Raw genomic sequence first — 71,217 nt, 5'->3', positions numbered from 1 at the left:
TAAAAATACTTCATTACTGTACTCAAGTAGATTTTTCTGATATTTTTACTTTACTACTTATTTTTATGGCGACTTTTTACTTCTACTCCTTACATTTTTACACAAATATCTGTACTTTCTACTCCTTACATTTTAAAAAATTGGCTCGTTACTTTAGTTTTGAATCATTTCAATGGAGTTACCGTTATTATTTTTCACGTCACTGTGAAAACGGAGCCGTTTTCCCCCTCTGTTCCCAAAGTGTAGCCGCTGTCTATCACGCACAGCGTCACATCCTTAACTACATTTCCCAGCATGCACCACAAACCGGCCATCATGGCGGCGGCAGTTCCAAACAATTCACCAGGTAATTTACACTAGTTCCGAAATTACAACGTCACCTTTCATTCAACACTTTACTTACTCACCAGCGTAGCAAACTCTGAAGGTACCCACTGCGACAGTTTTAATATACATTCCGTAGTCGGTAATAAAACTTCCCAGTCAAATTACACATTCTCTTCCCTTAGTCCGTCAGCATACTGGTCCGTGTGGAAACACGTACCGCATCGGAGCCAGTCTCTTATCCATTGTCCCAGGGCATTGAAAAAGACTATTAGGGGGCAGGGGTGTTAAGTGGGATTTCAATGAATGTAATAATTGTTTGCATGGTAATAAGTAGGTGAAATGGTAATGTTAGCATGGTTAAATTATTTCATTAATATGTATGTTTTTGTATGAATGATGCTATTGTCTGTATTTATTTTTCTACAATGTTTTTTTTTTTAATTAACTTTATTTAAACAAGGTGGGTAGAAACAAGTTAGGCAATAAGAACATTAGAATTCTAATTCTATAGAAGGCATAGTAGAGGCAGATTTCAGAATGAAAATACAAAGTAACTTTGATGAGGAAAATAAAAAATGCGTGAGTAATGCTAATAATACAATAAAATAACATAAAGACAAGGGGATTCATATGTTAGGATTAATGTACATCAGTGGGCAGTTCCATTAGTATTTCAGTCAGGTATTTGTAAGATTCGATACATTCAAGAGATGTCAAATATAAATTAAATTCAGATAAAAAATACTAAAGATAGGGGAGGATCTCAAGACTCTGTTTATGAATAAAGAATTTTGCTAAACAAAAAATTGGGTTACAACAGAGTTCTATTGTTTTGTCTTTCAATAGTATTCCAAAAACTACCATATCTCTAGAAATAGAATTAGGGAGTGCAATTTTTGATTTGATCCATCTTTCTAAACAATTCCAAAATGTTTTAGTCTGACTGCATTCATAGAAGAAATGGTCTATAGTTTCTACATCACTTTCACAGAATGAGCATTTATTGTCATCAATATTAAAACGGATTCTTAGTAGTTCTTTTGATGGGTAGATGGCAGTTTCTTTAGCTTTTGGTTGTATAGGAAGTTTAAAAAAAAAGGTCTTGGTATTTCAATTTTTGTTCAAATTTGCAAAGAATGTTATTTTTATTTATTTTCCCAGGGAACAAAGTTTCATTTAGATAGTTTCTAATTGTGTGGTTATTGAATTTTTGATCAGTGATTGATATTCCATTAATAGATAAATCGGGTAGTTTGGGGGTAATTGGATGATATATTATTATATTTTGAATCTGATTAATAAATTGTTCTGGCAAGGCGTTAAGTTATCTTGTAAATTCATCTTTTGGAGGAAGGAACTGATATTTTGTACAGAATTGTTCGTAATTTAATATGTAACCATTAGTGTCCATTAAGTGTATAATAGACCAAATATTCTTCTCCATCCAATCTTTGAGGAATAATGACTTATTGCGATATAGAATAAATCTATTATTCAATATGATAGAGGAGTGTGGCGAGTAGTTATGAACATATATCATTTTCCATTTTTTCTACAATGTTAACTGTGCTTTATTGGGGATTTCCCTTCCTGTTTAGTTGGGCTGTCCCAATTGGCTGATTATTGGTGGGTCTATTTAAGGGGCACACTCCCAATGGCTTAGGGGTCTGCTTGGAGAGACTGGTTGGAGAAACTGCTCTTCAAGGTCTGCTTAGAGAGACTATATTTAAAGTCAGCTTGCTGTGAGGCTGTCAGTGTTTTGTATTGCCTGCAATGGCCGGTTTTGTTTTCTTTATTTGAAAGTATTTTGTTTTTTTTTGTCTTCACCGTTGCACCAGTAAACCGCTACACGCTTTTGAACTGGAATTTTGTTGTCCGCTGGTTCTTACCACCTTTTTGCAAGTCATCTGCTTACTCCTCCTCTGACGTGAGACGGGAGCTGGTGAGCCGTTTTCTCACAAATGCCAAATTCAGTCTAATTGGATGGGAATCTACGTTGCATTTGACGCACCACTACAAGATGAATCGACAGATTCGGCGGTATTCATTCGCTGCAAATCATTGCAGCTTGGTGGCGGTGGCGTTAGCATAGTAGTATGGACGACGAGATGATTGAAAATGAACACAACGGAGATCTAGTCCTATTGGCAGACATCCATTTAAAATGTAGGCAACGGCATGAAAAAAGTGGTTTCTACTTTTACTTTTATACTTTAAGTAAATTTACAAGCCTGTACTTTGTTACTTTTACTTGAGTAAAGAAGTTTAATCAGTACTTCCACTTTTACCAGAGTATTTTTTAACACAAGTATCTGTACTTTTACTCAAGTACGGAAAGTGAGTACTTTTGCCATCTCTGCTGATCTAATTGTAAAATATTTTCTTGAAGTGTTTGTATTAGACGATTAGCCCATTGAATGATTTGGTTAATGTTTAATATATTAAAAAAAAAACAGTCTTATCTTATTTTAGGTGTATAATATCCAATTATCATATTTTAAATGCAAAAATACTAATTCCATTGGCAGATCATCATTTTACCTGCTCAGATTAAGGACAAATGCACCTATTTGATTGGTTTAAGAACTGTCTTTTTTTTTAAGACTAGCCTTAGGTTTTCCTGAGCTGTCTTTTTAGTTTTGCTGCTATGAGCTTATGCTGTTGGAGGGCACAGAGGCCCTTTTTTCTCACTCTGCTACTTTAACCTACCACTCTCCATTTAGGCATTATTTGCCATGATTGCTGATTATATCCTTTATTTTTTCATTTATTTTATCCTGCTTACCTGTTTTCTGGTACAGATTGTAATATAGATTATAAATGAGGGAAAACATGCACTTTTTGTTACACGTAAGGTATTTTTGTACCATGTTTTTTTGTGTTTTCTGTGGCAGCTCGGCCTTTTTAAATCCTCAGTCCATAGAGGCTGAAAGCTACTTACCCTGGGCTTGGCTCTGGTAAAAGTTTATTTCTGTTAATGAGTCTTATTTTCCACTGTCACCATAAGTATTCTCATTAAGAGTGATTGCTGCAAAGTTGATGGCTGGATACAATCAATCTTCCACAGGTGCCACATGTTGGCTCAGGCAGAGGGTTTGCTGCAAGGTCAGTGATTCAACGTATTCAGGTGGATTTCCAAGGTTAGAAAACTTTTTTTGATTAATACAAATTAACTTAACCTGACCATATAGTTTTACAATAAACCTTTGAGCCTTTTTTTGTTTGTTTTCTCAGATATTTGTTATTAACTGGTACTTTCTAAATAAATTCCATTAAAAGGAAGGACATTTCTAAAAAATAGTGTAACACTTCTTCTAGGACTCTAGGATTCTTGTTTACACCCGTTTCATTGTTTTTCATGCCGTTCTGAGCAGCTCTCTCAGCAGCAAACCCCCACATTCCAGAAGAAGTCGCAGACTCAACAAGCATGAAATTCATTTCTCACATGGCCGCATCTGTGCCTCCTAATCATAACCTGGACTGACAATTCAATCCCATACTCCATCGCCTGCTTCCTTCTCCCCACTCACCCCATGTTTCCTGGACAACCTCCTCACCTCCCGCTGCCTCCTTTACTCTTCCCAATTACGACCCAGCCGCCCTGACCCACCTACTCATTAGGCCTTATAAGAAAAAGGAAAAACAGAAAAAACTACAAATTAATTAGAAATGTCAACTGTAATTACAGTAATGGCCATAAGGGAGTCAGTGACCCGGTTCCTCCCTGCAAGTCAAACCAGCACACATCCAGAGAGCACACCCCTGCGCGACAAAGACCACATTGGGGTGAAGTTTGGGTGCCGGATGTGGTGTCAAGGTCAGCCTTAACTCCCTGACTAATGGCTGGTCAGAGCGGGTAATTAGGCCGAGAGGCGGAACTGGCGAGTCCGCCTGGATTCCCTAGAGAGACACGTTTGCTAGGCAGAACCAATTTATCATTTGTGTGCCTCGACATATCCAAAACTGATAAATGTGTGAGGCCAGGTAAATGGGTGGATTAGAGCAGAGCCTAATTAAAGCAGTTCTGCTGTTGCCAGGGGCGTTGCTAGGCACAAAGCTTTACTGGGGCACTGGCCCCCTAGTGCATATGCCCCTCCTTCTATACATAAATACAGACAAGCACACTGCCCCACCCTGATACATTCCTACCAAAATTACCAGTTGAGATATTAATGAGTATAAGAGCATATTTGTTTTAGCAAACATGAACATTTTCAACATTGCAGCTATAAAAAATAAGACATCAACAACTTTGACAAATAAAAAGTTTCCTTATACACATTCTGAAGTAATCATTAATTCCTAGGTTACAGAGTTTTAGTTCGGGGGAAATTTTAACTCATCCTGAGCTAAGTTTTCCTTTTATTTTTTGAGCATTAAAGTGTACCTCCTATTTATGATTTTTGCAAAGTGGTCAATCACTTGTGACTCAGCTTAGAAAGTTCTTCCTTTTCAACTGATAAAATAGCAAGATGATGGAGCCTGTCTTGTCCCATTGTGCACCTCAGCCAAGTGTGGATCCTTCTCAACACACTGAATGACCTTTCACAACTCCAGCTGTAGACTGGGATTGTGAGGGAGATCTGGATGGCCTGCGTTAGTGTGGGGAACATGGTGTTATCAAGCAAGTTCAAAACACACTGCATATCCTTGATAACAAGGCTTTCTTTATCAACCAGGAAAAGCTTTCAAACCATTTTGAATTCAATGAACGTTTTTTTACTCCAAATTTGTCCTGGGGATGGTGGGACAACTTCACTTGTTTAGGACCATCATGCTTTCCCCCTAAGTCACTAATGTCCCCTTCTTGTTTGTGGAAGCTGGTTGTTGCTCCCTCATCACCTTCATGGTCCTGTCTCTCCTGTCCTTCACCTTTCTCTTGCCTGTCAGTCTCGCCTCCTCCTCCCTTTCCTACTCCAGCACCTTCATTCTCATTCTCTACAGCAAACATTAAAAAAACGTAAATTTATAATTATGTAAATATCTATCATATTGCTTATAACGTCCCTAATGTAACTGCTTAGCTTAAATGACTAATTCATTACGGGACCTTACCTCCCTCTCTCTCATCTTGTTTTACTGCTTCCCTGTCTCTGCTTCGTGTGAGGAATTTCCTGATATCCATCTACAAACCAATGCAGTAATTTTCAGTTAGTAGCCTATAAATCATGTGGTTTCACTGGGAAAATAATCAAATTGACAGGTAAGAAACGTTACTAGAACTAAAAATGCGTCGTAGCCGCACAGTGTCCCATCCAACTCAGCTGAGAGCAGCGTGTTAATTTACCTGCAGTTCATGCAGTGACATGCGCTGACGTGGGGGCGCTAATACATCCTCAATTTGGAGTTACCAACACACTTGCTGCGCATTTGAGTAGAAATATACGTCTCCTTCCGTTGGAATTATCTAAATTGATGCATTAAAAAAATGTAATACTGTTGCAAATATTCATGAGATTTATACTGGGGCACAGCTCATTTATACTGGGGCACGTGCCCCAGTAAATGGGGTCTGGCGACGCCGATGGCTGTTGCATTGCCAGGAATATATATACAGAGCTGCAGCTTATTTCTACCTAATCCTTGATCCCTTGACTCGCATGCGAGGGAGGCGGAGGAATGGTTGGAGGTCAGAGTAAGCCACTCAATGAGAGCTTGCAGCCAACCTTAAAAAATCCTCAGCTTGATGTTAAACATATTTATAGGTATACAAATAATGACTGAAAGTCAGTTAAGCCAACCTGGGAAAGTGTTACCTGGATAACACCTATATAAATAACAAAAAAAAAACATTACAATACAGATTGTTACTCAAATAACAGTTGCTTATTACTTCCTAATCCCAGTTAAAACACTTAGAAATGGTTTATTTTGCATATTTCATTATTTTCTTCAAATTAGCTTAAAATTCTGAACTCAACTTAACTGAAGCTGGCTTCTACCCAGCACCAACATGTTAAAGAAAAACCTTACAGCAGGGTAGCAAAAGGCATGACTTAGGGCCTTTACGCACCTCTTGTTAGTTTACTTTTGTCATAATCAGCTGACGACCTCAGTAAAGCTCCAGGCAATCCAAAAACTGTAACTTCAAACCGTGAAAAAAACAGGCAGTCAGATTATCGGTTTAATATGTCCGGAGCAGGACAGCCAAATGTGAATACAGGAAGCAGATGTTGCTTTCTGTGCTGGGAGAAATCACTGAGGATTTAATTAAGTCTTTAGTGTGTTTCTAGGTACTGTTTTGTCTTAGATTATCTCTGAAATGCACCGAAGGTTTTTAAGGACATCTTGAAACTTGTAAAGGACCTTAGGCTATGCAAAAAAAATATCCCACAATTCGCTAACTAAACCCAAGCCAGTAAATTCATTTGAATCATCCTTGAAAATCTTTTCAAAGTTCAATTTCAATCTCAAGAGGATATTTAAAAAGAAATAAAGGCGCTAACACTTTTCTATTCAAAGGTCTTGACCAAAGAGCTTTACACTATTCACCCATTCACACACAAACTCACACACTGATGGTGGCAAACTACATTGTAGCCACAGCTGCCCTGGGGCTCACTGACAGAGGCAAGGCTGCCATACAATGGTGCCACCTGGCCTTCTGACCACTGTCAGTAAGCAATATACAACGACACTGAAAGCTGTAGTTGGGGCTTGAAACAACAACCCTCCTGTTGCAGGGCAAACTCCTTCAACAAGAAGCATAAGTTTTTGAAAAGCCAAATTTCTGATGTATTTTTAATCTATAAAAATACTAAAAAGGCGGCTATAAAGAGCTAAAGTAGTTTTATTAATAGCAAACTGCACCCTGAAATGAACCGGAAACACGGCTTAAAAAGCGCCCTTGCACAGTGCTAATAAAGCACTCCTTTTTTTTCATTCTGGCTAAACCTGAGCATGATTGCATCGGGGCTCTCTCAGATTTGTGATGATGAAGCGTTGTAAGTCAAAAGCTGGTGTCCAGAACTGTACAACACACGTCTTTACCAGGACTGATCAAAGGAGGAGTCTGCTGGTGTGAGTCTTTGTGTGTTGAGAGCGTGTTGTGTCAGTGCAGGCCACAGCCAGGGTGCTCCGGCAGCTCTGGCAGCTCTTGCTCCTTGGATTAATGCCGATTGTTTGGGAATGACTCGGAGCTCCGGACCACACAGGAAGAAGGAGGGGGGGTACGCCGACCTGCACTGGACTAAAAAAGAGTCTTTAGAGAGTTTTTAGCAAGAAGCTTCCCTCTACATCAACTATTTCCTTTAGTTCTCCATCTTTGTGCACCAACCACATAAACTCCCTCTCTTTGTGTACATCTCCCAGCCTTTTGATTCATATTTTCTTTCACAATTTCAAATCAGCTTTACTCAAGCTCTTTATTTCATGGAGTCAGCATTAAACTGTACTTCCTAAAACACAGCAACGTGGAAAATCTGTGTATTATGTTTGAGTGTTTTGTATCTGTGCATGTTTTGTGGGAGGTCTGCTGCACAGTGAGGGAGACACTGAGGGAGGGATATGAGGAGGACAACAATTCATCAAAAAAGATGTTGGTTTTAATTAGTCGAGTCTTGCTAAAAGCATTGCTGTTTTTTGATTAGACTCATAAGAGGCAGGCAATTTTTTTACTATGATGTCCTAAAGGAAGCTCTGTAAACACAAATAGACATCCAGCATCTATCGGCTGAGTCAGTAGGAAAATCTTTCCCATCGACATGCGAAGGAGGATGTTGACAGAAAGCCGTCAGCCTGTAGGGGCAAAAAAGGCCTTAAAACTTATAAATGCGTTTATACACACATTTTGTGTAACAACCTGGTTGAAAACTGAGAATTTTGCCCAGAAGGCTTGGTGTTGATTTCATGAAATATAAGCTTGTGTGGGTGGAAGTGACAGGTGTTTAAACTCCTCCGTAATCTGATTAGGACTCAGCCTTTCAAAATAAAGCAATCAAAGGACATCTTTAGTGATTTATGAAATATTATTATCTTGGAATATATCTTTATTTATGTGTCATTAATGTTATCTGGTACTACCTGGCCTTCTATAGATTCTCTAAGCTTAATTTCCAGTTTTAGTTTTGTAAATTCCATGCAGGGGAACAGCCTCATGTTTCAATGACATCCCTAAGACACATTAAACAGCTTCATGTGCAGAGATCGCCATTTTTTGAATGTTAGCAAATGCAATTTTCTATATCCCAACTGGTGGCTTTGTCTGCATGATGAAAGTGAAAGTGAATATGATGAAAGACTTCATCACTAAAAGGATCTTGATCATAAGCTTTTTTTGTCTTTGTCAGAATGATACCAAGCTGGAGTATATAGTCCCATTTGCAGCGTCGGACCTTGAAGGGAAGTCAACTAAATATAGATGGAGGTGTTGTCAGTTATTTTGGAGACACATAGGTGTATTTTTGTGTGTTTTATTTGTCCAGATCAGAGGAGACTTATGGTTTGACCCGGGATACATAAAACGTAGGATGAATTCTCATGGAGCGTGGGAGTCAGAGGCTGACAGCCACAAGTTTCATTGTTGAAGCGAGGTGCCAACTTCTTACTCTTGACCCACAGGAGAAGATCGTTGGTGGAGAGCCAACCCTTTTGTCCCGCTATGTAGTTAGGAGCAGCAATAGGTGAATATAAGCATTTTTGGATTTCATCTCCAGCATAGTGGCTCATTTGGCTTTTCTCTAGATCAGGCATCCCCAAACTCGGTCCTCAAGGCCCCCTGTCCTGCAGGTTTTAGAGGTTTCTCTGCTTCAGCACAGCTGGTTATAATGATTGCTGTAGACCAAAAGCCTGTTAATCAGCTTTCAATTAAAATCAGCTGTGCTGGAGCAAGGAAACCTCTAAAACCTGCAGGACAGGGGGCCTTGAGGACTGAGTTTGGGAATGCCTGCTCTAGATCCATTGGCATCTCTAAATAGCAGTGTGTGCAGAAAGCACATTCGCCTCTCTTTCTTGAATTGCGCACACAGGTGGCTGGAATCCATAAACAACATAGAAAGGAGAGAGACCAGTAGTGCTAGATTAAAGAGAGTTAAAGGCATGTTCCATCCATGGTAAATTGTGCAACCACTTAGCTGAATCAGAGTCATACAGGATACATAACCTGGTCTCAACCTCTCAGTTTGCTCTCTCTGTCTATCCATCAGTTTGGGGATGGAAACCAGATGAGATGCTGAGGGTAACTCCCAGAACGGTGCAGAACTCCTTCCAGAACTGGGAAACATGGCCTTAGAAAATGCCATTGGGATCCATGCACGTTAAGAAGTTTCTTGAGAGGAAAAACATGCAGAATCTTTGAGAACCTGTCAAGGATCATGAGTATGACTGCATAACCACTGGAAGCAGGCAAACCTGCAATGAAGGCCTTAGCCAGGTAAAACCAATGACGCAACGGGACAAGGTCGCAACAGTGCCAATAGTGGTACACAACCAGGGTGCACCACAAGAAATATCTTGGCCACTTCCAAGCAATGCCTCCATTCTTACAAAGGGAGCTTGGCTGGCAAAACTTCTTGATCCCCCCCTTTTAGAGTTAAATTCAGCAAAGGACAAGGTTCCAAAAAAGAAGTCTCTGGGTACAGTCAGGAAACCAACAGAGGCAGATAGCCGGTTTGAAACCTGGGGACAAGACAAGGCTAAGAGGTCTAGGATCTGTATGGATGTCCATGAAGACAGGAGTGAAACCTATCGGGGGGGAGTTGTGGCCTAGTGTTTAGGGCATTGTGCTTTGATTCCAGAGGTTCTGAGTTCAAGCCCCACTTCCAAAGTCTGCCACTCTGGGTCCCTGAGCAAAAATTCTTAACCCCACACTGCTCCCAGGGCGTCGCACAATGGCAGCCCAGCCAAGAAAAGAAAAAAAGGATCCATGGGGCAAGCGAGAAGCATAAACCATTGCACAGAAACTGGGTCCGAACCGTGGAGGCAGATACAGGAATAAATACTCATTTTTTATTATAACATTGTCTTGTTAAATAATACCAATTAATTTAGTAGTGCCACTACCGAAAATGGACTCTCCACAGAATTTTTGTTGGGTTTTTTTTAACCTAAATGTTTTTCTATGGTGGAAACTGACTCATTTAAATATATTCGATTATATTACATCATGTCACAAGCCACTGAATGTAAGCTTGGGTTTGGATTTTAGTTAGATGACACTGAAACACTCCCTCTCTACAAGACTTAGAAGAAGAAATGGATTCATTTGGCTTCAAAAACCACAAGAAGAACTCAGTCAGCAACTGTTTTCAGCGCCCAGTTTTCCTCTGTTGCTGTTGGGAATTTCATGAACTAACAACAGCCTCCAGTTTTCTTTTTCCCTTACTGTGTCAGACTTTCATCCATCTCCCCTCCTCCTCTTCAGATGACTACTCCCCCTGCTCCACTCCTTGTACACTACATCCAACACGCCACCCCAAAGCCTGCCTCTCTCCACTGCAGATGCCAAGAATAAGACAGGCTGATGTGGGGGCCCCGTGAGGGAGGCCCTAGCACTGGTGAAATAGTGGTTCTCCAGCCTGAGCACACTCACTCTGCTGAGTTCAGCCACTTGGCTCTGTTTATTTAATATTCAGTCAGCTGTGGGGAGTGGGGTTAGCCACAGCTTATAAAACTCAGTCAGCATGACCAAGATATAACCCCCATCCCCCCTCATTCTTCTGAAACCACACGTGCAAACGCTTACACAGAATACATACATTTACATGCACAGACACAACTTTGTAAAGCACTTTCTCCTATATCCTACAAAGCAGAAATTAGACACAACCGGAAAAATATTGAGGGGAATTTATCGATATGTTCCTGTTTGCTGGAGCTAACAGCTTCTATTTATTTAAAGAGCCGGTTGAAACAAAGTGAGATTTATTTTAAGGAAGATTTCACTGAAGAATAATTTCAGCTTTGAGGCTTGGAGATGGACAATTTTAAACTGATTGTTCAAGTATTGTTTAATTTAAATGGGGTTTTTTTTCTTTGTCTTGCTATGTTTCACTTGAATGCAAAAGTCCAACGTTCCCATTTATGTTTGCTGTTTGTCTCGCATTGAATCAGACATGTAAGTTATTTCTTAAACATTGACAGCATTTGCGGAAAAAAACAGGAAGTGACCATTTTTTGGTATGAGGCCCCAAAGTTAGCAAACTACAGGCTCATTGATTTTCAATCCTTATTAGGAACCTATTTGTTTAATACAGATTATTAAAAAATAAACTGATAGTGAATCATCATGCTTCATTTATCATTAACATTACTTCCCCAAAGCATTTCATATTCTGTCTGCTTTTATAACTATACATGTGCTCTTTGTCAGTATCAGTTAAATATATTAAATATATTATGTTTCATAAATAATGTGTGTATGTGGGTGTGTTCCTACAGCAATTTATTCACTACCAGGGGTAGAAAGCTGGGCTTAAGTCTGTTGGTGCAAGCTGGCTTGTTTTTCTTTTTTCTCCCTGATTATCAAAGGGGAACTCAGGAAAGTAATAAGCTTAACGCTTTGTCTGGTATTAGGATGACTGAAACAAAGCACGAAACAGGAGAGACGTGGGCACCAATGCAACTTTTAAAAGCTCATCAAGTTGGCAAATACACTTCTTTTCACAACCAAGGTGGAGGAATCCTAATAATTCTCAAAGCAGCTAATACTCATCCCCCACCCTGCTGTGAAAAGAATCCACACATGCTTCATCTACAGCCTGACTGGGAGGCTCCATGGCAACTCCCAGGGTCAGGGGTCGCAGAAAAAGGTTGCTTTTATCTGCTAATGAGGTCGATACCTGTGGCTCCATGTCTTTCCACCTCTTTTTCTCTGTATCTCCCCTTGTGTAGTCAAACACAGAAGGAGGTAGGGCTGGCTATGAATGCCTGCCAAGTGACACCAATGCCATTTTCACTCATCTTCGCTGTGGGCTGCGCTCTTTGACGCCAGGATGGGGCGCTGAGCGGGTGGGATGGCTTGTATTGGGTAATGACCTGTAGGGAGGATAACAAACGGCTCCAAAATTGTTGTCTCACGGTCTGGCTCCTCATTGTGTCATAAATGTTCACATGCAAAGTGACAGTCAGCCCACAATCCCATTGATTGGTGACTCCTTCATCTTTAGAGTTTGATTGATTGCTCTTGCACCAACACGGTTTACGTAGTGCAGTAGTCCTGTAAAAGTGGCCTGTGATTGATGTTATGTTACTCTGGTTCTTCAACGCAAATCTGCGGAGCTGAAAAAATGGTGTCTGAACAGTCAAACAATCTATCCCAGTAATATTCATCACTTCTCCATCGCCAAATCATCTGTTTTATAGACTTCTCGGACAAATGAGTGCTAAATGACATCTGGGCCTTTCCATTGGTTAAGGTTTTAATTTAACTGCAAAGCATGCACCTCATTGGCACATTTGGCCCTTCAAAGAGCCAGATCGGCATTTTCTCCTGCCCTCGTCCCGTTCATTCACGCACGCCTCCTGTCATGTTCGTAGGACTGAGAAAAGAGTCCATTAACTCTGATTTAGTGGCAGTGTCATGCAGTCGCCTTTGTGAGAAGGTGACATCCACTGAATGGGAATCAGAACTTTCTCCCCCTCCTCCTTCATCTATGCCTCTCTTGGTTCCACATCCAGGGTGTAAGGAAGAGTTGGTGTGTCTCTGTTGAGAGTGTGAGGGGTGTCGAAGGGTAGAGATGCGGATTGAGTAGGTTTTGCTGCCACATGTCTTTGAGTGGCGGACTCTTTGTGACTGAGCCAGCCTGTTTGTTTAGCCTTTCCTCACGGAGCCACCTCACACATCGCTGCTTCTCCCTGGAAGAGATGAGCAATGACAGGAAGCCAAAAAAAAATAGTAAGGAGAATTCACTGTGCAACATCTTGGAGACGATGCATTAAAGCAACTTTGATTTTATGGTTGTAAAGGAGTTCAAATAAATCATGGATCAAAACAACCCTTGAAAAGAAGACAACAAACATCATACCCAAGGACAAAGGTTATGATTGGGAACACTAAAGCAAAACGCTGTTTTTTTTGTTTGTTTGTTTTTTGAAGTACCATATTTAACTAATGTATGAAAATCACAATTTCTAAACATGCCACAAATTAAATATTAAAACACACTGGCAGACGAAGAAGATCGTCAGCAGAAGACCAGACAGGGTGCCACTAAGATAGGAACCACAATTTTGGGACTGACTACAATCTGTACAAGATACTCAAGTTTAGGAAATAGCAGATCAGAGAAATATTACCTGATGTGATGGCTCTGAATTTTATGTACGGCAGCGAAGAATTAAAGTGGCACATGATATCTGCAGGCATTTGTTGAATGGATATATCTTTAATGAAAAGGAGAGACATAGGGAACACAAAGGGACCTAGGAGAACAACACAATGTAAACAGAAGACTTGACACTAAAAATACTGTACTGAGAGAAAGGGAACTCGATAAAACAGAGTTAGTATGCTGGTTAAGACTTTCAGTCATACAGGTCATAGTCATTCCAAAAAAATAAAAAAACGACCCACTGGACTTTTTTTTTCCAAGTTTGAAGACATCCAGGAAGATTTTTCAATAAAAAATGTCAGAAATAGTGTTAAGTTCAAGGTTTATAGTGTCGACCAAAGCAAAGCCTTGTTTTGGCTTAGAAACAGCCTGTAATACACAAAACCTGTCTATGTCTCTGAAAGGGGGGTCGTTAAAGAGAATTGTTGGCCTGGCTGAAGAGGTGAGGTCCTCTGATCCCCAGTAATGGGGTGGGGGTAGCGATGATAGTGGGAAGGAATCAACTCAATCGCTGAATTGTAGGTTTTTGAAAGCTGAAATCTGAGTCCACCCCCTCTGTTTAAGGTTGGTTTTTCTTTTTAAACATAGATGGCTTCCTTCACACCTCTCTCAAACCACCTATCCTCTCTGTCCAAAATGTGAACATTCTGGTCTGCAAAAGAATGTCCTTTGTCCATAAGGTGTAGATGTACCGCAGAGCCTTGTCCCACGGAGGTCGCTCTTCCGTGTTGGGCCATGCGTCTGTGGAGAGGTTGTTTGGTTTCTCCAATATAAAGATCAGAGCATTCCTCACTGCTCTGAACTGCATACATCACTCTGCTCATATTTGGTCTGGGTTTTTTTCTTTAGGATGATCTAGTCTCTGTTTAAGGGTTGTGTACTGGGATTTTGTGTTTGGAGAAAATCCTTTTGAGTTTTTTCCAGCAACATACATGTATGGGATGGTGAAGTTTTTGGATGTAATCTTCTCTCTGTTTGTTCTGCTGCATGTCTTTTTGATTTCCTTGCTGATTTGACAAATGCAAATTTTGGGTATCCACAGGTTTCTTTGTGCTTCCCTTCTGTTTTAGTAGGGACATGCTCTGCTGTTGTAAGGTTCTGATGACTGACAGTTTGTGTTCCAGTGGGTGGTGGGAGGGTACAGAGTTAGGTTTGATTAACATGACAACAAAACATGTGTGAATCATGGCAGCCACATTCAGATAGTTGGGTCAGAATTTGAGATGAAGATTAGTTCCCAATTCTAGGTTCATAGTTCCTAACCAGCAAAGGGTGGCTTGTTCTCTATGTTGGTGGGGTTTCTGCCTCCAGACAAGTTATGGGGGTGAAGGGAGAATAGAGCCAGGAATTGACAGACAGATCAGAGCAACAGACACTGTAAAACAGACGCTGTGCAGGTCCATTTTGGTGAAGTGAAAGTTGTTCCGAAAGGTGAAGCCCTTGATGTATTGGTCCATGCATGTACTCTCATTTACTGTCAGGAGATTTGGTTCATGATAAAAAGAACAAGACACTGGAAACAATTACCATGAGCTTCTTCCCCATCAATAAGCCTTAACGCGGACGAGACCTTGGCCATCCAGTTGGAGCTTGGAGTAGAGCTGCTGCTCCTTCACATCGAAAGGAGCCAGCCAAGGTGGCTCTGCCATCAGTTTTTCATTGTCACCTTGATGGAAGGGGTTCCAGGTACCTGTCTTCCGAAGAAGGCTCAGGGTTCAACCCAAGACCTGCAGGAGAGTTTTTGGCTAATCTTTGATTGCTTCCCCCTACGGAACTGGAGATGTTTGAGAAAAAGAAGACTGCGCGTCTCTGCTGAGACCAAGTGAGCTTTGTTTGAATAATCAATCTATGTCTGCATCTCTTTATAACTCAATGCAACTATTTTACCACACATAAGTGTTCTTTAAAATTACAGTAAGTTTAGTTTACTCCGGGTATTTACAAACCAAACCTAACACAGCACAACCAAAATTAACACAGCACCATGTGGAGGCATAGATGTTTAACCGAGACATTTGCATGGTGCTATAATCTGTGGAAAACATCTGACACTTGGTCTATATATGGCCTACTGTATGTCAAACTGAATCAAGGCAGTTCTGATGGAAAGATGGTACAACCCAGTAAAAAAATTTTTTACCTGATATACAATGACGGTATTTTAAACATTGACCTCGTATTGTTGTGATTGATGCAGAATCTTATGTCTGCAAAAGAAGCATTAAAGTCATAGGGAAACAACTGTTCATACCGCTGCGTTTCCGAATTCTCCCAAGTGGTGCCCGACTTTACATGATTGAATAAAGTGAATGTGATTTGTCGATTATCAACGGGGCGGGATTGTTGTGGCGGAAGGTTCGCAAGAAAATTTGCTTGTGGCCGTTTTGTCGGAAGCATCTGGCTAATCAGTTAGCAACTTAGTGCTAGTAGGTTCCCAATGGGAAATTATATTGGGACCAAGTAGCACTTAGCAAATTCACTGTCAAAGAACGCTATGCAGCGGAGACATGCAAGAGGACAATTTTGTGTCGGAGGTCATGGATGAGTCTCCTTCGTCATAAATTTTTCATTTAGAGGAGGAAAGGGGGACCAAGTTGTTGTGGAAGAGGATGCCAGGGCGGCAGAAGCTTGGTTTGGTGTAGAAGGCTTACAGCCGTACATGATTGAGCCCTTGCCTCGAAACGGTGCCAGTTCTTTTAGCTGTTGCTAGCCTGTTGAAGACACAGACATCCATCCCCGTGAACACCGGGACGCAACTCAATGGTAAAGTAAATTATTCTTATTTCAACCGTTGCATATATTAGCTGCGACGTATGAATCACAATGCTATGACTGAAAAAATTAGATTGACAGATGACCGTTGATATATGATTGGCTGAATTTAGGTGTACAAGCTGACATATAACTAACTGGCCTAATTACGTAACTAAGATAACGTAAGAAAAACGCATATTTTAAAACAGGATTTTTTTTAAATATACATTTTCTAACTTTTGGGACAATATTGTCTGATAAAGAGTACATTTATACACATGTTTAAGCCAGAATGATTTGACGTTTAAATATGACTTCCCTATGACTTTAAGTTTTATACTCAGGGACATTAAACTAACTCAAAATAACACAAAATTAGGTATACTTGATCAAATATAACTTAGACAACACTTCTTAAAAAAAAAAATAGAACTGTAAATCTGTAATGGGAAAAAAAATGTTTTTAATGGGGTTTTTTGGAGTATTCTATTAGTGTCATATTACATTACTATGATATTTCATAGTTGAATTTAGTACTGCGGTGTCCCTCTGACAACACAGGCATTCAGCACTGTCCCAGTAATAAACTCAGCTTTATAAGAATACCATTTATCACATGCCTTTTAAGTCTTTTGCACTTCCTTGGTGGGTTTACCATTTCAGCAGCAGATTTTCTCACAAGGTCATGCCTAAAAATATTCCTATTAAGGAACTGACTCAAGATTTGTTCTGCATTTTAGCCAAAAATTTATTGAGCGACCGAGAGCAGGAAAAGAAAAGTTTAAAGCTTCTATCATTTGCAGATGCCTCGGAGCACATATCCAAAAAGAAAAAAAAATATTTCTTATGGAGGTATACTGAGAAATCAAACTGACTGTTCGTTTGGCTGCACATATAAAAGACAAATGAGAGATAAAAGGCAGGTGATGTAATGCACACTAAGGGTTTAACAGCATTATTCCAAGAAATGCAAAGGCAGAAAGATTTATTAAGCAATACATAATGCTGCAGACAGCTGCATCTGGCTTTTTTTCTGAAGGTTGGTTTGATATTAATGTGAATGATAACTCACAAGTATGACCAAAATATAATCAATTATTAAGGATCTTTGATCCAGATATATTAGAAGAATTAAAGGTGATTCACACATTCGAGAGCTGGCATTAGTAACCTTATAAAGTCCATCCTTGAAGCTCTTCAGGCAGCTGTGGGGGACTCGGGGCTGTTTTGCACCTCAAAGGAAAGCCCCATCTATGTGATGGAAAAACAGGAGGGCAGCGAGGTCAGGCTTGATTATTCTTCCCTGCTTTCTGGGAAAACAAAATAAGAAAATATTTACACAAACAGGAAGCTTAGCATTTCCTAATGATTGGACACTTGTTGAGCATGGCGCTCGCGCCCTCCCACTGGACTAATTGCGCCATCACCCAACCCCTTCCCCAGAACGCGTTCATGCACACCGTTTTCACGCCCATGCACACACATGCACAGACTGTCTGGGATGATATTTATGTCGGGGTAGAGATCTTGCATTAGGAAGATTTTAAGAGGAGTTAAGCCTTCTTTGACATTAAAGTCTGGATGGTGAAACGTTTCAAGCCAAACTAAAAGCCCATTAACGTTGTTGAGTTCAGGCTCCCCTCCGGCCACGTTAGATCAACCGTAATAAGTTGCAAGTTTATGGACCTTTTGCTCTCCAAATGTCTACCATGTTGCTAATTGCGTACATCTGTGGCTAGTGTTTTGATGTTTTGTCTCAGTGTGCAGCTGTCCGTTCCAACAGCCTCCGGTTAAAGGTGGCATGGCTCTCCGTTCTCTCTGTCCGGCCCTTTAATAGCAACCATGCATGTGCTTTGTGATCACTGCCGCAGCCTTTTGCTCTTTGTACAGAGCTTCCAGTCTGACCTGCAGTGAAGCAAAACTATCACTTCTAGATTAAGTAAAGTATGCATAAGGCTCTATACGACGCTTCCATCTAACAAATAAAATTACACATACACCAACCATGATAAATGTTTACAGATAAAAAAAAGAGCATATTGTATGTGGAAATGTTTTGCTATTTTATCTTCATTCAACTGAATAAAAATATTTTACAAATTTCAAATTTTCCTTGCCAAAAATACCCCAGTTATATTTTTGTAAATATCATTAAAAGTTTACCTTTCTTAGTTTTCATACTGATGAAAACAATTATTACCTGTAGATACTCTTATTTTTGGATTTTCTCTCTTATTTTCGCTCCAATTTTATAGGCCTCTCTAGTGCCCCCTGGAGTCCCCCGAGGGGGCTGCAGCCTTTACTCTGAAAAATACCTGTGCAGATATAGCAAAAAAGAAAATTTTAATCTAGAATCTTTTTAACTTTCATTACAGCAAAGTGACTCATCAAGGATGTATGGTCAAATATTAAAAATAGGATTCTTTTTTATTATTTAGCAAATGCATCTGAACTGAAAAGTATATTTTTTTAAGTCTATAAACTCATCAACAGTCAGTTTTAGGTTTACAGTTAAAAGGAATAAAGGTTGGGACATATGCTTTGGTAAATAAATTGGAATTATCTTCTGTCAAATTAAAAAACTGCAAAGTCAGTGTTTTGTGCATGTAACTTCTCAATAAAAGTTTAGACATTATAATAAAATCAGTAACTAGTGCCGGCCAGTCTTACTGCCAGGGGCGTTGCTAGGCACAAAGCTTTACTGGGGCACTGGCCCCCTAGTGCATATGCCCCTCCTTCTATACATAAATACAGACAAGCACACTGCCCCACCCTGATACATTCCTACCAAAATTACCAGTTGAGATATTAATGAGTATAAGAGCATATTTGTTTTAGCAAACATGAACATTTTCAACATTGCAGCTATAAAAAATAAGACATCAACAACTTTGACAAATAAAAAGTTTCCTTATACACATTCTGAAGTAATCATTAATTCCTAGGTTTCAGAGTTTTAGTTCGGGGAAATTTGAGCTCATCCTGAGCTAAGTTTTCCTTTTATTTTTTGAGCATTAAAGTGTACCTCCTATTTATGATTTTTGCAAAGTGGTCAATCACTTGTGACTCAGCTTAGAAAGTTCTTCCTTTTCAACTGATAAAATAGCAAGATGATGGAGCCTGTCTTGTCCCATTGTGCACCTCAGCCAAGTGTGGATCCTTCTCAACACACTGAATGACCTTTCACAACTACAGCTGTAGACTGGGATTGTGAGGGAGATCTGGATGACCTGCGTTAGTGTGGGGAACATGGTGTTATCAAGCAAGTTCAAAACACACTGCATATCCTTGATAACAAGGCTTTCTTTATCAACCAGGAAAAGCTTTCAAACCATTTTGAATTCAATGAACGTTTTTTTACTCCAAATTTGTCCTGGGGATGGTGGGACAACTTCACTTGTTTAGGACCATCATGCTTTCCCCCTAAGTCACTAATGTCCCCTTCTTGTTTGTGGAAGCTGGTTGTTGCTCCCTCATCACCTTCATGGTCCTGTCTCTCCTGTCCTTCACCTTTCTCTTGCCTGTCAGTCTCGCCTCCTCCTCCCTTTCCTACTCCAGCACCTGCATTCTCATTCGCTACAGCAAACATTAAAAAAACGTAAATTTATAATTATGTAAATATCTATCATATTGCTTATAACGTCCCTAATGTAACTGCTTAGCTTAAATGACTAATTCATTACGGGACCTTACCTCCCTCTCTCTCATCTTGTTTTACTGCTTCCCTGTCTCTGCTTCGTGTGAGGAATTTCCTGATATCCATCTACAAACCAATGCAGTAATTTTCAGTTAGTAGCCTATAAATCATGTGGTTTCACTGGGAAAATAATCAAATTGACAGGTAAGAAACGTTACTAGAACTAAAAATGCGTCGTAGCCGCACAGTGTCCCATCCAACTCAGCTGAGAGCAGCGTGTTAATTTACCTGCAGTTCATGCAGTGACATGCGCTGACGTGGGGGCGCTAATACATCCTCAATTTGGAGTTACCAACACACTTGCTGCGCATTTGAGTAGAAATATACGTCTCCTTCCGTTGGAATTATCTAAATTGATGCATTAAAAAAATGTAATACTGTTGCAAATATTCATGAGATTTATACTGGGGCACAGCTCATTTATACTGGGGCACATGCCCCAGTAAATGGGGTCTGGCGACGCCGATGCTTACTGCTACTCTTCATCTGCTCTCCTGCACCCGGACCAAAGATATAACCAAAAGGTTTGTCTGTCTGGGAAGAAAAAAAGTAGAAATGTGAGGTTAATTTAGACATAATTACTAAAATAATTTCAAAAAAGTCTAGTCACTTTTTTAAAACCAAATTTTTCATCCATATTGAATAAATTCTCTCTAAACTCAATGTGTAGTCATCTTAAAATTTTGGTATTCGAAAGAATATTGTACAAAATAAGTAAAAAGAAACAAAACTTCTTCAAAATAATCAATTAAGGCCTAAAATACGTTATTTGAAATACAAAGTTTTTTAAACAAATACCTACAGAAAGTAAGGTATAGATGCTCAAGCTTCTAGCTCCTGTTCCTTCGCTTTTAAGATATTCGATAATCATTGTGTTTTTAATCTGAAGCTTTAGTAACTACCAGTGGATTTTCAAGCATTAAGGAAATCTTCTAAGCAGTTTAACTGTATACTTTTAATGAAGTCAGTGTTAAGGTATTGAGTGTGTTTATATCAGGCAGTGTTTGCATACTGCAGTGGTTTCCTCACAGTGTCATCAGAGGAGGGATCAGCTCAAATCTGTGCTACGTGTAGCCACAGTGAAACCTGATCTTGAGTAATTGTCGGAATAAGTCAAAGGATTGACCTCTGCCACGAACCATATTTTCTCAAACAACACACACTTGAGCTGGCTTTGAAACAGCCTCTTCTGCAGGACCAGGGCAGCGAGGAAACTAGTTATCAGTGTTTTAGTGTAGCTAAACAAAGCCCGTGTTAATTTCATTTGCACACTCTGACAATAAGCAGAAAGCTGATGCTGGTTTCTGCTCCCCTGGGCCCCAGCCCCCTACTGGCCAAGACATCAAACTGCAGCAAGAGGAAGCATTGGTTGCTTTGGACAGAGCTTGTTTTGTAGTGAAATGCTGCTTTTTCTAATAATGAATTATTGAATTAAAATAACACAAATTACACCACAGTTTCTATAAAAAGTTTCCTCAAATGATTGACATATGTCTTTTTTTTTATTGTTATTCAACCAAAGGCAACACATTCTTTTTTTTCAGTGCGAATCCTTGAATATTCAGATCACAGATCTTTTTTTTGTTATGGCCTTCCCCATCTCCCTGATTCTCTCTGCTCAGTTTGAGAGAATCGGACAGATGCAGGATCTGGCAGATGGTGGCCAAGTCCACGGTCAAATGACATCTGTGGCATGTGTACTGTACAGAGTCCGCACAACTGTTGCCTAACGGCTGTCATTAATTACCACACGCCAATTACAGCTCTTTTATACCCAGGCCTGAAAAGGAATCTGCTGGCGAAAACTATGTCCGCTTGTAGGCCTAAGATGTGGTAGCGGCTGCAGGGGTAATTGAATATGGATCAAAGGCATTCATGCTTTTCGTAAAGGTCTAGAGGGCTGCTCAGTTTTTACTAATAACAGAAATGCTTCCGGCGCTGACCTTCACTGTCCCCCTTTGCGCTTTTTTTTTTCTCCCTCCACCTTAGCCACAGACTTCAAACACCCATTTCAAAAAAATTAATCTGGCTGCTTCAGGTACTTAGTCTGACACGGACAAAGAAGCACAAAAGGAATAGGAAACATTTAAGCTGAGAAAAACAAACTTCATCACATAACAAGGTAACTATGGCTGCATCAAAAGCTTACAACAGAAAATGCTTGCATGATAAAAGCTCCAATACCAGACTTTGTCATAATTTTTTTTATCTAATGGGTTCTTCTAGTTGTTTGTTGTGAAATAGAAGAGATTGCAGGTTTTTGATAAGTCCTTATCTGATTTTACAATGGAAACAATTTGGATGTGCAGCACAAAAAGAGCTTTAAATCAAGAGTTTGGACGGCCACTGTCTAACAGATTTCAGGTGCATCTATGCTCCAAAGCATCTATATTTTATGGCGATATAACCCCTTAAACACACATTTTTTTACAGGATTCTGCTAATGAACCAGTTTTTTGAAAATTGTTTAGAAACACATAACATGCTGAGTACTGACAATTAAGGCCCCTGCCTTGGATTATCCATCACTACTGTTATATTTTTCTTTCCAGGAGCCCAACCTTTATCTAAACACTGGACACCTATGTAAATAATTTTAAAGCTATTTTAAGTTAATGTTCATCCCCCAAAAATATGCCAAAAATGTGACGTGTTTAGCTCATGTGTCCTTTTCAGATTTACCCCAAAACAAAAAATTTTTAAAGTCTTTATGTGGTCATTTCTTCATCTGTTAGTTTTTAGCTTCATTCACATGTTGCTCAGACAAAAGGTGACGTCATCTTGTCACAAACTGTGGCTTAAATTGTTTTTTTGAGCAGAACTTCTCCAGGATCTTTAAAAAGATTCCTTTCTTTAGAAATTTTTCGCCCCGGTCCTCCGACCCTCAGCAGGACCGCATCAGAGGTTCTGTTAAGTCTGAGGAAAGTCAAAGGAGTTGCTTTGTTAAACTGGTCCCCACTCCTGTAGTTTGGAGAGGGTTTTCATGACCCAGAAAATTTAGAAATCAAGTTTTGCTGCTTATTAATATGAAACAAGTTGGAGAAAAAAATTACACCTGGTTTATAGTTAAACAATGTAAAAGTTTTTATGTTTAATTCATTCTGCTTGGTTTATTATCAATTATTCCCAGGGTTCCCTAAAGGTCATTTAAAGCAGCGTGTTTGGAGATTTGTGGTGTTTTCTCTTTCAGTTTCATTCAAGTCCTTGGCTGAAAAATTGAGGAAATGAACAGATGGAGGAAAGGATGACAGGCAGGTTGGAGAAACATTATTTTCTGGGGATAAAAAGCATCTAAAAGTTATGACTAAAAAATCACAAAGAACCTAAAATATTATCTTACCTCTGATTTTGTGCTTTGTGCTTTGCATTCAGCTAATGGTCCAGCTAATCATTCATTGGCCACCCCTAACAGGTAATTTTAGTCAGCATGTGTATGTAATTCACCACCTCTGGAACAAGTAGTTCTATCAAAACCAGAAGGGAGCAGCAGTGATATCATTGTGAGGAGATTTCGACTTTGACAAAAAAAAAAAAAAAAACAGCAAAACATAATACACATCAATAATCTAAAAATAAAGAGGACTGATTCAGAATTCTTGCTATTTTACGGATTCGCTTTTTGATTTTATAGGAAAAAAGTCTGCAGTCATCTAGGAATCTTCTATGTAGTTAAAGATAATGTCATGATCTTGGATGACTGGATTAAATATTCATTCTATTCACCTCTCTAACTCTGCCCGGTTTAAATCACTGCTCATCTGATCCTCCTCCTCCTGCCTCTATTTACGGTGCATCCAGTTAACAGTGCCAGATTATTTTTGTTCTCTCTAGCCAGTGGAGAGAGGGTTTTAGCGAACCTGAGTGTTTCTAATTACCTCATCCTGACCTGTTCTGCCTCTCAACCACTGAGCCTGCCTCTTCCCATCTGAACAGTTTGCTTGAACTGTCTTCAGACTCCTGCTTATTCTGCATTCTCCGAGGCTGCAGCGTCTGGGACACTCATGGCGGCGCCCGCATCATCTTGTTAGCAGCAACCCGGCTGGATCCTACCTCGTTCTCAGGACACGGCCTAAACTGTTAAACCCGAGTTTCCTGCGGTAGACGCTCTAGCCGCTGCTACTCCGATCATCCGTTGTTTTAATAAACACTTTTGAATTATCCCAATGTCTGGCTTAACTCAAATATTGGGTCCTCTGTTCTGAGTCATGACAGATAAATAACAACTCAACCCATGTCATGTGTGATATATCATGTAGAGCCATAAGTTAATTTAAACACCATCAATGTATAAATACGTACATATATTTATTGGCAAGAGCCTTATGAAAATCTGACCTGTCTTCAGTGATTTGTTTGTATATTTTTAAAATGTTGTGTCAGCTGCTCAGTGACACAGTGGGTAGCACTGCTGCCTTGCATAAAGGATGCTGCCTTGCATGCGTGGGTTCTCTCTGGGTACTCCCGCTTTCTCCCACAGTCCAAAAACATGACTGTTAGATTAAATGGCTTCTTTAAATTCTCATTAGGTGTGTGTGAATGGTTGTTTGTCTCTGTGTTGCCCTGCGATGGGACTGGCGACCTGTCTAGGGTGTAACCCGCTTCTCGCCCATTGACTGCTGGAGATAGGCCCCATCACACCTCGTGATCTCGCTTGGGATAAGCATGACAGAAAGTTTTTAAAAAATGGATGGATGGAGATGTTGTGTCGTTCATTTTCCAATTGATTTTATTGTTATCAGCATAGATTATCCGTAAAATGTTTTTTTCACCTACAGGTTTTCAGCCACTCCTCTCTACACATTGGCCCCTGCCTGGTCTCACCGTGCACATTTTGTGGAATGGAGCCACTGCTTAAATCATTCAGTTTAACTTATTCCATTTAACTTGATTTTTGCCTGTTTTTATCGTTTTTATGCTTTCTGTAATTTAACTATATGGTTAGATTCACAGTAGTCTGCAATTTTATGGCTGCAGTTTTTGTTTTCTATTTGATAAACACTATATTCATAAATACTGAAGGTTTTTTGTTTAGTTTTTTAGCCATTTTAATTCTATTTGCATTATTTTAAAGTAACCCTGTGTTAACAAGGTTACTTTGAAAAAAAACATCTTAAACATAAAAACATCTCTTTTATCATTTCTTAGATTGTCATAAACTCTTAATTTATCTCTAATAAAGTGAATTTAATGTTATATGAAAAAAATGTTTTATGTTTTTGTTTTGGGAAATACAATTTTATTGTAGCAGCAGTACAAGTAAATGCATCTTTTCTTTGAGTAAAAAAACATAGCAACAGTGTAATGTTAATTACAATTCAGTTAGTATAAAGATATACATTATTAAAATGTTTTGACATTTTCTGTTTGGACGCAAATGCTAACCTTTAACATCTGATGTTAGACTGCCCCCTAGTGTTTAAAATATTTAATCCCCCTGTAGATAAACTGGCATCACTGCAGCTATTAATTACAAAAAAACTTAATGCAAGATGCAGTCTGCACAAAGTGATTGATGCAAAAATAAATACTTAATTCTGAGGCAGGCAGCAAATGATCAACATCTGCAAAAACTTTATAAATAAAACATTTTTGATAAAAAAAAAGACAAAATAAAATATTTAATATCTAAAAAAAACAACACAAATCATTTCTTCTTTCCAGGTTTTGGCAGGCATCTCATCGAGGAGGGAAACTTAAGTGTTGATATAGGAGACGGCTTTTTTGAAGCTACAGGGGTTGAACTCCTCAGAGGCAAATCCCCAATCTGAAAGGAATTCTGCAGAGAGTCTGGATCTGAAGCTGACCTGTTGGTGTGAGCGAGCAGCCCAGCAGCTTCTTCCTGATCTTCTTTTCCTAGCCCCTGTAGATGGGTCTTAAAGGTAGCAATCTGCTGCTCCAGAGCACTGAAACTCTCCTGAACTTTGTCAGCCTGCAGGGAAAAAGGTTGTTTCGGTTGGTTTCTAATCAATTAAACAGCTTCTATTTCAGAGAAGGCTGTAAAGTACCTGCTCAATGTTGGACTGAAGCAAAAGCTCAGGCCAGACAGACTCACCGCCGCCATTCACCTTGCTGCTGATGTGAGCATGACTCCAGGTTAACTCCTACGGATGCAAAACAAAAGGCTTTAACAATCAGAACAGAAAATACCAAATATTATTTGTTTGTGAGTAAAGTTTCACCTGCAGGAGCTGCGTGCTATCCTTCAGATGAGCCTGACAGACTTTCAGCTTGTTCTGATACTGACCCAAAACTGAAATCAAGCTCTTTGAGAGAAAACGGAGAAAATTAGAAACAATCAAACTGATTGAACATTTAGATAACAAGTTTATATCCGTGCATTCGAGCAGTCACTCCCCCTTACCTCAGCGTCTGCCTGGACCGAAGCCAGGTCTCTGTTGCCCTGGCTGTCCTGTTTGGTTAGAGTCACCCCAGCATGAAGCTCCACCAGCTGGGCCCAGAGCCCCTCAGTGCCCTGCAGGAAGTCTCTAACAATGGATTCAAAATCGGCCTGCACCTGGATCAGAGCCTGGAGGGATCCCGTCCTGTCAGAGTTGGGGATTGTTGTTCATACAGGGGTCAGGCTACAGCGAGTTCAATCTCAATAGGTCAGTTTACCACACATCATAAGTTCAGGGTCTTATATTGTTTGCACTTTTCTCCTTTTTCTGTTAATTCTTTACATTAGAGGGGTTATTATGTTGAAATCAACTACAACATATTTGATTGTGAAAAAAATTTCTTACATCCAAATGTAAAATTGTGCAAGTTAATATAATCAAAGTACTTGTTTTATCTGCAGTGCTTGCACATTTTTACACTCTATTACCAAGCACTTGATTGTATTTTATTGCAATGTATGTGAAATATGTCTGGAGTTTAGTCAGCACTTTTGGACTAACTGTATTTAGGTCTGGAGTTTAACTTGGCTGCTGTAATCCAGGGAAATGTTCTGATCTAAACCATCCCACGCAAAATCCCGCTGGAAGTTCAACCTTCATCTCAGTCATCTCAGGATTGCCTCATATTTTTGTCCATCTGTCCTTCCATAAACTCTGACCAGCTGCCCATTCCCTGTGCAAGAAAAGCATGATGCTGCCATAGTTTTGCTTCAAAATTGGGAATGGTGTTTTGAGACAATAGCTTGGTTCTTGCCTCTCTTCCAGTAGATCTGAATGTTCTTTAGACTGATTCTCCCAGCTACAAAAAACACTTTTAAAACAAGGTATTGAAGCATGTATGATTCCTTCCAACTCACAACAATCCACTATGTTTTGTTGATCAATTATCTGAAATGCAAATGAAATAAAGTGAAGATTTTGGTTAGAATTTGACTAAATGTGGAAAAGTCTACGGTGTGGAAACGTGTGCATGGCACAGAAAATGTCTTCATTTTGCTGTAAGGAGGACTCCGTGCGTCTCAAAGGGCCCTCATGCTGCATTCTCCAAGTGTTTGGACTGACCTCTGCTCCAGGTAAGCACAGAGGACTTTCAGTTTGTCTCTCAGCATGGAGCCTCGGCCCACCTCCTTCGGCATCGCCTCGGGTCCAAAGTTCACCTTCTCCAGTGTGTAAGCAACCACCTGCAGGGAATGAGGGAGTTTGAAGGATACATATCGCTGTTCTGGGTTTGTTTAGGTAAAGCAGGTAAGATTTTAAAAATGTTTAAATCTCTCCCACTTGCTGCCCTTGCTGATTCAGAATATAGAGCAGCAGTTTGTGTGCTGCCTGGGGCTAGAATATCTGTGTAACCCTGAGAGGAACATCTTTTCCCTTTTGATATTTCCATCAAAGACTTCAAACTGATCTGCCCGGAAAGAGTGATTAAAAACACAGGAGTGCAGATTTCGCCTGTGGCGTCTGTTTGCTTCTTGAAACTGTTTTCTTCATCTCACCTCCAGTCTGGAGTGGAGAGCCTTGACGTGGGACACAGAGGGGACCTGCAGGGGCTCGTGAAGCACACACAGCAGCAGACTGTCCGTCAGAGCCTGGGTCAGAGGAACTTCAACATCTCTGATGCTCGTCGGGGGCACCCTGGAGAGCTGACTGCAATTTGTAACCATTAAAAATGTGAAAACATTTTAGCTGTTTAAAAAAGAAATGATCAGAAATTAAAAACAAATAAATCTAGAAGCATTAAATCTTCACCTTGAATACTGATTTCTGCAGATTTCAGGCTCAACCAGCTGCTGTTTCCTCTGTGGATGTTCCTCCTTTAATTAAAACAAAATAACAGCATAAACTACACCACTTTTTTTTTTTTTGAATAAAAATATTAGATCTTTTTCATGCAACTCTTCTCACCCAGTTCTGTCCTGGCCGCAGGCAGCACTTCAGGGCATAAATCCCCCCTCCCAGAAGTGCCCAAAGAAAACACACTAACAACAGCCTGCAGCACATATCCTCTGCTGGCAGAGAGGGGTACGGCAGCGCCTCCAGCTGGCAGGCAAACCACACTGCAGCCACTGGGATGAAACAGCAGAGAGTCCTCACAGTTTGGGACCAAAAATTATTATTCTTGGGCTGACCTTCATTTTGTGTTTGAATTAAACTGAAAAAGAGAAAAGGAGAAACAAAGAAGTACGGTTTAAACTAAATGGATACGTAGAAATTAAACTGGATATGAGTTTATGTGAGAGAGGACGTCAGTGAATTCTAGACTTTAAAATTTAACAAAATAAATGTTATATTTGCTTAAGAAGCTGATCTTTCTCTACCAAGATCTATTTTTCTATCTGTTATTATTTATTGGCTGTTCTTATTATGGTACGGTGTTTTTTATTTTAGTATTTATGATATAAAAATTTGCACAAACATTTTTTTTTCTGACAAAATATCAATTTTCAAATGTAAGATGTTATGATCAATTGCTCACGTTTGAGTCGCGTTTTACCAAATACTTTATAATATTTCTTGAATAGCTACTTTTTTATTTTTACTTGAGTCAGAATATGTGGACATTGATCTGCTTTAGATAAAGCTCAATTTTGTTTCACCCCACCCACCTCTGGGCGGATATATTGACATGAAAACTATGAATATCCTGGTATACTTTCTCACATCCGCAGCCATCGGTATCTATCTCAAATTCTGACATTTTTATTGTCAAAAATTCAATCATAGTCAATGACACAGACATTTTTTCAAGAAAAAGAAAAAACATTTAAAACATTCTCTGAACGTACTGTTTTTAAGAGAAAAAGGTGGAACAACAAAATAGTTGGAAAAGGTGCAAAAGGATCCAATAAATCAATTATGGAACAGGATTGATAAGGAGTTTAATCTAGTAATTTCAAACAGTTAAATACCATATATTAAGAAATTGCTATTTTAAGATATTTAAAAGTAACATAATTTAATATAGTCAGATAGTTTTGGTTGATGATAACTGTAACAGTATCAATATGTGGGGAGATTTTCTATAATTATTAACTTGCTCTTGGAATTATTAATTATAGGTCAGGATGAGGCAGAATTTAAGGAAGAGTTTATCGGATAACTGTGAAAGAAACATGCTGGATGAGTCAGATCGGGATAGGATATAATTCGGCCTCTTCCTGCTCCTTTTTAACTGAATATAAATATTCTGTTCAATTCTTCTTATTTTTTGGTTAAATTCTTTGTTTTTTTTCTGTTGACATGTGTGGTTTACTGTTATGGTTCTTCCCTTTGGATGTCATTTTGAGTTTTCAGTTTTTTATGTCATTCTGTTTTGTTGGTCATCAGTTTCTTTTCCATTTTGTGTTAGATTTAAGCAGTGTTGCATTTTTTGAGGTACTCTCTTTTGCCCCCTTGTGGCAGTGTCCTTTCCCCTAGCTCCCTTCTAGTTCCTGCTATCCACTCCTGCTCCCTTTTAGCTGATTACCCAGTCTTTGTTCTATCATACAAACACCTCCTGTGCAGCTCCTCATTGCTGGTTTCTCGTTGTTTCTTTGCTCCCCATGTGTGTTTTCTGTGACGTCTCCTGATTTTTGATTTTCTGTATTCTGTTTTCGGGCTTTGCTTCTGTTGCCTCTGGATTTTCATTAAATCAGCAAAAACTCATATCTGCCTGCGTTTGTGTCCACAACCACATCTGCCACCCGTTGACATTTACATCAAACTTTACATTCTCTTCAAGTATTTGTTGTGTTTGGGAAGATGTTTTCAGAATATGTATTTTATGCCACACATGGGATTTCTCATCTAGCAGGTTATCTGTTTCTTCAGTATGGCTCATGATTAAAAAACAGGGGTTTCTCTGGCCTTTCTTTTCTTCTGTAGCAAAATTAATAGGTGTTCACAGATTCTCCCTCCTGAGCCGTGGATCTCTGCAGCTCCTCCATTATTACCTCTGGGCTTCTCACCTGATCCTTTTCCTGACCAATCTACTGTTATCTTTTTAGGTTTGTTATTATTTCATATCTGCTCTTTTTTTCCAATAACCTAAACATCTACATACTTCTTTGTCTTTATCATGGTGTTTATCCTCTAAAAAATGTCTCTAAAGGCCTTCGATTAACAGCTGGTCTTGAATTATAGAGTTGAACTCTATTTACTGGTTAAACAAGTCAAAGGTTGTTGTTTTCAGGAGTTTTCATTCAAAGGGCTCTGGGTAAAAGGGGTGAAAAAATGTAGGCATTTTTAAAAATGTAGGCATCCAAGTATTTTTATGGTTTGGTGACGATTTACATTTTAAGAATTGATTAGGTCCTTATTCTTAAGATTTAAAATATTTTTTTAATAAAAATTTTATTACATTTTATTGAAAATATATATTTTATTTGAATCACATGACTGTGATGCAAAACATTAATACTAGCAAATAATCGATACTATTATTATAATATTTTTTACTAGCTTCGGTTATATGAATCAGACTTAGGGGTTACATTTGTTATATTTTTAATTGGTTTATCTATTTTTACATTTTTTCCAATTACATTTGAGCTCTAGTTCCTGTCACAGAAAAATCCCAATAAAACCACTTAGGTGACCTCTTATATAAGGCACTGCCTGAATGAAGAGTGGAGATCACACAGCCCATGTGGGTTAAGGTTTATGTTTACTTGTCCCTGATTTCACTCCTTCCTCCTAATGCCTAACAGAAACATTTGGAAACACTGAGGTTCAACAAACAGAACTCAGCTACACATGATCCATTATTAAAGGTAATAAAAAATAAGATTACAATCTATCAACAATTACATAAAAACAACAAATTCAACATTTCCTTTCTGTGTAATAAACCTTCAGTAACAGTTTTGGCGGTTTGTTTAGTACAGGAATAGGAGTGGCCTCAGCTATGCTGGTGAAAAGGTTCTCTATGCTGAAATTTTGTTCCACAAGGCACCATTGGTGGCCGAGATGCCCCAGTCTCTTATTGCGTTATCATGACTTTCTGAATTAGACCTAAACATCTTCCCCACACCTAAAAATAAGAGATAGGCTGCAAAAGCTTTTAAAAGAAAATAAATCAATCAATCACTAAGTGAGCTCTGATCCTGATTAGATGTGAGCTGATAGATGACAGGTTTCTGCCTCAGGAGGCTAGGAAACATTTACACCATGGAGCCATTGCGTCAAGTCACAGTAAAGCTATCAGTGCTGCCCTGAGAGGCTGGGAGTCCCAAAGCTCTGCCTACCTCTGCTGTCGATCCTCTGCTGCTGCGTCCTCCTCATCCTCCCTCTGATCACCCATTAGTTCACTGCTCCACTCCAAGCCTCCTGTCTCCTGCTGTCCAGCTGCCCTCTGACCTTTAATGTGGGAGACTGTTACCCAAGGCATGAGAGATACACTAATACAACCATCCTGGTTAAAACTGCAGCTGAGCCATCAGGCGTTCAATGTCCACCTGCTCAGAATATGATTAAACACGACAGGCCAGTCAAACAGGCCCAACTGGAGGATTTGTCCTATCTGGGTAGGGTTTTTCTCCCTTTCCTACATTCCACCCTTACAGGAATGTGTTAAACACACTAATCAAGACAAACGAGAGCTGAGAACAAACCCTGCTCCGCCCACAAGGAGCCAGGATAAACGCCGAGTCACAAACTTATAGTTTTAACTGTCAGTGCCAGAGCCCTGAGGGACTGATGTCTGCCATCTGTGGCCATGCTGCACTCTAGCGTTTAGAATCAAAAATACAATGTGAATTACAACATTCATAAAATACTGTTTTATCTGCTTTATCACAACTAGATAAATTATGTTTTTGTTGCCTTAGGTGTTCAGGATTAAATCCTTCAGCTGAAAAAGCACTAAGTCTGTACAAAACAAAACGTTTTGGTTTAAAGTAAGGACAGTGGTTTTAGAAAATGTGCACTAGAATGATGAAAAAAATAAAAAATTTTAAAGCCTCAAAAATGCAGTTGATAAATGCACTAGATGTAAAAGGTTTTGGTTTAAGCATATTTGACATTGCCAGAGCTGTAATGTTTATTCTTTAGAAAGGATAGTTTCATCCCTAAGAGGTTTTTAGTCAATGTGAGTGCTAGGAAGGTCTGAGGAACAACTTCACCAAGGCTCATGTTGCTACGTCGAACGGTTCCTGAAAAATATTTATGACGAGTTGAAAACACATAATGTCATTCGTTTTTCTCCCCACTGCTGCTCCAAAACCAATGAAAAACGGCTCTGATTTTGATCAGAATTTTGAATTAGAAGCTCAGGTGTGAGGAAACGTTTTTTTTTTTCTTTCTCTTCCCATTCAGGCATAGTTGGAGTCGAAGGATTGTTGATGCTCACGGTGAAGAAATTTTTTGAATAACTCATACGGTTTTTGCTCAGCAGTCGTTTGTTCGGAGCTGTTCCTCCCATTCAAAAAAGCCTGAGAGCGAAGGAACGATAGTGCTGCGCTTTTCTCTCTGTCACTGACAGGCTCGTTAAGCGTTGTCAAGGTAACCGTGCTTCAAAGAGATTTTACCTCTGCTGTTTTAAACAGCACATATTAATCTAATGGAGGGTGAAAGCACTGATTTAACATTGGGAAATGGATACATCAATTAAGATGAATCGCCTGCCAGGAGACATTTTGTTTTGACCCTTTGCCATTTCAAGGAAGACCACGGATACAAAATACAGTTCCCTGGTTTTATCAGGTATTGATCATATTAATCCGTCTTATTCATTATGTCAGGTCCAAACAAGACACAGAACCAAAGTTGATTAAAAGAGTGTCACAAATAAGTCACGATTAAACAAATTAATATACTAGATTTGTGCTCTTTTATGATTAATGTATCTCCATCAGCCAGTTAAAAAGCAGGAGTAATGAGTGCATGGGCATGAAATAGTTGAATAAAAGCGACTTAATGACTACGAAATTGTTCTTGCAGGTTGCAGGGAGGGATGATGCCTTTTTCCACTGGGGTGGACAGGTTTCCCACTAAACTACACGGTGAACATCCATGCACACCCACATATCTAAAAGCAATTTCAAGGCCTATTAACTGTAGCTGGAAAGACTTTGAGCAGCAGGAGGAAGCCAGAGTACCAGGAGAACCCATGGGGAGAAGGTGCACAAACCTTAGGATGTGGCAAACCCACAGCCTTCTGGGTGCAAGAAGGAAGTCTGCTATAAACCGCCTACAGTCTGTGAGAACAACCTTTAGGATTAATTACCATTTAAAGATCTAATCTTTATGATCTTTACCACAGACTGTCTAAAGGTTAAAACGATGAAACCGAAGAACAACGTAGGAACCGTGTTTGTTTTTTAGCATTTTACTATAAATAAACTGGTGACAAAGACAACAGATTCAGATAATAAAATATCCAACTTGTATTTCATGATCTCACAACAATCCAGCTGGTAAATTAAAAAAAAGGTCCTGCGCGTCCGAAGAGGAAACTGAAAAGAGAAAATATACACGTATCAACAACACTGTGTGGTAAAATCCAACAGATGCTACGCAAAGACTTCCATTAGACAGCATCCCTGCATGATCGTAACATTTCAGCGGAGTTTTCTGGTCAGTGCAAAAAAGCTCCACTTTCTTTGTAACATAGATAGTTGCCAAGTAACAAAGTACAAATACTTCGTTCCTTTACTTAAGTAGAAATATGGGCTATCTACCGGTATACTTCAGTGGAGTAATTATTCTTAGACAAATCTTTACTTTAATCCTTCGTTTCTTAATTCTACTTGAGTAATAAACATTAATACTTTGACGCCTCTGCATATAGTGGCTCCCGTCCCTAAAAGAAGGTATAATGAAATTGTTTTATTAATAAAAAAAAACAAATTTACTATTCAGTTTACTTTTCCAGTGTTGTTAAAAGTAGTGTGTGTGTGTGTGTGATTTTTATAATAATCTCCTAAAATAGAAACATCAGGTTTTATTTTTTCTTTTTTTTTTTACTGATACAGTCTAGAAGCTCATCATTCAGACACATAAAACTGTGCTGGAAGCGTTTCGTCGCTACAGGAACACAAATCCACGCCTCAGTTCTTCATTAGCAGGTCAGCAAACTTTCCACAGAACGGGTTTCCATGCAGAATCGGGTCACGGCTTAGTGATGTGGACTTCACTGGTTCCGCTGCCGTTGGTCGTCGTGGTGATGATGTACTGCGTGGTGGCCTGCTGGCTCGCCGGCTGCTGCTCCAGGGGATCCGCCTGTTCCTGGTTTGTGTTCTGAGGAGCCGTTTGCTTCGTGTCCAGCTCACTCTGACCCTCTGAGATAACGAAGTGCGTCTGCAGGAGTGAAAAAGAGACTTTAGAAAAATGTGACTAATCACTTAAATACTTGTCTTACACTTAAAGTGTTTTTCCAGTGGCTTTTTCTTTCTTTACTGGGATGTTCTTGAAAAAAGAAGATTTAATATGAGTGTATGATGATGGTATCACAGCTCTACTATGCTATTGTCTCTGCCTTAAAACAATTCGAGCTGTTCTAATCGTATCTAAGCAATAAAGCAATATATAATTGGTCTCTGATGGCACTTAAGTGCAAATCTGCATTTTCCTCCAACATCGCTCACATATCTTTATCCTAAAGTCGTCTTTGAACAACTAAAGCTGAACAACTAAAATCCTCCTTCTCACATATAAAGCCTTAAATGGCCACGCTCCATCTAATATCAGAGATATGATTCTTCCTTATGTTCCTAACAGAGCACTTCGCTCCCAACGGCTGGTTATAATCCTGCAGCAGTGTGTCGCAGTGAGCTTGTCACAGATATGATGCAGACATTTTTGATTTATGCTCAATATTGAAGCATGGTCTGCGCTATGTTTATTCCACGCCACAACACAAAAGGGGAAAACGGCCGAGGCGGTGAGGAAGTGGGGGCAAGTTTGTCCGACAACTGAGGGACATGAGGGAGAAAAAGAGCGGGGATCCAGGTTGAAAAAGGGTCCCAGCGTTCCTGCGGACCTCGCTTCTCTAGCTAATCCAACTTCACTAGTCGTTTTCCGCAATCACGGTCTCTGCGTTTACCGCGACACCTACGCAGATGACCAAGTGTCGAAAGTATAAATCAGCCTTCAATCTGCAGGTTTACTAGTGGTTCCAAGAATTTCTACAAGTAGAATGGGAGGCAGATCTTTCAGTTATCAGGCTCCTCTCCTGTGGAACCAACTACCAGTTTTAGTCCGTGAGGCAGACACTCTGTCTACTTTTAAGGGTAGGCTTAAAACTTTCCTTTTTGATAAAGCTTATAGTGAGAGTGGCTCAGGTTGCCCAGTGCTATCTCTATAGATATGCTGCTATAGGCTTAGACTGCTGGAGGACATAGGGAACCCTTTTTCTGCTTTATTTTATCTCTAATCTTCCATTCTGCAGAATCTGTTAGTTCAATCTCTAACGTTCTGCTCTCTCTGCTTTTTCTCATAGTACCTTCATCTGACCTGTTCCTGTTTGGCTGCGACACCATCCTGGAGCGAAATATCAGATGTGCTGCTGCCATCAACACCTTTGTTTATAGATGTTGGAGATCGGCCCGTTTTTCATTGTATTCCTGTTTCTCTGACTGTGACTAACTATTGTGCTCTCTTCATCCTCTGACATGAGAGTTGGCTCGGAGCTCGTCTGCCTGGCTGTGTGTTTCCTTTAACCCCAGTGGGCCTTCGGCAGATGGCCGCTCACACTGAGACTAGTTCTGCTGGAGGTTTCTCCCTGTTAAAAGGGAGTTTTCCTCTCCACTATCGCTACAAGCATGCTTGATATGAAGGGTTGCCTTCAAGTCAATGAGTCGATGCAAATAACTGGTTTTCCTTAGATAGAAAACTTTGAATCAATCTGACTGTATAATCTGTTTGCATTGTCTCCATTAAGTGCCTTGAGATGACATGAGTTGTAAATTGGCACTATATAAATAAACTGAATTGAATTAAAGCCTGGAGATGGAGCTGGAAGTGTCGATAAGTCAGAAAGGAGATGTGGAAAATAGAGATTGATCACATTTTTTAACCGAAGACCTTTTAACAAATTAAAGTTACAGTTTAGGTGATTTCCGGTTTAGCAGCAGGCTCTGAAGAATCTGTTAAAACTTTAATTTTTTCCATAAATCCTGAGGTAAACTGTATCAATGTTGTAATAATAATTCCTGATTGCTCCTTACACCCGTGTTCCTAGAGTATCCCATTCTCTGACCGGCTGCATTTCCATTACAAATGTGCAACAACTATGTCCATATTATGCTAATTCAAAAAAATGATTCACAACTGCAGTTTTTTCATGAAATATATCAAATTACAATTTCACTTGAATAAGGTTGATCACATACATCTGATACATCTGAAAATAACGGCAGATAAAAAACACATGAGATATATCAATGCTTCCGACATGGCTCTAGGGAGCCCTGTCACTGCCCGGAAGCATGATCTGTCCTGCACGAACAGATTTACATCCGGTTCTCCATAAATAGTGTAATTATGGTACTAAAATTACTTATTTCTATCCTAAACTCAATAAAGAATGCTAATACACATCTTTTGACAATTTTGATGCTTTTTAGATTTCCTTGTTAAACTGCTTCTCTGACGTCATCATCGATATGCTCAGATCAGTCCGGCAAAATATGATTAAACCATGTTTATCTGCATGTTAGTTGTTTCTTTCTCTAGGTTACACACTATATACCATTATGTTAACTTGAAAAAGAAAACCAAACTCAAAAACGCTAGATGTATGTTTAAATCCAAAGCCATCCTGACCTTTCTCTGTTCATCACTCACCGTTTTCACCTGGCTCCCACTGCCTGCCGACGTGCTGGGCTCAGCGATCACATACTGTGCGTGAGGTAGCGTCATCATCTGGATCTCAGATGCTGTAACAGTCAGAGGTCATCTCTTAAAAAAACAAAACAAAAAAAACAAAAAAAAAACGACACGAAAAGAACTTAGGCGGAGATTTAAAGGGACTCACGGTATCGTGTGTAGTTCCAGTTTCCAGGGATGTAGGCGTGCTGCACTGCCCCCTGCTGGGTGCTGCTGGTCTGGAGGGTTTGACCCTGAGCTAAGGTAACGGGGGTCAGCTGGGCTGGGCTCATCTCCTGGCTGGGCTGCTGGGAGGCGGGGCTTAGAGGCTGGCTGCTTCCCTGAAACCATCTTTGATGTTATTGAAAGGAAACATAGACGACAGTGAGGCAGAAAAAGGCAGATTGTGCTGGTTTACCTGTGCGGCAGCTTGTGCGGTGCCTGAGGAGTCAGAGACCTGGACATGGATGGAGTGCTGACTGTAGCCGTGAGGATCCTGCAGCTGGCTAACATCCACCGCCTGGGCCTGGGAGTGAGGAGAGGAGACCTGCAGAGAGCAGGGAGTGCATTGAAATGACAGGAAGTCATTCAGTTTTTCATCATGACAACCAGATGTCCCTTTTTTGGATATGCTGAATTTGCTGTTTGTTTTTTTTTTACTTACTGGAGCTACCTGGACCACCTGTAGCTGAATGTGCTGCGGCTGTGACAGCCCACCTCCTGCCTGCGACACTGGAATATACTGGATCCTCTGGTAGTCTCCCTGTGTGGTGCGGTAGTCTGTGGTCAGCGTCTGAGAAAGCTCCGTCATGGCCTGGGTCAGTAGGTCGGTGGGCTGCAGGAACAGAGGGAACACAGTGAGCATCAAACAAAAGGTACTAACAGCTCATAGCTGTCATATCTGTCCAACACTGCCATCCGTTTTTCTTTAATTAACTCACAGAAATCCATCTTTTTTATTACATTTTTCATGAGATTCTTATTTAGGGTTTCCAATCTTCTGATTTGACTGTGAACAGCTAAAGAACCAACCGTCTAAACAGCTAGGCGGAGGGAGACATGGCTGTTGTCAGGTTCTCGCTGTCAGAATGACGGCGCGCACTGATACGAACAGAGAGAAAATAGGACCAATTGATAACGACGTGTGACTTTTTCCACTACATTGTTTTTGGGATGCAAAAATATCGCTCTTTTGAACACATAATGTTTTGGGAAGAGAAAAGTTTTATTTCGCTGTTCCTAAAAACCTGCCGGACTACTTTCGGCTTGACCAAAACTGGACGATAACTCTGCTCACAGGACGCTGCCAGGGGTAAGTCAGTGTGATTGCATGACACTGGTGATGGGGATGCCATACAGATTCATGTCAAAAATACCGAACTATCCCTTTAAATCAATTCTGCAAAGAAAACTAAAAACATTTAATTCAATTATTATCTATTTGTATATAAAAAACCTAATACATTTCAGACAAATAGTATTTCCAGATTTAATTATCTATCCCGTTGTCTAAAAACTGCATTCAATGAACCACTGAATCTAATCTTAAATGTTTGTTCTCACCACTACAGCCTCTGCAGGGGCAGCCTCAGCGCTGATGACTGTGGGAGCGCTGCTGATGACCGCCGCGGTCAGAGATGCCTGGATGCTGTTTGCGAACTCCGGGTGTTTCTTTCTGATGTGCTGGACCATCTTAGTCTGAAAAACAAGCCCCTTATTCGTTAGGAACTGCTTCAAACCGAACAGACGTGCCTGATCGAGACCTGCTAACCTTGCTGCTGTATTGTTTGGCACAGTGTGGGCAGCAGACTGGGGCTGTTGCAATGGTTCCGCTCAGCTGGGTGTGAGTACTCAGCATTGGGTCTGGTTCACCAGGAGCAGCCGGGCGCAGCTTCCGGATGCTGGGGGGAAGCTCTGCTCCTGGATGATTCTTCAGGATGTGAGCTTTCCTCTTACTGGCGCTCTTATAAACCTGCAGACATCATTCAGACATCATTAACACGCTGCTTTGTGACCCAACTTCACAAACGCAGAGTGAAACAAACCTTGTCGCAATATTGGCAGAAGTAATCCCTGTTGGGTTTGATGATGGGGAGTGTTAACTCAGGCACCTCGTCGATCCGCATCTCCGGATGCCGTTTGGACAAATGGTTCACCTGCAAACGCAAAGTCAGAGCCGAGCGAGGTGGAAATCAGCAAAGTGCCGAGTTCTGAGAGCTGCGGCTCACCAGCATTCCTCTGCGCCGGAACCCCATCATGCACAGTCTGCATTTGAACACAAAGCTGTCCAGATCGGTGGCGGGGACCTTGGTTTTATGGGCTTTGGAGTGGTGGGTCCGGTCGGACTTCTTGGCCTCTCTGTCCGGGTTGTGCATGCGTTGCATATGTTCGCGCAGCTTATCCTTTCTCTGAGGAAACATAGATTAAAGGTAAAAGTCTGTGGCGTCAGAGCTAACCGCTAATCCTGCTGAAGGTCACCTTGAACTGTTTGCCGCATGTTGAGCACAGGAAGTCCTTGCGGTCAGAGTGTCGCAGCATGTGGAGCCGCAGCTTGTCCGGTCGGCAGAAAGCCTTCTCACAGTCAGGGCACTGGAAGATCTTCTCTGAATGAAAGCAGCGGATATGCTTCTTCACCTACAGAGGAGCACAATTGTTCACAGATCCCTAGATCATGGTTCATTTTAAGCATGGATGCGTTTTAACAAAGCATCTTAATGTTTTCATTTCCACAGTGGAATGATTCTAGAACATCCTCCTGAATCCAAACCAGCTCAAATATGCACAGACAGCTGCTCTACAACTTTCCAGAGCATCACCAGATCTGTGGGCTGACAAAAAAAACAGAGAATCAACGTCTTATTACTACCAACCTGCATGAAGTCGGTGAAAGTCTTCTTGCAGGTTGGACAGGGGAAGCAGCCATCCACAGAATGGACGTCCACATGGTCCTTCAGCAGCTCCAACCTCTCAAACGTCTCTGGACACAGAAGGCAGGAGTAGGAGCGGTTCTCCGTGTGCATCAGCAGGTGGTCTTCCAGAGCAGAGTCGCTCACAAAGCTTTTGCAACACAAGTGGCAGGAGAAGGTGTAGGCGTCACGGCCGTGGATCCTCAGGTGCAGATCCAGCTTGTCTTTGTCCCTGAAGGCCTTGCCGCATAGCGTGCATTTGAAAGGGCGGAAACTCTTCCTGATGAACAGGTGCTGCAGGGCTGCATTCTGTGGGCAAAGAGCAGGAGATCAGTAACAGAACCTGCAGGGTTTGGGTTGTTTTTGTTGGCTTCTCTCAGCTTAAAAACAGAAGAGAAGTCTAAAGCGTGGGAAGATCCATGTCGCATGTAGAAAAAAATATTTCCATGTCATCCTCCAGGTTTTACCTACCTGCTCATCCGTCTGCGAGGGAAGCACACATTGAGGAAGGAGAGACACAGCGTTGTGAAGCGTAAAAACAGATTTCTCTTTTTAAATGGCTCAACAGGAAACAATCTAGAGCCTCACCCGGATTTTCTTTGCACGGTGCATGTCCTGGGATGTAAGGTGGGATTCTGTCTGGCTGCTCTGTGCCGGGTCCTCCTTTAGTGGAACAGGCAGCTCCGTATTAGTGGACTCTGCCTCTGGTTCCAGCGGACCCTCGTCCTCAGTCCCAGCCTCCACCTCAGGCTCCATGTCCACTTCCTTCAGCCCGTTCTCTGCTCCTTCATCCCGCTCCTCCAACGCTTTCTCTGTTAACTCCAGAAGCTCCTGATTTAAACAGTGAAAACTTTTACCATGATGTTAGTCAGATAGAAATCCATCTTTCATCTTTTGCTTTTAAGCTTATTTAACAACTTTCTGTTGGTTGCACATTTTTAATAACTGCTGCAGTCAATACCAGCCTTACTTGTATTTGCATGTAATTTATATCTTTATATTCATATTAAAAACAATTTAGCTCTTCTGGTTTAAGAGGTAAATGTCACAAAACAAACATAAAACAAATCAAAAGAGTTTTCTTACTCCTGCCTTGTTCCCATTGGTGTCTACAGGTGTGTCCATGCGGATGAATTTCGGAGGGCGCCCTGGTCTCCTCCCCGTCCCAAACCTCTTCCTGCCCCTCCCTCTGCCGCGGCCTCTTGATCTGAGAGCAGACACAGATCAGTTGGTGCGACTGTGATGCTCACAGAAAAGGGGGAAAAGAAACAACAAACAAACATGTTTTCACCTAGAAATGGAGCCCAACTTGTCGTCGTGCATGTTGAGATGCTGCTGCAGCTGCTCCGAGCTCACGAAGCGCCTGTTGCACTCGTAGCACGGCCAGTTCCACTCCTGCTCCTGGAGGGCTGGACAAACAAGGCAAGCTGTGCTTTAGGACAGAGAAATGCTGTTTTCTAGGCCAGACTGCGTCAAGCAAAGTCACCTTTCCTCTCTTCATCTGTAACATCGTGGATCTTCTGATTCACAAAGTCTGCATACGAGGCTGCATACCACACCTGCAAAACAAAGCACCGACCTTAGGAACTTCTTGCTCCTCTCTTCTTCTTTTTCTCCTTTTTTTCCATGTGGCGTTCACCGACCTTCAGCTCCTGTTTGGGCTGAATGTGTTTGATGGTGGTGTAAAAGATTTCAGAGCCGTACTGATAGGCCACCAGGTTCTGCTCCAGGTGATTCTGTGCCGGCCTCACAAACATCATCCAGTTGCAGCTCTCCTCATCAGAAAGGTCCAGCCACACGTCGCTCGCCTTCTCTCCTTCCTTCTCTGCATCCAGCATGCAAAGCTGAAAACCAATTCATGAATCAATTAAAGGTGCAATAATTTCTCTCTCATTAGATACAGATACATCTAAAATATTTTGAATACAGAGGGAAAAAAAAATTGTCATTTATTTCATCAAGAGTAAAACATGTTAAGTAAATTAATTAATTACACCAGAGGCAAACGTGTCACACCCTTTTTTTCCAGAAATAAAAACCTGGGTGTTCATTCACAGAAGCATGAGAAGATGTACCCTTATGGCATATTGGAGCGGTAATTATTATGCAGATTTATATTTCTCGGAACGAGTGCTGACTTACACACAGGTGGAGTGCTACTGAAGTAAATACAGGGTTTATACAGGAATGATTAACTCTAATTAAATGATTTTTAATGCTCTTTGAATGCTCTTAGAGAAATAATTTCAATGCCATCAACAAATACCCGTGACTCTCATATATACACGGAAAATTCCTTCTTCATCTTTTCCGTCGACAGGCTGCAATTCCTCAATATCCAGCCACTTTTGTTGAAATTAGCATTTTCTCCATTCTCTAACCTTTTCTCCGCAGCGAGCTTCTTTTCCGAACATACGCATTTACGATCAACTGGAAGCAGGTCCGCGATATATTTGCAAATATATATATTGTTTAATAAATTGTTTTTATAATTTTTTTTCCTAAATAAAGCATCACATTTAATGAATTTTAATGCATTTCCGGCCTTAATTTAATCCGGCTGGCTGGTGGGTCCTGCTGCCGGTCCCGTGCCCCCGGGCTATGGTGGTGAAACTGGTGGGGCCCCCTTCTCTGGGGGGGCTCTCGGGGAACGGGGGTGCCTATTGGAGTCAGCGGGGGAGCTGGCTCCCTGGGAGTGCAGCAGGCACCCCAGTCCTTTGCTCCCCATCCCCGAAATCCTCCCTCTGCCTGCTCCATCACTCGGCCACACATGTAGGTTTTTGGGGAGGGGGTCGTTACTGGAGGGCCACACCTTCTGATGACGTCCCCCACCCCAATTTTATTTTGCATTTTAGACACTTCCATCTACATCATTTTCACAACACACATCTATGTAGGGCATTTTCGGGGGGTGGGGGTCAGGGCCACCGGGGAGGGGCTTATTTTATGGGCCTCACCACGGTCGGCCTCCTCCATCCCCTCTCGCATCTAGACATTGAGGGTTGAGGGTTGTCGAAGGGGGAGGGTGTGCTGGCACCGTCTATCTCCTGGAGGGGGGGTGGAGTGTGCCGGACACCCCCTCTTGGTACTCCCAGTTTTAATTGCATCTGAGAGCAACACGCAACAACACCACATTCGAGCGGGCGCAGTGAGGATCGGGGTCTTCTCACACCCCTGTTCTCCGGCTGCCGCCTGGAGTCTGGGGCCTGGAGGAAGAGCGGGCCACCTGGTCCGTGGTTTTGGCTGGGGCTGGCTGCGGGGCCTAGGTGGCCTGCTGGTGGCGGGGCTGTCACCTCTGCTCTCCCCAAAGAAGGTTGGATGGAGGGGCATGAAGTGCCTGGTTGAAGGTTTTTTTTTTTTTTTTTTCGGGGGGGGGGGGGGGGGGGGGGGGGGCGGTTCTGGTTGGGTGGCCGGCGCGGGATGGGTGGGCCCCGGTCCCGGGGGGGGCTCTTGCGGGGGGTGGTCCGGTCCGTGTGTGGGGTGGGGGGCCGGGCTTGAAGCAGGAAAGAGATGGGTTAGTGTGGCGGTGTCGCCGCTCCCCTCCCCTCACATCCGGATTTTAGGTTCACTTATGGGGTCATCCGATAGTCCCGGGACCGACCACCGGTGTCACCGGGTTTTTGGTCCTGGTATTATTGGATGTGAGTGTTATGTGTGAATGTGTGTCTGCGTTGTTATTTTCTTTATTTATTATTATTATTATTTTATTCAATTTTTTTTTTTTTTTTTTTTTTCCTGTGGTACGAGTGGGGGCACTAGGGAGGGAAGGCATGATTGAGATGGTGTGTTTTTTTTTTTTTTTTTTTCTTTCCCAGGTTGGGGTCTCAACCGCACCCTCTCCCAAATACATCTCAAGTCTCCGCTAAGTGCGGAGCCCATTCCCCCCGTCCTGCTCTCCCTCCGCTGGCTGGCGTCGGGGCTCACCGGTGCACTGGTGGAGCTGGGGGTGGATGCCCGGGGGACTGCTGGCTCATTCCTGGCGGCCTCTCCACTGGCCCCGGCCGGCCGGGGCTTTGCTGGGGCTCCTGTCTGGGGGTGGGGTGCCCTTGGGGCCTCGGATCCCTGGGGCCTGGGACTGGATCCGCTTCGGGGTGGGGCTGGGTGTTGTTCGGGGATTTTCGGGGTCGGTGCCGGTGCCTTCGCTACGATGCCGGTTCCTGGGCGGTGTTTCTTTCCTATGCCGGTTCTGTGGTATCGGTTCGGGGAGGGGGGGAGCTGCGCGGCATGGTGGGGTGCGGGTCTTGGGTCCTGTTTTGGGCTCCGGTTTTTCCGCTCGCACTTCTCCTCTTGCCTATTTATTTTAATTGTAATTATTAATTAATTTATTTATTTACCTATTTATTTGTTATTTTTTTTTTTTTTTTTTTTTTTTTTCTCTTCCTCGGTGGGGGGGTGCGGTTGCGGGCGGGTCGGTGTCTGGTGTCCGCTGTCGCATTGTGGGGGCCCCTTTTTTTTTTTTTTTTTTTTTTTTCTCTTTTTTTCTTTGGGGGGTTTGGCATGTCTGTTTTCTCGGGGGGCAGGCGGGCCTGCTGGGTGGGGGTCCTGCTGGCGGCGCGCCGCTGGTGTGTGGGGGTCCGGGCGGCTCCGGCGGGGGTAGTGTTGGGGGGCCGGTCTGGGCGGGCTGGATGCGCTGGCTGGGTATTCGGGTGGGTTTTCCCTCCTGGAGGCATGGCGGGGCTGCTCTGTTCCCACTGATCGCGGCGGGTGGGGCTGCGGGGCGGGTGTGGGCCTGGGGTGGCTATGACCGGCGCGTGGTGGGGGGCCGGGGCGGCGGAGCTGCTCTGGCCGCGTGTCGGGGCCTGGTGCGGGCTGCGGGGGGGGGTGGCGGACGTGGCTGGGCTGCTTTGGCATCGTCCGGTGGGGGGGCGGCGCGGTTCGCTCCGCTCTGGCTTTGTGCTGCCCCTCGGGCTGCTGGGGGGGGTGGTTGCACCGGCTGCGGTCTGCTCCTCTTGCGGTTTTGCGCCGGGCGGCTTTTCTGCTCTCGGGCTGATTCTGTGCGCGGTGTGTTTCGTTGCGCGCTGTTGGCATCGGTCTTGGTGGGGTGGGGCTGCGCTTTTGGCCGGGGGGGCGTTTTGGGGGGGGTCCCGCGGCGCTCGTGGCCGGTTCGCGGCGGATGCGCATGGGCCCCGGCCGGGGGCGGGGCCCGTCTTAGTGTTTTCCTGGGTGGTGCGGTCGCGGTGGGTGTTGCGGCCGGTCGCCGGGGCTTGGTGCGGGGGGGGCGGGGCGTGTTTCGGTGCTCTGTGGGGCTGGGGCGTTTCGGTCGGCGCCGTGGGGGGGCTGGTGTTCGGCGCCCGGCCCTACTTCGGGGTGGCCGGCTGCCGGCGGGGCCCGCGGACTCGTCCCCGCGGCGCCGGCATGGCGGTGGCTGGGGGGCTTCCTCGTGGCTGTCTCTCCTCCTGCCTTGGTGGGGTCTGATTTCCGGGGCTGGCCCCGCCTTGGTGCCTTCGCTTCTGGGGTCCCCTTGGGCGCCTGGGGCTTTGGGTCTCCCGGCGCTGGACTCAGTGCTCTGGGGGGTGTGCCTCTCCGGCTCTCCACAACCACTATTGAGCATTTTTTTCTATGGTTAAAACTTTACATGCACAAGTTCACCCTCACAAACAACTACAGGTGCTAGGCTTCAGGTACTTAGAGATTCACTTCCAAACAGAAACCCCACATTCATATCTTCAGGTAACACAGAGTACATGTCAGACTTAATAATATTACTTTAGTGATAGTTTCAAGGTGTTTGCTTTATTGTATATCTCGTACCATGTTTTTTGGTTGTGCTGTTCTTTTTTCTTTTTTTTTTTTTTTTTCTCCATCTCATTACAGGTGTTGAAGCAGACTGAAAATGTTTTGTCATTGTCTCCTTCCTATCTCCTCTTTCTTTCATCTTTTGTCCTGTTTTTTTCTTTTTCTTTTTCCTTCTTCTTCTTCTGTTTTTCTGCTCTACTTACATTGCAGTGTCCATATGAACTGTAAAACTCCCTGCATAATTATAATAAAGCAATTTATATACATGAAACAAGTGGAGCGGTATGGCAATTGCGATACCGCTACACTTGTGAAAGTAAAATCTGTTGGGCTCCTTTTGGCATCAAGACAATTATTCTTATTGCCACCTTGCCAGACAGGACACTGTAAAAAAAAAAAAAAAAAAAAAAAAAAAAAAAAAAAAAAAAAAAAAAAAAAAAAAAAAATTATTTAATGACTTTTAATAATTTTTAATGACGCGCAGAAACCCTGTAATAAGGTTTGTTTAATCTGATGTGACGCGTTCGTAAATTAAATTTACTACAAGAATATGAAAATGTTGTTGCATGAGGCCAAATGTTTTTATCTGGGTCGTCAAATCTGGTCCATAACCGTGATGCTGCTGTAGCTGACTGACCAGAACCCCACAGAGAATCTATAGACTGTTTTTATGAGGACTGTGTGAGCACAAGTAGCCCAAACCGCTAGTCTGTGGAGTCTGATTTTTCCTATTTATTGATTAAATGTAATACTCTGCTTTTGATTGAATTTTGGAGTTTTAGTTATCAGTAAACCATCAGCATCATATTCCCATTGTGTCAGGGACATAAAATAAAATACTATTTGAACCATATGTAAACATATTAGACTGAAGATTCTGATCTGATTCGGCTATTGGTGTTCATGTACACAAACATTCGCATCTTTTGAGTAAAAAAAAACAATACATTTTAGGAGTAAAGATATTTTTTCCCCTTTACTTCATCCACTGGTTCCTGGTCCTCCTTGGTGGAGGAGTAAACATGCCATCCTGCCTCCTACCCCTGTAGCGAAGGAGCATTAACATAACATACTGCTGGTCCTTTCATTTAAATTCCACAGAAAATAAAAAGTAGGATTAGATGAAGGTCCATCATTAAAAAACAAAACAAAACCAAAAAAGAAAAACACATGAACAGACACAACTGATGACCTGAAGAAAAAGAAATGTGAGAGGCAGGCACTAAGAGTAGCTAAATTTGAGGATGAGCGAAAAGAGTTTCTTTAATAAACAAGCAGCTTCTTTTTCTACTATTAAAGCATTTCCATAAAAGTAGACAGTTCTGTTCATGTTCAAATGATTAAATCTGACTGCCCACTTGGTACAAGTCATGTAAACATGTCAAGGTTGGATTATTTCCTTTAGTGTCATGTAAACAGAGATTTTTAATTTCCAATCAACCATGGTTTAGATCGGATCTGGGAAATAAAACGCATAGAAACTTAGCAACTGATGCTTTTTTAAGGCTCCCCAAGTCTGAATCTAAATCTACCTCCCTGTATATTGCTCACACCCCAGGGAAAGTTACACAATATAAGACTCAAAATGAATTGTTGCTATGGCGACATGGAAACTGTCTTTATTGCTTCTCTTAGGGTCGTCTCTGCTGTCCGTTGTTGTCTTTGTTCAGTAAAGCTAAGTTTTCTTGTCTTTCCCGTTCTGAGGAGTAATTATGAAAACCCGGGCCTCTGCTTCGTTCCATCAGGAGCTAATTAATGAATAAACTAAAAACTCTGACTGATCAGTAAAACTGAAATGGTTACATTTAGTTCACAAGAATAACTGAGAGAAAACAATTATTTCTGAATATCTGGGTTTTTTTTCTGATTAATAAATTATGCTAAATGTAAAGAAAAATCAAGTTACTCATTTTATTTTTACCAAGCTGAAATAATCCAGATACTGCAGTCAAACAGGGCCACCAATCCATGATACTTCCACCTCTATGCTTTACAGTCCAGGTGAGGCTCTCTCCCTGATGTATGCTTTCTAGTTCAGTCATTGCTTTCATATAAACAGTAACAGGGCCCTGCTGAGTCAATTTTTCTTTTACCACCATGAAGTCCCCTCTGCCTCTACCTCACAGGAGAAGCCATGTCGTTACAACCTGCACAAATTGAATGCACCCTGGCCTGGTCTTTCTTACTTACCGTACCTTTAACTGAAAGTAGTGTTCCTGCAGCTCACTCTGTGGAACCAGTGGTCCCTCCACAGGGCCGAACTGTGTGCGCTTAGGGATGCGCCTCTTGGAGAAAACTCCTCCCAGGAAGCGGTCGATGTAAAGGATCTGAGGAAGACTGGCCCTGGCTTTGGACAACACGGGCCGGTTGGGAATGGGATGCAGGGGGCCGTGTAGGGGACAGTCTGACGGGTTGGCACTGTTACACTCCTCACACCCTGAGACACCGCAGATAAAAACAAGGAAACATTTTTAACTATAAGTTTTAATAGGTGTATGAAATAGCAGCGGTTCATTCCTGAAAATGATGTCGGCAGAATCATAAAAATAATGAGAAACTTTAGGTGGAAGTGAAGTGGAATTGTGCCGGTGTTCTGTCAGATGAGCAAACCCATGATATATACCATATACCTTTAGATTATCCCTTTAGTTTTGTATGAAAAATTAATTTTAAACTACCCCGACAGGTGTGTATCCCTTTAGTCATGTAAAAAAAAATATTTAATTACTTACTTTTTGGTGTTTCTTGAAGCGTATTACGATCTGACTTTAAATTTTTTTTGTTGTAAATGAATAAAGGGATACACGCCCGTCGAGGTAGTTTAAAGTCAATTTTTCTTACGAAACTAAAAAGGATAAACACTAATCTGACATCTTGCACATTCGTACTGACTGGGATATGCTGGTCTGACAGAACACCGGCGATGGAGAGCTTCACTCACAGAGGGTGTGGGGGTCAAACGGCTGAGGGTGTCGCAGCTCCCAGTCGTCCATCTCAGAGTCTTCGTCCTCCACTTCATCCGAGTCGTCTGTGGAGTCCGTGGCTCCAAGCGGGCTGCTGGCCGGCTCTGCCATGTCGCCCATATCTGTCAGCGAGTTGGAAAGCTGCTCCTGTGTGGGAAAATGAGATGGCAACGACCTGAATTTTACATCTTAGACTTTGTTGGAATGCATTTTTAATTTCTTGAGGAACTTGACTTTTTCACAGATAACAATAATTGTTACCTGGGAAACAGGCTCTAGAATGGCCTGAGGAGCATCGGCCACATTACTGAGGACATGCAGGTTGGCAGCGTTCACGTTCTGTCCACCAGGCAGGAGAACTGTCACCTGAAGGGGAAGAACATTTGATCAAATATGAGTTTGTGAACAAAAAAAGAGCAACACAGCAAGTGGGATAAGGCCAAGGAGGACCTACCTGCTGAGTTGTGCCATCCTGCTGGATGTAAGCCACTTGTGGCTGATCAGAAAACACAGTCTGATGAAAAAAATGGCTAAATAAATAAGCTTCAAAACTTCAGTTGAAAAAAAAAGGATAAATTTGACAGAGGTAGTTTTTTAATTTTAGTCTGCTCTGACCTAAGGTTTAACTCTTCTTTGTCAAAGAAAGGAGCCTTATTTTACCTGAGAACCATCTGCAGGGTGAATGTAGACTAAAGTGTGCTCTGCAGACTCCACCGAGGCGTAGGAGTTCCCCTCTGCTGTATAGACCACCTGCTGCTCCGCCCGCTCCGCCTGATCGCCGCTGTACACAATCTGGGCCACAGTGCTGCCTTCGAAATGCACCTGCAACACAAACCCTTTAGAAGCGTCTGCATCCTGTGAAACGCATTAACCTTTGTAGCTAAAAGGTGACCTGAATCACCACATTATTAACCTCTCTGCTACACCTGCTGCTGGGGGGGGTCTGTAACAGTAACAGCTGTAACTACGACTAAGCCTGATTTTCTTGTAATATCCTGAAGTTAAATAAGCTGTCTGACTTTATACCTGTGTTGAATTGTTTGAGTCGCTGTTGACCGCCTGGCTCCACACGGCGGATGGTTCCTGCTTGGTTTCCATGGCTGCAGCCTACCAGGCCCTTCACCATCCACCTTGATCCTCTCCAGGGACGCAGTGGGATGCCTAAAACACCCAAGGCATTTGTCATTCTTACATGAACACATGTTAATCTGGTGGTAATGCTGCCAAAAACCAACTGAATAGATTTGGGATGTTATGAATTTACAATTCCAGCTTTTAAAGCTCCGCCTTGTTAAATAAAACATTATAAAGAAATATATGAATCGGGAGATCGGTTGAAATCATGAGTTTTGCTTGATTTTCTATTGATTCTTTGCCATCACATGGCTCTATTGGGTTAGAAAGGAGATATCACAGAAAAACTCAGTGTTTTGCTGGGTTCCTCCTAATAAGGTAAGCTATGAAAAGCAATAACAGCTGGTAAAAGGAGGTCTTAACTAAATGAAATGTTAATTTAAAAGCAAAATGAGTAAAGAAATACAACTGATTCTGCTCTACATTCAAAGTATCACACATAGATACTATGTCTCAAGTTGGATTTCAACAGATGTTTCAGTTATTCTGCAGTTTCCTGACATATGACTCTAATGTTGTACAGCAGCTAGGGCTGCAACTAATGATTATTTTGCAAATTGATTAATATGTTGATTATTTTTTTGATTAATTATCATTTACAAGTTTCTTATAGAAGATTTTTTTTACAAACTTAAACCACACGAAACTTAAACTTTTCCACTTGAGAATTTTGGATAGAGCATATTAAGGGATGAAAACATTTTTTTTTAATCTTAAATGCAAAATGTTTATTTATTTTTATTTTTTTTTAGAATTTTGTAATAATTACCACTCTAAGTGGGTTCCTCTGTAAGCTAAAGGAATTTTTTAGAGTCTCTATACTCCAGTTAATGTTTAATCAATTACTAAATCAGCTGAAAATTATTTAAATATTCGATTAATCAGGATTAATCCGATTAATTGTTTCAGCCCTAGCTGCAGCCGTGCAACAAAACTTTAAAAATAAAAATAAAATTCAACATCTTTAAGAAGGGGACATTTCATAACAACAACAAAATGCAAAACAAAAAAAAGGTTCAAGGAAATTGAAATACATGTTCATTGTAAAGTTGAACATCAAACTTTTTCTAAGGTGTATCTTATCTTCTTTCAATATTTTATAGCAAAACTAATAAATTTTTTACCATGTGCTTTATGTGACAAACTACCACAAAATCTTTAGCTATTTTTGCTATATATATATATATATATATATATATATATATATATATATATATATATATATATATATATATATATATATATTGTTCAACAAAAATTTTAATTACTTTAATAGAATCTGTCTGACAACATGAAGTAGGCTGAAAGAACTCATAAAGGAAGACATCATCACAGTCAATAAGATCTGTTTATCCAAAAATGGTGACGATAGTATCATGATTTGTTACTGATTTCCTGCTCCTGAAACCAGGGCAACTTGTCATAATTTATGGAACAAAAAGTTTAGTTCTGTACCAAAAACAGGGTCCAGACCTTTAATTCAGCCACATCCATGTTATGAAACAGTTTAATAATACAAAGCACATCTCTAGGGGAATCGCTGAACAATTTAACATGTGAAAGTTTTGTAATGGCCTAGTCAAAGTCCAGGCTTATATTCAACTGAGATGATGTGGATGAGTTTAACCTTGTCAATTAAGCTTTAAATATACGTTTTTGATTAGGCCAATGCTCTCGTTACTATGGTGAAAGGTCTTTTTATATAAATCAGTCTGAGTAATTACAAAATGTAATTTTTTAAATACTACGGTTAAGAATCAAGCATGAAAAAAAAAAAAACTAACAGGGAATTACTCAACTTTTTCTTACTACTTCTTATGCCATCTGTATTTCATATAAAGGTCTATGTGTGTACCGTTCTGAATGGAATAAGATACGGATTGTATTTATTATCTAATGGGACATCGGCCAGTTTGGGTCCATTGACAGGTTGTGATCGCCCATATAAGCCGGTGTTTCCTGCGTGGACAGAGCGGACACATTAGCCTCTCAGCGGGGGAACGTTTGGCAGAAAAAGGCCGGTTTGATCAGCAGGCCGCCCAGGAAAAAAGGCATCTTAAAACTGACCGGAATTCAACTGCAAAATCACCTATTATCGGATCTTGCCAACAAACGTAGTTGGTATAATCAATAAAATGTTAATTTCCCCCCCTATTTTAACCCCGCAGGTTGTCGGTCCCAACCGGACCATACCACAGAAAGCAGCGCTGTGGGAACCCGGGCAGTTACTGCGCAGCGACATCCCCAATACAGCCGTGTAGCCCCGAAGTAAGGCCGCACAGTCCGACTAAGTCAACTTATCACATCGCAGAAAACTGCATTTATTATCCACTTACATACGAATGTCATTTTTAATCCAATAAGGACCAAAATATTTGGCTAAACCCACCCGTCCCCCATTTCTAGTTGCGCCCAGCCCTTGGAGTCTGCCGTTGAACAAGGAAGAACAGGCTCCATTTTGGGAGGGACTAACAACAACAGCTACATCCAAAGAGACCTACACAAAATAAATAGATTATTCGCCGCTGGATATGCGCAAAAACAACATGATATTTTAATTTGGAAAAACATAAACATCTTCGTACAATCGAGCTACGAACATGATCTCAATTTAATCGTCTGAAATCTTACATTTTGTGGAAAACGCACAAGTTGTTCTTACCTCAGAATGGTAGCTGCAGAGATGGCTGCATTTCATATATTAACATAATCTGCTTAGCAACACGCCAGAGCGCGGCCTCTGATTGGTGGTTGTAAACTTTGGCGCAAAGCGACTATTACCTGTTTTAAATCGATATTTTATCAATCATGCTGATAAATGAATTGCTTTCGGTACATGTTCTCTCTAACCAAAGACAATGTTGACATATATGAATACAGAGGGACATAGTTTTTAAATTTCTGTATGCTAAAGCACAGCCAATCAGAAAATTGAAATACTCAAATTGTCCAATGAAGTGTTTAAGCGAAGTTTGGCAGCATTTTCAGTCTTAAATCTAATCTAGATCTAAATCTAATGATTGGATCTAATTGATCCAACTCGTCTCTTTTTCTAACAATATATTATGATAAAATATATTTTAATATAATTTAGTATATTGTATTAAATTATATTATATCATGTTTAATTATATTATATTGAGACATAAAGAATTAGGATTTCTTTTAAGGCTACCTTTTACCTTTAACTCTCAGATGTTCAGGATGAAAGACCAAAACTGGTTTTGTTTTTATGTTGTTGTTGTTTTACCTCTTAAGTCATATTTACCAACAATTATTGCATTTCCCTGGAGCTCTTTTGCAAATGCATTTGCAGAGACAGTCTATATCAGTAGCAACAATGCTCATATTAAATTTACTCCATATACAGTTGGGCTTTAGAGTTTTTACATTCCATTCCATTAAAAACAGAATAGAAAAAAATCAGCTGTAACAAATAAAAATGATTTAAAAAAAATGAAAAATGTTTTTAAAAAGTGTATATATATATATGTAGTTCTGTATATTTCTCAAACGGTCTGGGTAAAACATCTTATAAGGAATTTTATAACACATTGTCTCAAGGTAACCACTAAAGGGAGCCAAACACTCACATAAAGAACATCAACAAATACGAACCTTAGTGGGGTTTGGGTTAATCAAGAATAAAGGAACTCATAATTAAACCTATATCACAGAATATTAACCAATTCTATCAAGCAATTTCCCCTTCACTCTTTCTTTTAAGGTTGTTTTAAAATAGCTGAGGTTTACCAGAGGTGCAATCAGATCATTTGTTGGAAGCTTAAACTACCAGAATGCTTCTAGATAAATAAGAAGCTGAGTAACTAAATAAGCTGAGCCACATAAATAAACTGTAGAAGTCCTCTTTGGACAAATAAGCTCAGTAAGAATATCAAGCTCATTAGAAGGTGATCATCAGGATCTTGGTGGAGCAGCCTCAGGAAATTGGTTTGAAATGTATGATGTAAAAGCCACAAGAGTTTCTGAAGCCGTCAGGTTGCTTCAGGAGAGAAGATTCTTCCATGTGTATTGATCTGCTTCAACCGTGGACAAAGATGAATGTCCGACGAACATCAGGGAGAGCTCCTCATGTGGCCTTTCCACCCCTGCAATGAAGCACAGTGGAGGCAGCATCATACTGAGAATGTACTGATCTAAGGAGCAACAGACACAGTAGAGAAGTTCACACAATTGGCAGGAATGTTTTGCACTTTAGAGACATATTGCCACGCGAAAAGTGTTTTTTCATTTACAAAAGAATTAACTAAGCAGCTCCTCTGTAAAATTATCTTTAAGGAACATGCTTTTATTATTTTATTGTAGTATATTTATATCTAAGAACTAAAAAAATATAGACAAAACTCAGTTCATTTTTACACATTTGCTGACATGTTTTGAAAATCAAATGTCAACTTCTATAAAAATGAGGTTTATGGATTTTGATGGATGGATGGATGGATGGATGGATGGATGGATGGATGGATGGATGGATGGATGGATGGATGGATGGATGGATGGATGGATGGATCCTCTAAGAGAAAATCAGAATAAGAAAACACTAATTAAAATCATGGTTTTTAATTATTTGTTTTTAATTCAATTAAGTTTGAATTCAGTTTATTTATATAGCGCCAATTCACAACACATCTCATCTCAAGGCACTTTAAAGTTCACCAGATCATACAGTCAAAATGATTCAAACTTTTCTATCCAAGGAAAACCAGCTGATTGCATTGACTCATTGTCTTGAGAGCAATCCCTAACACTAAGCATGCTTATAGCAACAGTGGAGAGAAAAACTCCCTTTTAACAGTAAGAAACCTCCAGCAGAACCAGGCTCAGTGTGAGCGGCCATCTGCAGAGGCCGGCTGGGGTTCAAAGAGACAGAAGCAGAGATACAAATGCAACTGTCAACCAGCCCCACAGGCGGCCGCATCCAGGAAACACACAACCAGACCGACGAGCTCCGAGCCAGTTCACATGTCAGAGGATGAAGAGAGTTCCAGTGGTTGATAAAGTACTCAACAGTAGTACTTGAGTAAAAATATTACTTCTCATAGTCAAATCTTACTCAACTGCAAGTAAAAGTTACTCAGTCAAATGTCTACTCAAATTAAAGTATCGAAGTACTCACTTTTGAAAATACTTTAGTATTCAAAATAGTTTATTTAAAAGTACTTAAGTATTCAAAATGGTTAATTACATGTTCTAATATCAGTACGTTTCTTTGTAATTTACAGAGTAGTTCTACCACCTGGTATATTGCACAACAAACAAACCAATAAGTAAACTTGAGTGTCTTAATTCTCCTCACACTTTCACTGTGGAACTGAGGGATATGGTTGAATCTATTATCAGTGAAACAGCACTATGCTGAAAAACAGGCCAAGCTCCAAAGTCTATAAACAAAGGCGTTGATGGCAACAGCCCAGCTGATATTTTTCTCCAGGATGGAGTCACAGCAAAATAGGAACAGACCAGATGAAGCTACTATGAGAAGAAAGAAGAGAGAGCATAACGATAGATATTGAACTAACAAAGTTTGCAGAATGGGAGAATAGAGATAGAATTAAGCAGAACGGTAAAACACGGTCCCTATGAGCCACTCTAACTATAAGATTTATCAAAAAGGAAAGTTTTAAGCCTACCCTTAAAAGTATCTGATTTTGCTGCTTTTGAATGAAGATAATCACTGATGTATCTGTAAGAAAAAACCCGTCAATTAATCTATATTTTCCTTGATGGATGAATAAAACTTAAATTGTTTCCATAACAGGGAGGCATAATTTATTGCTGTTGGCATCTGAATCGGCTGTTATTCATCTTTTTTTTTTTTTTTTTTTTTTTTTTTTTTAATATACATTAATGTCTAACTACAGAGGCGTAGCCAGAAAATCCTAATAGGGTTGGGCAGTCAATAACCAATGTACATTGAGAGGTGGCCGAACAGGAACAACCACAACATCCATGTTTTCTAAAAAAAAAGACTTACTATACTTTCCTACAGCCTTTGCTCACAAATAGATGCAGATATTTAAGCATCCAAAATTCTTTCAGGTTTGAGATCTGGGGCGAATATCTTTTACATTGTCGTTACCTATGTCATAATTGGTTTTATTTATTTGACCCACATGCAGAGAACCACTCAGAGGCCAAGGCCAAAGTTTAACAGGTTTATTGAATGTAGAAAAACACTGAAGAAGAAGCTGGAACTCAGCGGACTGGTAAACCGGAACCGGAAAGTGTTTGGGGGGCTCTTTGTTAATCCTTGAAACCAGTTGGTGGGGGGTTAATCCAGAGAAGAGAGAACACGTTGGAGAGCATACAGGCAGACACACGTTGGACCCAGAGGAGTAAAGGAGTGTACTGTCACTTGGTGTTCCAGATGAGGACTTGAACGGATCATGTGGAGATTTTCCCCGGCTCAGTGTGAACTCAGTAAATCCTTCCAGGGGGAGAAGGTCCAGGCTATCAAGTTGCACAGGAAGGCTTCCCAAAACTGGCAAACACTCTGGCCTCGAGGTAGTGACAGCCCGCTGCTCAAATACTCCTCCGGTAATGACCCAACGAGCCGCAGGTGTGCAGGGAGGCCCAATGAGGACAGGGCAACACCTGGTGGTGGAGAGAGGAAAACACAAAAACAACCCACACAAACTAGAATCCTAACAACCTACTTTTATCAATAGTCATTCTGCAAAAAAAATGATATTTACATGTACTAATATGCACATTTAATTAATGTTTAAGTTATTATTAAAGTAGCTATTTATCTCTGATTTCACTGAAGACTCCTAGATGACTTGCGGAGACACATAATTTTATCTTTACCCCGCAAATAATTCAAAGTTTAGTTTTGAGAAAAGCATAGGAAAGGATTCAAAAAATGTATTTTTGAGGTTATTTTTGGAACATACAAACCCTATTAAAGGCATTTGTGTCCATCAGCCGCCTTAGAGTGTCCCCACCAACTTTCATTACAAAGTTATACCCATGTCTGTGTGTGACCACTGGCGGTGTTGTGGCCCAGCTTTGATGACACAAAAAAGTGGAAATCCACAAAGGCCACAGATGCACCATGGACTAATTTTACGCAGGCAAAAGAAAAAGTGTTCCAGGTAAACTTCTTTAGTTTTCTGAGTTTATTTTTCCCCAGGCAAGCAAACAAAAAAGACAAACATTTCCTTCATGTTTCTCTTGCACTGGTAAAAAAAAAACATAAGCCCACCCAGATGCATGCGGGCCCTACCATTGACTGCCTATTTATAAAAAACAATTCACCTAAATTAATCATAACTAACCGAAAACAAAGGAACATGACCAAATAACCAAAAAAACATAATCTCATAACAGATATCAAACAACAAAGTAAAATAAACTTAGTTCGATTATGCACAAAAACAAAAAACATTTTTAATTATTAACAAAAAATAATTGGCTCCTACAGGCGGTTCTAGACCAAATGTACCAGGGGGCCGGTGTTTTTCCATAGGGGCACAGAAAAGCATGAAATTCAAATATATCAATATAACATTATGAAGTGAAATTTCTATTCAATTATTACAAATTTAAAAAAAATGTCTTATTAGATCAATATACATTCATAATTTAGAATTTTTACATATTTTTGACTTAATTTAAGCAAAATTTACAATTTTCTAAAAAATCTGAATTAGAACAAAAAACCCCCGATAAATTCAGCTTTTTTTAAAAAAAAAAGTATTATTATGCCTTCAATAGGTACAGGGGCCATAATAGGGGCCAGGAAATGATCTACGGGGGCACTGGCCCCTGTTGGCCCCTGCCAAACACAATGGGATTCAATGGTCAACGAGAGAAACTGGAAAACCTTTACTAATAAAATGTTAGTTATAGCCCCATAGTAGCCGCCTGGTGGCGCTGTTCCCTCTTCCTGTGGCCCAGCTCAGATGAGGGGGGGTGTAAATCAGGGAGGAGGCAGCAAAGGCAGATTTGGACAAGGATGAACGCCGCGTTTGGTGCATGGCGCGTGTTTTGAAGCTGCTCTGCTTGTGGAGAAATGTCCTGGGCCGTGAGTAGTGAGGAAACAGGAAGCGATTCTTGTGGGATGGAAGAGGGAAATAGTGACAATGAAGGTTGGAAGATAGCAGCATCAAAAAATGAGAAAAAGCGGAAAAAACAGAGATCAGTTAAAGGGGAATCTAGTTCAGAACAATCCAGTGATGATCAATCCATACATTCCACAGCACAACAAAATGAATTCAAAGTCATATTCAAAGTCGTTAATCAGGCAGACTCTTTTACAAACTGGAATCCGGTTCACTTAACAAAAACCATCAATAAACTTGTTGGAGAAGTCAGAGGTGCCAGAATTCTGTACAGTGGAGACCTGCTAATTAACTGCAGAGACAGCGCCCAGCAAGGCAAAGCAATACGTATTAACAAAATTGACGGGATAAGAGTTCAGTGCAGCCTAATGGAGAACAAAAAGATCAGCAGGGGAGTCATTGGAGGAGTTCCTCTGAAAATTTCTGAAAAAGAGATTCTGGAAAACATAAGCGGTGCAAAAGTAAAAGAAGTAAAACGGTTAAAAACAACAAGAAACGGAGAAAGATCTGACAGTTTATCTGTACTAATTAAATTCGAGGAAGAGCAATTACCAAGCAAAGTATTCATCGGTTACATCAGTTACAATGTCAAAATCTACAATCCACCACCATTGAGATGTTTCAAATGTCAAAAATTCGGACACATTGCAGCAGTTTGTAAAGGGAAACAGAGGTGTGGAAGGTGTGCAGGAGAACATGAATATGGTAAATGTGGAAAAGAAGCTAAAATAAAATGCTGTAATTGTGGTGGAGAACATACTGCTGCTTATCGCGGCTGTGAAGCAAGCAAAAGGTCTGAAGAAATAAAAAAAATGAAATTTGAGCTTGGAATAACTTATGCTGAAGCTGCAAAAAGGATCCCATCTCAGTCAGAAAAACCCAAACCTACAGTTCAACACACGGCAAATTTCAAACCTCTAGAGAAATCTCCAAAATTGATGAAGACTCACTAATTGTTAAAAAGACAAATTTTGTTCTTTTCATGGTGGAAGTGATTAATTGTACTGCTCAGACGACAAAAAAAACAGAAAAAATCAAAATAATAGTGAAGGCTGCAGAAAAATATCTGGATGTTAAAGATATGAACTGGGAGATGGTTGGAAGCATGATGGAAAGACCAATGGGACCATCAGAAACTGGCAGAGGTACGATGACCTAGAGTAAATTAATTATACGGGCAAATGTAATTTAGTATAATTTTGTATTATGTGGGTTTAAGTTACACAGGTTATTTTATTGTATTTTTTTTTTTTTTTTTTTTTTTTTTTTTTGGGGGGGGTGAATCGTTTCCTGTTTCCTTGCTTTACTCCATATCAGTTGGTGGCGGTAATGCACATTTCACAAGTTTGCCAACCGCCATAAAATCTCATAAGAAGAAGAAGAAGGCAGATTTGTCCACATTTCCACAGCAGTCTGACACAGAGGCGCTTCCCAGTCGAGCTCAGTGAACAAAACCAATCAGGGAATCTCTTATTTTAGCCTCTTTGATTTGGAAAAGAACCCTCTTTAAATACTCCCACTACCAGTCTTTTTGTTTTTCTTCTTTTTTCCCCTGCTCTCCCTTCCTGCGGACGCCTGGGCGCACAAACAGCTGAGGGGATATAAGTAGTTTCCAGCAGAGGATCAGGAGCGCCTGGAAGATGGGTTCAGTCCCACTCATATCTGCCCTCCTCCTTGGGGTCGTGGTTCCTTCCCTGGCCGGGTACATAGAGGTAAATCTTTCTGTTTATTACTCTGATTTAAAGCCAAACCATGCCTGTGGAGGGAGCCATTAGAAGCGATCATGTCGGTCTGTTTATTTGCGTCTTTGCGCATTACCTCTCCTTATGTGAACTGTAGCCTATTGATCGGGCTTTATGCCAACAAGTAGCGGGGATGATCGCCTCCGTTTATTTTCCTTTTTTTCTTTTCATTTCAAATATAAGATCATAAAATTATACAAGGAGGGTTTAATAATTAATCAGCTGGTATCCAGGTCATTCTCCGCCTCATTCCTGAGCTGTGATTGCAGTTTTGTCAGTGGACAATGTGCGGCCGGGGTGTCCTGTAGTAGGAGGTTGAATAACAGCAGAGTTTTTGCTGCAGAGATCAAATGAAAGACGCACAGAGGGGCCTACAGGGGACACAATGGCTTCTGCAGTGGATCATAGGGAGAGGAAATCACTTAGGTCCAAAATGTGGCTTTCCTGGTCAATAGGGCAGTCTCCTTCTCTCCTATAAACATTTACGGATGGTTGCAGCTTAGTTATTATTGACTTGCTATCCATTGAAAGTGCAATTCAATTCAATTTATTCATAAAGCACCAGTTCAGAGTGAATGACATCTCAGCACATATGGTCAGATCAATCGACTACAGTATAAACAGAGGCAGTCATTTATTTAATTTCACTGCTAGTTTCTGTATAATGAAGCCATATTTAGTGTATAATACCAAATTGGTATAATAATTGGAGGAACCCCAGACAATTGCTTCCTTGATTACAGAAATCCCACATCCTGAGCAAGCACTTGAAGACAGTGGGAAGGCAAACATGCTTCTAATGGGAGTAAAACCTCCAGTTGGAGGCCCTCTGCAGGCGGCAATGATTCATTACAAAACATTATAAGGTTTTCATTATGTTCCTCATGCACATGGTCACAGAAGGAATTCACACCACTTGTTGGGGATATGTTCTTTTAAATTCAACACCAATATGTGCCTCTCCCTCCCCCTGAAAAAAGGCACCAGCAGTATGTCAATACAAATGTCTGCCAGTGTTTTCCCATAGAGGAAGGTTCAGATTTCCTGTGTCCATGGAAAGAGCAGTGTTTTCCAAATGTTACACTCTGGAATCCATTCTCAGGCCTTTGTGGTGTTTGCAAACAGTAGAAACGCAAAATAACTTTTTTGTTTTCACCAAAACAAAAAAGGCGGCCTGTAGTCGGGGCCTAAACAGTCGCTCACTCCGCTAAAACCAACAATATATAAAAGAGCAACAATCTATCACATCCTTATCATAGATGGTGCAATTCTTTTTAGAGTTTGCTTTTTGCAGCCATATTGGATTGAAATGATCACAGCACCACTTTTTTTTACACTACAGACAAGGAAACAAGGATTTAAACCTCAATACAAGGAGTCCATCCAATCCGGTAAATTAGGAGGGACATTTAGGCCAGAGCAGAAGTGCGTCAGTGGTCACCATGATAAACTAAATAGTGCTGCTAATGAGGAAAGAGGTAGGAATCGGAAGCAGGAAGCTTCTTATCGATAGTTCATCGATAGTTCAGTGACACATGCTAATGTAAAAACCTTCACATGTTTTGGGTTTAACTAAAGAGAGCTACATTTGTGTAGCCTGTAGCCTGAGTTTTTTTTTTTTTTAGTTCTTTTTTGAAGTCTCAATTTGAAGTCCAGATGGCTGAAGGGAGTCCAGATAGAGTTCCTTTCCTAGACACAATGACGATCATATTGTTACCCCATAAATGGTGAAGGAACAGGAGCTAAGGGCTACAGTTTGCAGTGTTCAGATTAAGGGACAGAGAGGCTATGGTGATGTGAGTCAAACATTTCTGAAGAGCAGAAATAAAATGTTATGTGTCTAAGATTCTATCTGCTGAATACATGAACAGAGAAGAGTGTAATAAACTCTATAGCAGTGAGAAAGGAGGAGAAAAAAAAGCCTCTGATTACTTTAGACAGTCAGAGACTTTGACTCTTAGGATAAGCTTTTTTTTCATGGTTCGGGATACAATAAAAGATTTCCCAACTCTTAGCTAAACAATATCATGTAAAATCTAAATTAACACTGAATCGAAATGTGTACTAATCTAAAAAACATAATGGATAAAATAGCAGTTGATTCAGTTAGAGTAAAGTGGGCGTTCTTTTCTCATATGTTTTGTCATGTTATTATAGTTTTTGCTAAATTACAGTTCTCTGCACCCTGAGGGGTTTTGACAGAAGTCCTAAAACAGTGAGAGAGGCAGGGTGCTGAAAGACGACAGAACTCACTACATTTTTCACATCCAATTTTTAATCAGATTTTGATTTATCCATTGAATATGTGGAGTTTAAAAAGAGTACCGGTAGTTTATATATAGATGTCTCTGAATGTGAAATCACACACCCAAGGTTTCCTGTTTTACTTTAAAACCATAAAGTTAATCAAAGGATTTTAATAACAGTTGTGTGAAAACCATAAAAGGTGTGAAAATTCTAATCCAGCTGATAAAAGACCACCGCTCAGTGACCCGTTTAAACATTTAAAGGTGCTGCTGCTGTGAAAGAAGTCTGAGCTACGGGGCTACAAATATGGCCGGGTTTTCTCGCTGCTCTCGCCACAACCCCATTAAAATAAAGGGGAAATGTTTCTTGCCAATGTTGTAAAAATTTCACAATCTGATCTCAACGAGTCATTTCACCTCTATCCAATAGAGCTGCGTGTTTTAAAGTAAATTATGTTCTTTTTTTAATTTTATATTTTTTTTAATTATCAGAGATTATAAGAGATTGATGCACTACTAAAATATTAGATTGAAAAATAAAAAAATAGGGTGTTTTTAATGTTTAGTTATGCTAATATAAAGCTTGTAAGCAGAAGCTTTTTATCAGTTGTAATGATCACAAAACAAAGCGCTTCAATCCCCTACTTCCCCTTCTGTGGAGTAGGGGATTGAGTCCCCTATCTCTGCTCAAATGTGACAAACACTTTCAACAAGATGCCTCCTCCTGGCCCTGGTGGGTGTTTATCAAGAAATGGTTCCCCTTTCTCATTTTTGGAGCAACAACAAAAAAGGTTAACGGCTCAGCCATTTTGAAGCTGTGGAAACATGGATCGTGTGTGGAGGCAGCAGCGGGGTGGGGAGCGATGCTCGTTATTATGTCCACAATAAAATCTGCTTTGCTGCACTCTGAAAAAGGCCAGTCTTTCCTGTGCCTCAAACATATGGATCTTCTTGCAGATTCTCTATAATAATAAATTCTTTCAATTCCACAATCTTTATCTTTTTTTTTTTTTTTTTTTTGCATGTTGACTGTGTGAGGCATCCTGGCCATATGTGTGGTTCAATCATTGAATAATGTTCGAAATCCTGGCCTTTTTCTTAGTTAATTCTTGCAGAGAATATGCATATTTCATAATATTTTATTCCTTAAAGTCAGGGTTGGAAACAGGAGCTAAAACATGATTTTTAAGGGCTTATTGTCACTTGATTGGATCAATTGATAAATTTAATCTAGCTCAAAATTAATTTCAGACCTGATAGGAACTGGAGATGTTCATGTTGAGGCAGGACAGCTGAAAAGCGGCTTCAAACATGTGTTACCTGCCGTTTGTCAGTGAATCGGCCTGCAGAGTTACATATTGCTGCTCTGTCAGGCTTCGTTGCACTCCAGCACCTTTAGCTGAGGGTTATAGGCTGCTGGGAGTTGCTTACTTCTCCTTTGTCTCTCCTGGTTCCTGCTTTCCAATCGTTTTGAGATTAAGCCAGCTTTTTCAGCTGCATAAACAGTTGTGTTTTGGCTGCTACCTGAGAGGAGGGGCCTAAATCTGAGCTTTTGTTTTCTCAGCTGGAGTTTTAACCCTCATCTATGTGAGCATCTGTGTCGCAGATCTCTTGTTATCTAATGCCCAAAGAATATGCGTTAAAAAGCAGGTTTTAAGATCATTCCATGTGGTGGTATGAAATCCAGAGCGAACAGCTGGAGCTCCTCTGGAGTTGATATGCTGTTCAGGGTGCAGGCTAGTGTCAACTATGTGGTTCACCCAGAGAGTTGCATCATTCTGACTTATTTGCTGATGCGGCTCCCTTTGGGTTGATGATCACAGTATCTAAAATGCAGACTCTGTGCAGTACTGTCAGCTGATTTAACCTGCCAAGGATTATCTCCAACATTACAACCCGTTACACAACATCACATCACATTTTTTCTGAATATTAAAAATAGCCATTTAAGATAATCAGGTTATATTAACATAGTGCAATCTGCAACCACGTGCAGTTCAAACCATTAGATGCATTGTATTTATTAGGTATGATTCAATATTGGCATGCTGCTCGTATCACAGCAATCCAAGGTTTAAAAAAGTCTGATCCACCACCCAATCAAGAACAAAATGTCACTACTATTAATCTGAGGCATTATAACTAAGAAATCCCATCATTGTAAAACTGAAATAACCAATATATATATATATATATATATATATATATATATTTGGTTTCAATACCATCTTATAAAAGTTAGGAACTTAAATGCATGTGTGGGATAATCATCATATATTCATTAATATCCCAGTTGAATGAAAGTGAAAACCATGTTTTCCGGACTATAGACCGCTACTTTTCCCCCCCACAGTTTGAATCATGCCCATGGATGAAAATTTGATTTCAGAAGTGAGGTGGATGCAAGTATTTTTTTAATATAACTAGTGGCGCATCAGATGTTTGTAAATTGAGCTTCTTAAGTCTGATTTATACTCAAAAAGCAGTCCGTCTGCGTGTGTGTCGCAGTGAATGCAAATGTGACTCTGCTCCCTCCACAGACACTCTGCTGCACCTCTCCAAAATTGTAGGTGACCGCAGACAGTGCTGCAGACAGGGGGCCTCTGATTGGTCAAATCTACATCCGCTCTACGCTATGCGTATTTCCTGTTTGGTACCATACAGGCTTGTTTTGTTTGTATCAGCGCCATTGCGGAAAAACGACTCGTGAAGTTGGACCATCTAGAAGAGCGAGGTGTGAGAGAATGCTGGGACCCTTTTCCCACCTGGATCCCCGCTCTTTTTCGCCCTCATGTCCCTCCATTGTCCGGCAAACTTACCCGCACTTCCTTACTGCCTCGGCTGTATCTAGACCCAGAGCTAGGTCATAATTGTCCCTCCTGCGTTGTGGTGTGGAATAACATAGCACAGACCACGCTTCAATATGGGGCATAAATCAAAAATATCTGCGAAAAGCTCACTGCGACACACTGCTGCAGGAGTATAACCAGACCTTTAGGAGTGAGCGCAGTGACCGCCAATCACACAAGAAATAAACGGTGGGCCAATCAGGAGCTTGTGGACAGTCTAAAGTTAGGAACGAGGCCTTCAGCTTGAGCTGCGGTTTTCTGCTTGGTCCTAGTGCTTGACAAAAGTCTGTGTACTGAATCGTAACATTATTTTTTTGACAGTAAAAAGTATGGGGGACCAAACAGACGTTTGGAAAATTGCAGGGGACATGTCCCCCCCTGTCCCCACCAAATAATTACGTCCATGACCATCTGGCTCATGTTATGTGCAGGTGTGGCTTTTCTTCAACCGCTAGATAAAAGAAGAGTGGCATGACAGAAAACAAATTTCCCAAATTTACATATTTAAAATTTTACTTGCTGCATTAAAGCTGTTGAACCAATGAAGAGACTGGGCACAACTCCAGCAGAGCTGAAATAAAGAGGAAACAAAGCCCCATTATTCATTAAAAGTTCTTATTGCTGCGAGCCAACAAGCTAACAAGAGTTAGCGTTCTTCTTCGTCTCTACTCATAGGGCGACATGTAGAGCTCCCCCTACAGGTTTGGTGGTGGACAATTCAGACTGCCCAGGAACATTGTTGGTTCTAATTATAGCCTCAGCCTGTATACGAGTCCGGCCATTATTTACCTCTGCCCACAGCGAGACAGGCCATTGTTAGAGACCTGGCCACTAATGGAATACATGCCAATATTAGAGGATTTACGGTATGTACGTTTGCAGTTATATAGCACCAATTCAAAAAAAGAAATTTGTTGGTGCGGCTTGTCGTAGGAGCGCTCTAGAGGCCGGAAATACAGTACATTTATAAAAATCATGTTTTTCAGGTGTACCTTTTGTTTGTGCAAAACAAAGGTTTCTTGAACATTTTTCAACGCTAAAATGTTCACCTTAAAAATTGTTAATCCGAACGCAAAGACCAACCTAGTATAGTAGGGAGAGTTGTCATATGCAATTAGAAAGTTGAGGGTTTTGATTCTAGCTTCCCCCCTTGTTACATGTTGCTGCTCTCTTGGAAAAGGTGCTTATGTGCATATTAATGGCCAAGTTCTTTCAGTAGAAATACTATATAAAGTTTTTTGGTCCTTTGAGGATGATGTAAATCTGACCTTTTGGTAAAGTACAGCAGCATATTGGTTGAGTGATTTCAGACTGATTTTAATCTGCCTGCAGCTGTGGAGGAATAGGAACGGATAATACTATACTGGATGATAGAAAACATGTGGATGATGATGACTCTTCTAGAAAAAAAGGGATCCAAAGAGTAAAGTAATTACTTGTCTGACCTCAATGATTAAAATTTTGATTTAAGTTAAAGGTGTTAACATGTGCTCCGCAAGCACAGAATCAGCCTCTCTGCCTCTTAAATTAGTAGATTAGAGCCTAAAACCTTGCTTCCAGTCATTGGGATGTCCTTTGAATCCTCTTAGCAACAAGAAATGCAGGCTGCTTATGCATCTGCCAGGAGAAAGCTACTAATCCCAGTTCCCTGTTCTACAGATGCACCCAGCTCATTCCTTCATTTCCAAACCCCGCAGAGATACAAATTCAAAGTGGCTCTGAAGGCAGTGACTCCCCTATAACATTAGGAAGGAATATCTCATTTTAATCTGAGGTCTTAATCTAGGTGCTTTAATTTAATAAGAAAAGCTGTCTCCTCTCTGTCAGTTCCTACGTTGTTTGCTAAGATGTCTTTGGCTCGTGCTTATTTCCTGGAGCGCATCCATCGACCTGCACGCTCTCGTCTCATCCCGAGGATTTAAATTGAGAGGCCTCATCAGGCCAGCCTTGTTCTCACGATGCAGGTCTTTGTCTCCCTGGCTCCGTGTGAGCTCTAATTATCCCGAAGGAGGTGAGTTGTCGCACTTGTTTATCTGTGGCTGGAAGAGTGTGTTGGTTGTGTGCCTGCGTTGGTGGATGTTTTGCGAATCCACTCGCAGCTCATGACATATTTAGTTGGGGGGGGGATTCTTCTTCTAGATCAGAGATGCTTAGCAGTGGGGAGTTGGGAAGCAGTGAGTGGGTTCAAATCAACACACCCATGACTGCACATAACTTTAGCTGCCTTCTGCTAGTTGAAGCACAGTTCCTTTGCTGTCTCCAGTTACCTCTACAGTCCTACATTTCAAAGTCTGGATTAATTATGGAAAAAGAAAATAAGAATATGAAAAATATTTGTTCTTTTAGACTAAACTGCTCATTTTATTCCCAGTAGGTTTCTGTGCCTCGTGTCTGTGTCCTTCTTTTCTCCCTGATGTCTTTCCATTTTTCTTTCCTTTTTTGTTCCCTCTCTTTCATTAATTATTTTAATTTCTTCCCTGTGTCGTATCTCAATCCGTGTTCCTCCCTTCTGGCACTTTTCTTTCTTTTTGTGTTTTCCTTTATGGATTGCTTTAGTCGTTGCTCTCAGTCTGAATCCTGTACCCCCTCATGTGTTTTATGTCCATTGCCCCTCTCTTTATATATCTCACTTGTGTCCTATCACCCTTTATTGTCTCCTACCTTTCTTCCTTATTGTTTCCTTCCTTCCTTAACTAAAGTTTCTGGTGTTTTAAGTATTTAAACCCCACCTGCTGTATAATATCTGATATAATAATATAATATCTTTATACTGAGCTTGGTGTAGGAACCCTGTCTTAGTGTTGAAATATTGTTTTATCACCCTGGTTAAGGCAATCTAAGCTAATATCTTTTATATCAAACACTAAACCCTTATCCAGGCTTTTATTGAGTCAGGCTTGAACTATTGCAAAAGTCTTTGTACTTTTTTAGACTACCCATGTCTGGTTCACATTCAGGCTGCGTGCAGAACCGGGAGCTAACAAGGAGAACCACATCCCTCCAGTTCTTACCTCATGGTACTGACTGTGCTGTTAATTCTTAAAATGCAGATTGGGATTATGGATTATAGTTTTAACATGCTCCCCCAAATGGGACGTGCTGGAGCTTCTCTTCACACTTTCTACTGACCCTTTAGAAAACATGTAAACACCTAAAGAACGGCTGATTTAGATGGACATGTAATCAGTTTGTAGGTTTTTTTACTATTTCTTTTGTTTCTGTGAAGCACTCTGTTGTGTTCAAAAGTAAGTCTGACTTGCTGCGGCCTTAACATTTCCAAACACAAGTTGTCCAGATGATTTGTCCCAAAAAATGAGATGTTATTGCATTTAAAGGCGTTTTAGTGAGTAGATAGAATAAAGGGGTGCCAAATATAAGGGCGACAGAGGTCAAAAGACCATTTGGCTCCACTCTGTGAGATACACAACACGAAACTCCCATGATGCATCATCTTTAAAAAGTGACACGTATGCATCCTTAAACCCAGAGATGGCAAAAGTACTCACTTTCTGTACTTGAGTAAAAGTACAGATACTTGTGTTAAAAAATACTCTGGTAAAAGTGGAAGTACTGATTAAACTTCTTTACTCAAGTAAAAGTAACAAAGTACAGGCTTGTAAATTTACTTAAAGTATAAAAGTAAAAGTAGAAACCACTTTTTTTTGCCGTGAATGAATACCGCCGAATCTGTCGATTCATCTTGTAGTGGTGCGTCAAATGCAACGTAGATTCCCATCCAATTAGATTGAATTTGGTATTGATGACTTGAAAAATAATAACGGTAACTCCATTGAAATGGTTCTAAACTAAAGCAACGAGCCAATTTTTAAAAATGTAAGGAGTAGAAAGTACGGATATTTGTGTAAAAATGTAAGGAGTAGAAGTAAAAAGTCGCCATAAAAATAAGTAGTAAAGTAAAGTAAAAATATCAGAAAAATCTACTTGAGTACAGTAACGAAGTATTTGTACTTCGTTACTTCCCATCTCTGCTTAAACCGAAGAAGTAATGAAAATGATAACAAAATAACCACAATAGATAAATATACAAATTCCCCAAATTTATATGAATTACCAATAGTATTTAGTAATTTCAAGAAAAGTTAATTTAGCAAGAAAAACAAAACGCATACCAACAAAATCGCAAATTATAAATTCAGGCTCCTACGCACTTAATATTTTTTAATCTGTTAAAGATGCTATATAACAGCTTCTAGTTTAAAATCTCCCCAGCCATGAATAGAGCCACAGCTGAACCCTCTCAGTACAAACCCAGACCAGGCTGATGTCTTTTGTCACTTCATATGCTGAAGAATGCGTCGCCTGCAGTGCAAACACTTTTCTGTATTGTGCTTCAGGCTGCTCCCTTCCTGCGATGGCCCTTTAGGTAACTCTATACTACGGCGCGTTCAGGGGACGTCTGCATCGTCTTTCATATCTATCATAGAGGCTCTGCCATTTCAGACGCCATTTTTAATGTGTTTTCTGTTTGTTGGTGGAGGTTGGTGGACCCTGTCAACCCTGCTTTGGCTATGCTTATGTGTTTGAGAGCCCCCATGGCTCTTTGAGTCACTCTCACTCCTTCAGATTTTCTTCCTATGAATAAAATATCTGCTCTGCTGTCTGTTCGTAATGGTGCGCTTGTATCGCTGCCTGCAGCGCCGCCTTTCTCATCCACAGGGGACCCCCATTCGTCCATGTGTGCGTGGAGGCCTTCATCCCCACCTGGTCTCTTCCAGGTGTGCATCTCTGGTTACAGGGGTTTAGTGACTCACACTCCTGCACTGAGAAGCCCTTTGCTCTGCTTTGTACGATGTAGATTAAGAAAGATGAGGTTTATTCATGTGGTTTGCAGAACATCTATGAAAATAAATCACTCAGCTTCTCTTTAATGTTTTTTGTTATTAGTAGATTTTTTTCTGGCCATATTATCTAGCATTTGATCTGCTATGAGCGTAAAGCCATAGAGAGAGATAGCACAACTTTTTAAAGCTTGGAAGCTATTTAGAAAAAAAAAAAGCTATAAAGTAGGAGAAATTGTATTGACGGCACACCTGTAAAAGCTGGTGTTTTATCATTATTTTGATCTGAGCTGTATTGCTGTCTGTTAATCCGGCCCTGAGGAGAAAAGACATCAGCAATGACCTTGAGTAGCAACCATCTGGTAAGGTTCAGAGGGCTGTTTCCACACAGGTTGTTGTCCATCTTGTTAAGCGGAAATTATTCAAGACTAACACACATTTCAAATGGTTGCCAGTCTTCCCTTGTAGTAAAACCTTGTGTCAAACCTTGTGTCAGGTGGTGACGTTTGAGACTCCCAGAAGTTCTACTGTATTACACATTTTAAAGGCTTTATTTAGCTTGTGACGTGTTATAGTTTGTGGGGGGCAAAAAAACCGAGGAAACAGATCAAATCTGAAGTGTTTGGATATTTTTTCATACAAAGGTGTCATCATGACCAAGCCTATGGACACACTGCAGGTAAATGCGACCCAAATAAGAACTTTTTGCCCCCATATGACTCAAAACCCGACTTTTCATGCCACTCTGATCAGCTCAGTTCCAATCTTCTTACCCCTCCAAAAATCCAATTTTAATCCATTTCCATTTGCGGTATCAAACCAGATTCGTATCCAAAGGTTTTCAAAGTGTCTACAGTCATTTTACCGCCCATTTACATCATTTCTAGGGCTCTAACTAGACTGAGAGCATCACTGATTGCTTTGCAAACCCCTGTTGTTAATATTTCTTTGTTGATGATGCAGTTATGAAACCGTTGGCTCCAATCACTCAGGAGTATGATGACAAGGAGACACCAGCATCCACTGCTATGCCCTTTTTGTTTATTTAAACAAAGCTTTATTGAACACTCCTACTGAAAGTCACATTCATTATTACTTGTTGTTGTGTTACTTCTGTCTTCTTCTTCTGTGCTTTTGGGTGGCTTTGATGTCTTGAATTGACCAGACTGAAGTTGGAAAGATTTCAGCAAAACAATCAGAACTGTGAATCAAGTCTTCCTGGACAGTTGGCTTCATGTGACCAAAATTAAGATGTCTGCCCCCCTTAGCAGCTCTGTAGGGGTAACGATTTTGGCCTTTTTCTGCAGCTGGATGCCTTCCTATCATTGAGACTGTCTGACAGCTGGACTGAGTCATCATCAGCACTACAACAGAATGGGTGAAAAGGAAAATAACCAATAGGCTTAAATGGTCTAGTTCAAGCACATACCTCTACCTCCTTAAAAAGGAACATCTGTAACCTTTTTTAAGGGGGGTTTGGGTCTATGAAGGTGGATTTCATTCACCGCCATGATGAACCTGGAATTGGA

General features: G+C 40.7%; 3 protein-coding genes across 11 annotated transcripts in view; 1 reads left to right on the top strand and 2 right to left on the bottom strand.

The window, feature by feature from the left end:
* Window positions 1-25,274: 25,274 nt before the first annotated feature.
* On the bottom strand, window positions 25,275-31,992 carry si:ch211-151h10.2 (uncharacterized protein LOC567699 homolog). 2 transcript variants are annotated; one of them, XM_038289938.1, is made up of 9 exons: window positions 31,667-31,992; window positions 28,347-28,507; window positions 28,191-28,255; window positions 27,938-28,088; window positions 27,507-27,625; window positions 26,408-26,588; window positions 26,226-26,309; window positions 26,052-26,147; window positions 25,275-25,975 (listed from the first exon to the last, which is right to left on the bottom strand). In XM_038289938.1, exons 1-9 carry the CDS (start codon window positions 31,701-31,703, stop codon window positions 25,691-25,693), a joined length of 1,179 nt encoding a protein of 392 aa, XP_038145866.1. In that variant the 5' UTR covers window positions 31,704-31,992; the 3' UTR covers window positions 25,275-25,690. The 2 variants fall into 2 exon arrangements, with proteins under 2 accessions (XP_038145866.1, XP_038145865.1); XM_038289937.1 differs by having other exon boundaries at window positions 28,347-28,593; window positions 31,667-31,990.
* Window positions 31,993-33,731: 1,739 nt separating this feature from the next.
* prdm10 (PR domain containing 10) lies at window positions 33,732-52,692 on the bottom strand. Of its 4 annotated transcripts, none has more exons than XM_038289959.1 (24): window positions 52,628-52,691; window positions 49,858-49,992; window positions 49,492-49,653; window positions 49,286-49,345; window positions 49,093-49,197; window positions 48,810-48,978; window positions 48,064-48,305; window positions 41,776-41,976; window positions 41,619-41,691; window positions 41,424-41,541; window positions 41,219-41,339; window positions 40,721-40,963; window positions 40,604-40,615; window positions 40,097-40,441; window positions 39,705-39,860; window positions 39,455-39,634; window positions 39,272-39,382; window positions 38,998-39,198; window positions 38,790-38,924; window positions 37,891-38,061; window positions 37,645-37,773; window positions 37,396-37,567; window positions 37,206-37,297; window positions 33,732-34,718 (listed from the first exon to the last, which is right to left on the bottom strand). In XM_038289959.1, the coding sequence occupies exons 2-24, from the start codon at window positions 49,927-49,929 to the stop codon at window positions 34,530-34,532; spliced, it is 3,459 nt and encodes a 1,152-aa protein (XP_038145887.1). In that variant the 5' UTR covers window positions 49,930-49,992; window positions 52,628-52,691; the 3' UTR covers window positions 33,732-34,529. The 4 variants fall into 4 exon arrangements, with proteins under 4 accessions (XP_038145887.1, XP_038145889.1, XP_038145886.1 ...); XM_038289961.1 differs by having other exon boundaries at window positions 34,530-34,718; window positions 49,286-49,327; window positions 52,628-52,692; XM_038289958.1 differs by lacking the exon at window positions 52,628-52,691 and adding an exon at window positions 52,355-52,458 and having other exon boundaries at window positions 34,530-34,718.
* A 6,748-nt stretch (window positions 52,693-59,440) lies between these two features.
* The window catches only part of aplp2 (amyloid beta (A4) precursor-like protein 2), a 98,574-nt gene continuing 86,797 nt past the window's right edge, over window positions 59,441-71,217 (top strand). For all 5 annotated transcript variants that reach the window (XM_038289970.1, XM_038289969.1, XM_038289967.1 and 2 more), the window contains exon 1: window positions 59,441-59,764. In XM_038289970.1, coding sequence (XP_038145898.1) covers window positions 59,693-59,764 — 72 coding nt within the window. In that variant the 5' untranslated portion in view covers window positions 59,441-59,692. The remainder of the gene's footprint in view (window positions 59,765-71,217) is intronic.

The sequence above is a fragment of the Cyprinodon tularosa genome, unplaced genomic scaffold (genome assembly GCF_016077235.1).
Source record: "Cyprinodon tularosa strain WSP-4 unplaced genomic scaffold, ASM1607723v1 ctg274, whole genome shotgun sequence".
NCBI classification, from domain to species: Eukaryota; Metazoa; Chordata; class Actinopteri; order Cyprinodontiformes; family Cyprinodontidae; genus Cyprinodon; species Cyprinodon tularosa.
The sequence above is the reverse complement of the archived record's forward strand: the minus strand, read 5'-3'. Positions and strand labels throughout refer to the sequence as shown.

Bases quoted from the DNA above. Each gene is read 5' to 3' on its own strand.
- si:ch211-151h10.2 (XM_038289937.1), bottom strand. From the start codon at position 31,809: ATGCCTTGGGTAACAGTCTCCCACATTAAAGGTCAGAGGGCAGCTGGA. The intron at 28,089-28,190 runs GTGAAGATTTAA...TACAAATTGCAG, and splicing joins TGCAGAAATCAGTATTCAAG to TCAGCTCTCCAGGGTGCCCC. The intron at 26,148-26,225 runs GTGAAACTTTAC...TTGCATCCGTAG, and splicing joins ATAGCACGCAGCTCCTGCAG to GAGTTAACCTGGAGTCATGC.
- prdm10 (XM_038289959.1), bottom strand. From the start codon at position 49,929: ATGGAAACCAAGCAGGAACCATCCGCCGTGTGGAGCCAGGCGGTCAAC. The intron at 38,925-38,997 runs GTTAGCAGGTCT...CTTGTTTTTCAG, and splicing joins CCAAACAATACAGCAGCAAG to ACTAAGATGGTCCAGCACAT. The intron at 37,568-37,644 runs GTAAACCAGCAC...AGATGGTTTCAG, and splicing joins CCGCACAAGCTGCCGCACAG to GGAAGCAGCCAGCCTCTAAG.